Source organism: Falco punctatus (assembly GCF_963210335.1).
Source record: "Falco punctatus genome assembly, chromosome: 13".
Classification (NCBI taxonomy): domain Eukaryota; kingdom Metazoa; phylum Chordata; class Aves; order Falconiformes; family Falconidae; genus Falco; species Falco punctatus.
Window position 1 is genome coordinate 15,779,684 of NC_137593.1, and position 70,124 is coordinate 15,849,807.

A 70,124-nucleotide genomic window follows, 5' to 3' on the forward strand; every position below is an offset into this window, starting at 1 on the left:
TTGGAAAAATCACAGTTTTTCATATATCCTCCTATCTCATTATTTTTGCAGCCTTTCTAAACATTGGTGCTTTTTATAAACGAGGGACACTGGGAGGAGGGGGGGGTGCAGAGAAAGAAAAAAAAAAAAAGACTTTATGTTTACCAGGGGACAAATATGCTACTGGAACAAGTGTTTGGTGTCGAGTGTACTGTCAGGAGTAAAGAGAAACATAGGTAATACCATTTGCGCCCCAGTGCTCAAAATAAAATATTAATGGCAGCATTTCCTGAGAAATTAAATTACTAGAGAAAAAAATTCTTAACAATATGTATTCCACTGCCTTGTTGAAAGCCCTCACACAAATTATGGTCAAATTAATATCCTTTTGTCTTTAGCACACATACTGTATGACCTTGAGAGATGTTCTCGTGTAAATGTCTGAGGTTTTCTTATTTAGAAATAGTCACATTTCACATGCACGCACTGGCCAAGGGAAAAAGCACAACCAGCAGCTAGGTTTGAACAGGTGAAAGTCAACTGTCTGTTTGCAGGAGTCATTAGATGATCTGGGCTCTCTTTAGCCTCCACTTAAACCTCCAAAATGATTCAACTTTAGACATTCTTGACGTAAGCACATTGATGCCGAAGGGTTAAGTCTGTCCAGACCAGTTTGTCCCCAGCTGCACTGATGGACAGTCAAACTCAGCACATTGAGAGAGTGCTTTTTATTGCAACGCTTCACAATTTCTTTATGGTTCATACTCAACCATTAGTAGTGACGTGCTGGTTGTTAGGTAACTGCAGTTCTCACTAACCTGAAAATAAAAAAATCAAGATTCATTCTAACACCAGTCCTCCATATGTGATAAATTCTGGCTACTATGCCTCTAAGAAAAATATAATTATCTAAAACATAATTCATTATTTCAGGTTTCCAATGCACATTATATTACCAACACAAGTTTAAAAAAACTAGTTTCTATATTATGACTGTTTTAAAAAGACAATCGTGATGTAAAGTAGGGAAACATTATGACTCCTGTCTATTAATTTTCTGTTGCCTATATTCAGTTCTATCTGAAAAGAAAAATCATTTTAAAATGCAATGACCTGCCAATAAATTGAAATTGTTAGCATGTTTTCTACACATTAAAATCATGTTTCAAGTAGGTTAATAATACCCCACCAGCCTCATAAGCAGTGAAGGACACAGCCTTCATTTGCCCTGGCTGTGTGACACAGGAACAGGCTTGCCCCTGCTGAGACTATGAGGGGGCTAAAACTTTCCTTTCTCTAATAAGGTCACCGAGAAACACAGATATTTGGGGCATAAACCTGCAATCAGTTGAATACTGTCAAATGAGGAAAATCTGTGTACCTCACACGGTGTTTAACATCTTGTCAAACACTGGTGCACTGACTTCAGGTCAGACCAAGCGTCTGTCTCCTACTCTGGTCTTTGCAGAAAGACTATGCCTTAGTACTGTTACTATTTAAATTATATAATTAAGTGTCTTCCACAGTCATAAATATTTTTTTCCAGCAAGATTTTTCACTGTTGTCCCCCATTTTCAGTTATAATCCACTCTGCCAAATTTTAAGGACAGTTTTGCAGAATTGATGTAAACATGGTTAAACCTAAGATCCCACAGCAGTATAATAAATATTCATCAGCACTGCATTTGCCTTTATGCACTACCCAAACTTCAAAATAGCTAAATGACACAAATTTGTTACAGTGGTAACAGTAACACAATTATGGTTAGTGGCCTGTCGCTGCTACCATCCAAACTTCAGCTTACAATAATATAAAACTCTTGACAGGTCATTCATGGATCAAACTTAAAATATAAGGAAAAAAGAGAAATGGTTTTAACAACTGAAAGTTTATGGAACTGCCAGATGACAAGCCAGCATATGGAAGAGAAAAGTAAACATAGAGTGAGGGAAAAAAAAAAAAAAAAGAACATTAGCATTGCACAAAGGTTTTCTACGTACACACAATATTTTCCTTGACACTTTAAAAAAAACAGTACATTTCTTAAAGGGACGGCAAGAAATGAAGACCCTGAGGGGTTGTTCTCCTCCATGTCAGAGGTCTTGACTGAGCTCAGGAGAGACAGAAGTTCATCCCACAGACATGAAACGAATGATTTCTGCCCAGCTGGGCAGCAGGCAGCAACCAGCGCTGGGGGTGGACGTCTGGGAGGGGAAGCCAGGCACACACCAGGCAGCCAGCACTGCCCTCCTTGCAGGCAGCAGCCACCAGGCAGAGCAGTTTTCACTCCCCGATTCATTACCAGGCATTACACCAGAAACAAGATGGGTGAAAGATACGGTTTGGTATTACGCACGCTCTAGGCTTGGGCTGGGAAAGGGGGAGGAAGGAGAGGAGTGAAGAAGCAGGAGAGGGAGATTCCCTCCAGCAAGTGGCCAAGAGCACCCAAGTCGGGCTCCTGCTCTAACCCTCTCGGGATGAGTTCCCTCTCCATTGCCTTTGGAAGCCAGCACAGGCGAGCAGCCAGCCCGGCTACAGTGACCTTCCAAAGGTGACAGCCTCTCCTCCCCAGAAATTTAACCAGGATGGGTCAGGCTGGCCCTGAGGACTCTAGGACCTTCATAGGGATTGCCTCTGAAATGAGGTCCACCACTCAAGAAAGAAGCTCTCACCCATCTTCTCACAAAGGATTGAATACCAGAGTGCTGCAACAGGGGCTTCAGTGACTAAAATATAATTTTAAAAAAAAAACACATTCCATAGCTCCATGTGCTAGCACCCAATGAATTATTAACACAAATAATTAAAATTAATATATGGTTGTGAAAATAAATGAACTAAGTATATTTCATTATGCAGTATCCTTGATTTTTATGGTGTTTGTTTGATTACTCTCTAATTTGCAAAATGTGGTAATCTGCAGCATGCATCCCAGTCATTAATGAAATCATATTGTACTTTAGTCAACAGGCTGATGAACTGACATGTTGCACCAGCAGCAACCAATACCCCATACAGGAGGGCTAAATGAATTAAAGGGCCTGATTCTTGTTTATAAAAGCCAGGTTACAACACTCAGGCAGCGCGGAGTAACCACTGAGTTCCTGGTTTCTGCAGAGAGGCTTATGATGATATAAATTAAATTAAAGTAAATAATTATCTGACCAAAAACACTTACATCTTTTGCAGGGGCTTTTTCGCATATTTTATCTTTTAGTATTTCTGATTAAATCTGATGAGAATATCTAGGTGACCTAGAAGGCAAATATAACTCAGTATGGATCAACCACAGAAGTTCCAACACCCAGTTTTGAGAAACATATGTTCTCTTGAACAGATATATGGGTGTTATCATTGGCACAGCTATAAATAAATATTAAATCCTCATCAGTCAAAATAAGGAGTACTCTAAGGTTTCACTTTCATCAGATAACAATAACACCTCTGGGAAAATATTAAGTCTAAATGATAGCATATTTATTATTTGACAAAAACTGTCTTACAAAATATTTTGTTTTAATTCCCAGATGGTTTACATAACAGATTATAACAGCTGCTATAACAGTTCCAAAGTTATTTGGGTTTTTTCTGAGAACTCTTTGAATCCTCTAACACTATGAGTGTTTTAAACATTTTTTAAATTAGCATGCCCTGAGAAAATACCTGCATGTATTTACCTAGAATCACACTAGCTATCGATCTCAGTTGGAAAAAAAAGGGGAAGAATTCATAGGTCATTTCAAAGTCACCTGTTGAACAACGTTCAGAGAAATATTTCTCCGTTGCCAGCCTAGAACCTCTGCAGACCAGAGGGCAGCACAAAGGCTTTGCAGGGCACACACAGTTGCGTGCACAGCCAGAGCAGAGCCTCCTGGCAGGTATCCCTGTATTTCAGCATTTTAATCTGAGCCCTGAAGTAAGTGCTTCTATCCTGAGTCCCTTCTCAGGCAAAATTCCTCCTGAAGCAGTGGTGGCCTTTTGTTTAATTCTAGCCACGTGCGAATTTATTTTGGGATAAGCAAATAATTAATCTATTAAAAGGTTTCATGGGACATTCTGAAAGTTGCCGTGAAAATTATTGTCAGTGCACAGCTAAGATGCTGCTTTATAGAATTAGCTCATAAAATAGTATCATGTGTAATTGCATTCATGTTGTCACTGTCTCTTTGTAAATCTCCAGAGATTTACAGCACCACACACTGGAGCAAAACTATCTAATATTTATAATGTTTCATTATTTTCAGCCACTTGGAACAAAACCTATAGACTTATAGAAAATCCAACACGATGTGTCAGAAATAGCAGTGTCCACTTGCAGGATTTATAGCAGTACACAAAATGCAGGCAGACACAATACCGCAGTAATTGCAAGCTACCAAACAGCTGCATGGCATTTACTCAAAATACTTTATGCATTTAACACACTTATTGAGCGGAACTTGAAATAGGCTCATTGTTTATTTGGGCATGTCAGAAGGGAAATTTTGTTTCTTTGCTAGACCTACAGAGTATAAGCAGATCTGGATTGTAAAGCCCTTTCATCATACTTCTACAGGTAAAAATAATATTTTAACTAATGACAGCTTTGCCTAGGGAAAGTTAAAAGGCTTCAGAACTTTTCCTATAGTTTATCTCAAAGTCCTGATTGGAAGAGGACAGCCAGATTGTTCTTGCATACCTTTTGTATCAGAAGTGAGTTTTTACAGCTTTTTGAAACATTTAGGATTTCATCTTAGCATTTCCTAATTTATGACCAGAAAAACTAGGAGCATGCAGCTTTCTGACCGCTGCTGTCAGCCAGCAGACAAACACTGCAGCAAGAGTAAAATAATTTCCTTGTAATTGGTGGGGTCTGAAAATACATGTCCGAGCTTTGTAAAGAGCATAGCACTGATGTCAATGGGAATTTTGCCAGATTAAGAAAAGAAGAATTTGGCCCTTTCTCTGCAACTACTGACAACACTGAACAATTTTATGTTGTTATGATTTTTTAATTAAATGTGCTATTCTTCAGTACACAATAGAACTTAAAAGGAGATTGTACCTAAATATGAAGCTAAGTTTGTAAAGGACTCTCTAAGTCCTTTGTAAATGAGGGGAGAAAATTAAAAACTCCAGTGATACTGAGATTTTCTAGATAAGCAAGTCCATATTTTTTTAAGGGGTGGGTTTTTTTGTAAATAGCTGTGCTTTTTGCTACAGTCACTAAGTATCATGAGAAGGAGAAATATGATATTAAGCAGGATCTGATCCTAAACTTATGGCTCCAGTGGGAACAGACTGAAACCCATTTATAGCATATCCCAACAAAACACTCCATTTGCTGTAGCAGTGTTTACTGCATCTGAATTCTCCTAGTAGAAAACAGCATTTTCACAGTCAAATTCCAATATTAGCAGGGAATTACTTATTAAGTGATATTTGTAGAACAGTGCCGGGGGAGGGGGGGGGGGGGGGAGGGGAGGGGGCTGGCGCTGGGCAGTGGTTCCTCATTGCTGTTAGTCCTTGGCAAAGAAGAATATAGATTTAGTAATCGGGCCAGTTTTCAACTTTTAGTCATGTGGCTGAAAAAATGGCTTATTGGAAAGGACCTCACCAAATCTTTTTGATGGTTGCTGCCTTCATGCAAAAATACACCTTTATCTAAAAGAACAATAGTCTAAGAAATATCCTAAAAGCAATCGTTGCTCGGGTGAGGTGAACCTGGCATATCATTTCCATTAGCTCTGCAATACCAGTCCAGCTTTCTATCGGCGCTGACATCCAAACACGGACCTTTTTATGCCAGACATAAATCAATAAATTTTAATCTAGCTCAAGAACGTTACCTGTAAATAATGTGCTGTAAACCAAAGCAACACTGGAAAGAGATGAAAAGGGCTGTACCTGTGCAGTCATCTAGACTGTGCCTGAAGCCTGTTCCAACTCAACAGGAGCCTGCCATTGATTTCAGTGTGGTTTGCTTCAGTCCCTTATTTCAGCCCTCATGTGTTTCATCAGTTTTATGTAGTTACACTTCCCGGTAGCTTTTGTCCATTGCTCCTTATAGGAACATTTGACAACTTGCTATATGATTAAAAATGTTTGTGGAAGAATGAACCACATTGTATATTGATCAAACATACACACTAAGAAGCTCCTACAAATATCACAGCAGAAAACTCACCCAGCATTTAAAAGCTATTTTATATTTTAAAAAATATCCCAAGCATTTTAAACAAACTAGCCAGACAGATCTAAATGCTCGTAGCAAGACAATTCTAAATGCTCTTATTAGGGATATTCACCTCAGTGACATTCCTGCTGCAAGAAGGAATGGTAAATAAAAATAAATAACTAAATCTAAATGGATCAAAAAAATATGACTGACACTAACAATGCATTAAGCAAATAACTTGCTTCACTCACCTGCGTGAAAGATAATGATTTTGATTTAAACATAGACACTCGCATTAGGTACATAACTGCCTGTGTTATAACCTCACTTCCCAAACCAAACATGCCAGTAATCAAAAGTTCAACAGCTTTCAAGAAACCATAAAGTTAAGACAAGGAAAACTCAAACCTGAATAATTAAACATGTATTTTTATAAATAGGAAAAAATATCTTGAGTGCTGTGACACTGGCATTGCATTTACAAATTATTGATTTGTCAGTCATATGATATTTACAATGTTTCTTGATTTGTATTGCAGAGCTGGTGGAAATATTTCTATTCCATACTCGCATTATCTAGCAGATTAATATTTTTGGGGTATTTCATAGAGGATAGCAGTTTCAGATGTCAAGCAAAAACTATGGTTGCTTTGTTAGGAATTTTTTTTTTAAATGTACAGTTCTTTAAAAACTAAAATTCCACTGTAACCACCCTCCACTATAACACTTTGTGATGACTTGGGTGTAAATTTTCACCACTCAAGAAAGCCAAAGAAAGGTGAAATTTTAAATGCAAAATAATACCCATTTGCAGGAGGGGGGTAGTTCTTCTTTCAGAAATATTCCACCTAGTCCAAGTTTATTTCTAACACGCGAGCTTGCTTGGCCTGCAGCCTGCAAAGGTATCCTGTCAAGGTGGCTGTCCGTTTTTTTGCTATGTATTGTTAGTTAAATCTATTTGAGATAAAATGGAGGAAGAGATATACAGTAACATATGCATAGGGTTTTTATCAACTTCTGAGGTGACCATTTTACATTCTGGCTGTAAAATGTGCACAGAAAATGGGCCTGAAAAAGAACTCCGAACCTTCCAGCATTTGGTTTATGTTTTTTGACTAGAAGTGAAGTGTCTGGCACATCATTCATTCCCTCCTGGAAGGTGCAGATTTGAGGACGTGTTCAACCCTGCTCCAAGTTTAGAAAGTTTCAGAATAAAAGGGAACTATTCCCAAAGTCCCTGCCCTCTAGAACTGCCTTTTAGGTAATGAAGTTTCTGAAAGCGTTGCTCAACACAGGCAGACTTAAGGAGGAAAGGGGGGGGGGGGGGAAGGGGGGGGGCGGTTAATGACAGAAAAGCATATGCTTTTGCATTTCTTCTGAGTTTACTCAGAATTATATCCATCTGGGTGAAACAGCTAGCTCCCCAGCAAATTAATGGTCTGATGATTCAGGGAAATGTAGAGCTAAGCTCTCAGTTGTAAAATGCGTGTAAATGGAGAAAGAAGTGCATGGAGGTAAATCTAGTTCGGTAGGATAGACTTTTCCCTAGATTAGGTATTAATTTGGAAACAATACCCTCCTAATAAAATGCCAACATTACAACAGTTTTATTAAAACATCTTCTAATAAAGGATCAGTTTCTCTCGGACTCGGCTGCAGAGCGCTGAGGAACCTGAGCAGAGACATCATTTATTAGCAGGGGCGACTGATTAGAGAGGGGGAAATTGCTGTCGGCTGGGAGCGCGGTCCTGCTTCAGCTGGAAGTTTTGCCCAAGGAGCTCGGGATCGGCCCCTCGACGTGCTCCTTCCCCCGCCGCAGGGAGGGGGTGGCTCTCGCCCCCCCCCCCCCCCCCCGCCCCGCCCGCCCCGGGGGGGAAAGGGGACGTTAGCCTGGGCTCGGGGGACACTGCCCTGCCCCTGCACCAGCAGCCCCCTGGCAAGCCTGCGTGCGCAGAGCAGCAGGACCCCGCAGATGCTCAACAAATGATCGGTTAAAACACGAAACGCGGTTTCCTTCTCTTTTTTTTCCCTTCCTTTCTTTTTCTTTTTTGTTTTGTTTTTTTGTTTGTTTGTTTGCGTGTTTGTTTGTTTGACAGCAACTTCTGGGGATTAAGCCCTCTCCAGAGTTTGCCCGTGCCTTGTCATCTGAGTAACGTCCTGCACAACTTAACGAGATAAACTCTGACAAGCTAATAAGGCAGGGCGGGGGCCGTGATGCCCGCGCCCTGGCACCGCGTCCCGGCCGCTGGCCCCGCGCCCCGGCCGCCGCCCGCTGAGCCCGGCCCCGCCGCGGAGCGGAGCGGGCCCCGCTGCCCGGTGGGGAGGCCGCGTAGCGCCCCGGCCCCGTCTCCCGGCCGGCCCCGGGGGCAGCGGCAGCGTCCGCGGCGGCCCCGCGGAGCTGGAGCCGCCGGGCCCGGGCCCGCCACCGGTGCGCGGCCGCGGAGCGAAGAGCCGCGAGAGGGGAATCATTAGCCTGCGGTTGCGGGGCTCGCTGCTCAGCGGCGCGCAGGGGCTGCTTTCGGCAAGGGGGACGTGCCCTGAACTTGGCAGCGCTCCGCGCCCCTCCGCCGGGACCATCCGCCGCCGCCACCCTGGGGGCTCCCGGGCCGCGGGGCAGCCCCTGCCCCGGCTCCCTTCGGTGGGAGCCGGGCGCTGAGTGTCGCTTTACCCGGAGAGCTAGAGAGTCTAATTTTTCCAGTCCTCATTTGCGAACGGTCTCTTGCTAAATTATGTCAGCCAAAGGTCAGCCGGACTCAGCGGTTCTCTTCATTTTCTTAATTTTTAAAACAAACAAAAAAAAAAAAAAAAAAAAAAAGGAGGGGGAGGGTGATGGGGGAGGGCGGGGGAGAGAAACCAGCAAGTTATTCAAATTCAACCTCATCTGAATAATCGTGAATTTGATCCAGTCAGAGCTGCAGACTGTACATCAAAAATAAATGTCCAGGAGGCATTTAATGTAGTTGAATATTTTTTTTTAAATATAGAGGGTTTAAAAATGCAACGTCTCTCCAACCCCTCCCACCAAATATGGAGTGAGTTTTCAGGTAGTGCGCGAACCTTGCAGAGTGCTACCAGTGTGTCTGCAACACTTCGGTTGAATGCATGAACCCCCCAGTCATAATTGTATGGTCACAAAGCACATATGGCAGCTGCATTCTTTGTATAGTTTGTTATGGTCTGGTGTGTAATGTAAATATCAAGATCAGACCCAAAACACAGGCTCGTTCTCCCCATAACGAAAAAAAAAAAAAAAAAAGTTGTTTTGCAAACTTAAAAAGAATGACATTAGTGCCATGCTACTGTCTGAGCCACCAATGATTATTTGGTCTGTTTGCTCCCATTCAGAGTTAATACACTACAATAGTTTTACTCTGTGCTGCTTGACGTGAAACCACTGGGGTTGGGCAGTTCTGTTCCAAACAAATACAACTTCTACACCCATCCCTGGGACAGCTAGCCGAGAGCTGAGCGAGTTTTGCAATGGAGAAAAGCATCACTTACCACGGCGGGGATCTAGATCTCGGCAAATGCTGCCAGTAGGTCTGAGAAGTGAAAAAAACTGGAAGGGAAGCGCAAAAGGCAGAAAGTTGGAAAGGGGGATTTGTGTGTGTGTGTGCGTGTGCGTGTGTGTGTGTGTAAAAGCCAGAGGGAAATGCGAGCACAGCGCTCCCTGCTCTCCCTGGTCGCCACCAAAACAAAGATCCAGGAGTTAAGGGAGCAAAGCTGTGCCAGATCTGCACACAGAGCTCCTCAGGGCCAAACCTCAGCTCCTCACTCACTCCAGCTAGCGACAAGGGTTAATGCTCCGGAGGGACAGGCTAACCGGCCCCTGACACCATTGGCTAGGAAAGAAATCAGGTTTAAGGTAAATTTACAGGCGCTTTGCAAGTTACAAAGGAGTAATTTTAAATTGAATATAACAATAATAATAACAATAACAAGAATAGGAAGAATAGTGGAGCCCACCCTGGTCCCGCTGGCTAAAACGCGAGGGCGTGCCCCCCAGCCCTGCCCCCGCAGCAGCCGCTCCTCCGTGCGGCCCCCGCAGGACCCCGCGCCCCGTGGCCCCAGCCCCGCGCGGGGACCCGGGCAACTCTGCAAGCGGCACAGGGGCGAGCCCGGGGGAACGAAAGGGCTGGGGGGGGAGGAAGCGACGCGGCCATGAACGCTAAAAGCGAAGGTTCAGCCTCCCTCTTGGAGGGGATCAACAGTTTTCTTGGGAGTTGAACGATGCCAGCGGGTCGCCGTGCGAAGGCGCGGGCACGGGGCGCAGGTGTGTGCCCGCTGCCGCTGCCCCCTGCACGCCCGCCGCGCCCCGCAAACACTGGGGAGCTTCCCCTCGGCTAAGGGGGGTAACGGGAGAAAGAAAAAAAGCCTGGTTGAAAGAGGAGTGGGGGGAGGGGAATATGCGTTCGTACACATTCGTGTAAAGGTTGGAGTAAATTATGCCCACAATGCGAGCCCGAAACAAGCTTCCACTTGGGGAACTGGGGTCAGGATCTGCCCTTTCTGAAATGAACAGGCGACATGATGGACATCGGCTTTATTGTCGCCTCTTGTAGTTGGCTGGGGCGCGCAGGGAGCCTCAGCCAGGCGGGGAGGGGGGCACGGGCGCTCAAGGTGTCGGTCGGGGAGGCTTTCACAGCCCGGCCCCCGCGCACACACCGATGGGCGCGCTTATCCGTAGCGCCGGGCACGGAGAGAGGCGGCGATGGAGAGGGGTGGGCTGTGGCGGATTGGGGAGAAGGAGAGAGGCTGCGGAGAGGAAATTGTGGCCGGGCGATTTCCAGGCAGCCTCGCTCCACCCGGGAGGGCCCTTCTGCGAACTTCTGCTGGGCCGGGCCGGGCTGCGCCGAGCAAGGCACCCAGGTGTGCCCAGGAGCCCCAGGCGGGCCCCGAGGGCTCCTGCCTCCGTCCTGCCCGCTGCCCGCCGGGCTCTGGAGGGAAAGAAAAACCCACCTCATTAGCAAGATTGAGAAGCACATTTCTGATAACACGGGATGTAATTTTGCCACCGTACAAAAGGCTTTAAAATCACTTTGTGCCGCCGAACAATGAGTGCTGGGAATTATTAGTTTGTTTAAAAAAAACCCTGCAGCCTACAAACGGAATAAATGCCAAGATCCTGCGTTTGTTCCTCGGATCTATCATGCGATGCCGATAAATCAGCAATAAAATATGATGGGCCACACAGTATAATGAGATTTTACTAAGAGGAGCGAGGCAGAAAGGAATCCATTACGAGAACCTTTCTCCCTTCCCCCGAGACCATACTTTTCTGGCGACTGCGCCCGTTGCGTTTTGCCACATAAGCCCTCGAAAAGCTGCTCGGCCGGCGGGCACCGGAGCCGGGAACTGCTGCGCGGAGGGGGCTGGTGATGTGCTAAAGCACCCGTTAAATTGAGGAGGTGGCGGTGCCCAACATGCCGGGCAGGGCAGGGCAGGGCAGGGGGAAAGTGCCCTGCCGGGCGCAGCGAGGAGCGCAGGGGGCGGCGCGGCGGCAGCAGCCCCGGGCGGGCCGGGCCGGGGTGCGGCGGGCGCGGGGCGGGCGGGCAGCACGTGCGGCGGCGGCGTTCCCCTGCGCGGGCGCGGAGGCGGGCGCGGGTACCTTCAGCGGGCGGTGGGGAGGCGGTGAGAGTCATAAATATTCAACAGCACGTGGAGCCGGGCCGCGGGCGCGCATGCGCCTCCGGGGCTGCCGCCGGGGCGTGCGGCGGGCGCGCACGCTCACGCACACACTCACACACACTCACACATACACACATATATACACACACCCCCACCGCCTCCGCGCACCGCCGCGACTTCTAGGAACCGTCCCCAGCCGGGCCGCCCTGCACCTACCCGCCGCCCCCGGCCTCCCCCCGAAAGAGGCGATATCAAACACAAAACACATGTCCCGGGGGGGGGGGGGGGCTTGCTGGTGCGGGGCTTTTTTCCCCCTTTTATTTTTCCTTCAGCCCTTGGCCGTGCCCTTCACAGGATTTGGGGAGCGGGAGAGATCCGAAAGGATGGCAGAGCCCTGACCCGCGCAGACAGGCAACTTCCAGAGTCACGCTAAGCCCAGCCTTGCCCACGCCTGGCGGGCGGGCACGGGTGGCCGTGGGCTGGGGCGCTGCCCATGTGCCCTGCCCCACTGCAGGCACCCCCAGGCAGCCCACCCCGTCCGCGGGTCCGTGGTGTAAACACATGCACTATCACCGATGCACACACGGAGCATTTTTTTAATAGCAGTTTCATACAGAGGTAGTATGATCATATATATCTAAAAGGTAATTAATTTGATTTATTATACTTGAAAAATCCTGTCTGCAGTAGGGGCGTCATCTGGAAACTTCATGCTATTTTATACTATCGTTCTAAAGCCGAAATAAATGTTACGAATTGATGACAGCTTCCAGCTGCATGATAAAAATAGCCCCTCCGCTTCACAGGATCGTGTTTCTCGTTATCGAAGATGAACCGAATCTGACCCATAGAGTTCAGCAGCGAAAAAAAATTAATTTGATACCAAATAAAAACCTTGGCCATTTTGAATAAACAATGCACCCTAAAACGCAGCCTCTTCGCGAGGAAACGGAACCACCTTGGTACCTTCAGCAAGTTGAAGAAATCTGTCCCGCGCCTGGTCCGAAACAGGAGCCCCGGTTACCGGCCTGGCCGGGTGAATTTGGAAAATACACCCGGGTTGTTATAGGCGCCATCCATTGTGCACAGGCGCTTGCACGAAATAATAGAGGTTACGTGAGCCTTCAAAAATACACCTCCATGCAAACACACGAATATGTGCCTTTCTAGAAACACTGCTCTTTCTATACGTGCAGACATAGATAAAGAGGTGTGTACGTATATTTATACACACGTATGTGTTTGTAATAAAACCAGTAACGCAAACGGTGACTCCGGTGAGTGTGTGTACATCTGCGGCGGTGACGGTGCGTCCTGCGGATTATACCCACAAAACAGAGGGTGCCTTTCCCCGCCACCGGGTCCCCCACGCCCCCGCGGTGGCGGCCCGCGGCCAGGCGCGGAGGGCGGGTGGGACGGAGCTGCTCCTCGGGCCGGGCTGCGCCGGGCCCCGGCCGGGCCTCCCAGCTCTCCCCGGTCTCTCCCAGGCAGCATACCCCGCCTCGGGAGGGAACCGCCACATTTAGGGGAAAACCCGCTGATTTCCCGCAGGAACGCCGCGGGGACCGACCCTTGCTTTCAAGGTGCAGAGCGCGCACGTGTGCGCGGGGCGGCGGGCGCTTCCACCGCGGGCACACGGGTGCGCCGCGAGCGCGGACGGGGTGCACATACGTGCACCCACACACAGTTACATTTAATAACGGGGACACACGGGGTGTCTAGCCACCGGTGCAGCCTCCGTCGCGGGGACACCGCTGACAAATCCCTTCCCCGCCGTGCTCCAGCGGGAGAGCGCGCACCGGCCCTTTCAGCAGTGGGTCACTCGCAATACCCTGCCCTGCGCCGGCAGCCTTTCCCAGGGGGGCTCCTTCCCCGGCCCGCCCGCTGCAGGTGGGCTGTGCGGCGGGGCTCCGGCTCCGTGCCGGGGCTCCCGCCGACCCGGGCGCGCTGCGGGGCTCCCTGCGCGCCCGCCGGCACTGGCCCGCCGCCGGGCTCGCCTCTCGCTCCGTTCAGAAGTTGCTCCGAAAGGAACAAGCGCTCTGGACGTGGGAAAACTCACAAAGTCGGAGCCGTTTACCAGCGGGGCCAGAAAAGCAGTGAATAAAAGCCCCTATGTTGCGTGCATCGGTGCAGGGACTGCTGCTTCCTTACGGATAAAACAAGGGCGGTGAGCAGTCGAGGCCAGCGCGGAGCGTGTGTCCCCATTTCAAACCGTGTCTGCTTTAAAGAAGCTAACTTTGTCTTCATAGGACGCGCCTTTTAAAAAATTCAAGCGATCATTCACAAGCCATTAAAGTGACCTGAAAGGCGAGTCTTTCGAGGGGGGAATGGAAGCGCCCGATTATTGTTTTGCATTTAACTTTCTGCGCGCAAACAGCGCAAGCACGGCCAGGGGCCGCTGCGTGCGCCCCGCGGGCACCTCACCCGAGAAGGGACAGCACGGGCAGCCCCACGCACCCTCCCGCCAGCCTCCTGCACCCTCCCGCGGGGCTGCCGTGTTGCTGCGGGGCTCGCCAAAGCTCCCCCTGGGCGGCGGGAGGCTCCGCGGGCGCTGGAGCCTGCGGCTGGCAGACGGCGGGCCCCAGCGCTGGGGATGCCATGAAAGAGGCACCGCGGAGCCTGCCGTGGGCTCGACGCGACCCCGCGCAGGAAGCCCCCGCCTTCTTCGAAACCTAATAACCCACGCAGGAAAAATACCCCGACAGCATCTCAAGAGCCAGGCGTGAAAAAGAAAATCATGGCCCCCGTCGAGGCTGGAGAGCCGGGGTTCGCGTTTCTGCCCGCAAGCCTTCGCGAGTGAAGCCGCAAAGGGCGCCTTGCGAGGGGGAAAGTTGGATTTAGGGACTGAAACAGCGCGGAAACAGCCGAGAGACGCCTCACAACTCTCTGCCTCCAAAAATACCCCTCCTTCTGCCTGCAAAAAACACCCCTCGCTCTGCCGGGGGTTTCAAAGCACTGCTCCCCTATCCAGAGCCAAGCGAACAGCACAAGCATGGTGTGGACTTGAATTCAGCATTAGCAACTCCAGCCCCAGTGATCGTCGCTAATTCAGAACATATACGGGATGGCGATCAACCAGGATTGCACCGTTCGCCCCCGCCCAGCTTAAAAACCAACAGCAGCAGCACCACCACCACCACCACCACTAAAATCCTTCTTTCTGCTGTAGGACGCTCAAACAAACCTCAGACCAAAAGTTTAAAAGAATACTCATTAAGCAAGTGCTCCAATACACACAAGTAACAGATCTGTGTTAAGCGACCACTAGGGACTTTACACAAGTTCAAAGAAACTTGCAATACGCGTCTTCAAAATCTATCATCCCCACCACGTTTCTCTGGATTTATTTTACAGTGGGATGGCTCAGACTATCTCTACAGGGTTTTTGTTTTGGGGTGTTTTTTTCAGCCACGCTGACGCTGTTTGTTTTACAACCGCTGCCCGGTCAAGTCGGCAGCGTAGTTAACCTGAAAGATCCGCAGAGAGTAACATTTTCGGCGCACGAAACATTTTTTCCCCCGGCTCTATCGCCCGGTGGGTTATATTTCCTCAAGCACCAACACTTTCTGCCTGGGTCCCACCGGGCTCCAACTTTTTCTATCTCGCCAAACCCTGCAAGGTGGCGCTCTTTTCTTTGGAAACTGATATTAGCCTTATAATAATAACATTTTGTAGCAAGTAAAGTTAAAGCGAAGCCTTCCCACGGGTGCTGCAGGGAGCAGGCGGCGGTGCCGAGCTGGCAGGAGAGGGGTTTCATCTGAGCAAGGCAAACTTTTCTTTTTTTTTTTTTTTTTTTTTTTTTGGGGGGGGGGGGAATGGGGGGTGGTTTGGGGTCGTGAAAAACCTCCGAGGGAGATCCCCAAACGTTACGGACAAAGAAAAAATAGTTGCGGGTTTTTGCTGTGAGACAGGCGGGCTGTGCTCTGGTGGGTTACAGCCGGAGCTGCGGAGCGCCCGCATGGATATGAGCAGAGAGCGGCTTCTCCGGCACCCCCTCCCCCCCGAGCGGTTAATATGGCTATTGACTCGCTGTACACATAATATTTCTTTAAAGAAGCTGTTAAAGTGTCATCTTGGTCTACTGGAAGGTCAGTTTGTGCAATTCACTCTATGACATATCACAAGCCCTCGCAGCTTTAGCCAACCTCATGATTTGTGTTGTCTGTTGATATGTTGTCTGCTTAATGGGCGATCATGCAAGCTACAACCAGGAACAAAGCCCAACAGTTCCAACAACCGTAGCTAAGTTAGTGGAAGCAGTACAGCTTGCAAATCTATCAAACTAAACTGCAAGGAAGACATCTGATTTAGAGAAAAGGCGTTCTGCTACAGTCATTAAGCACAAGTAATTTAGATTTTTTATATTGTCTTCTCATTTACAAATTTACTGTATCAACGCCAGCCAATGGAACGAATTTCTTAAGTAAATGAGAAATAAATAAAAGAGATAGAAAGATAATCAAATTACATAAAATAATTCTTATCCCCTAGATTTATTTTTTAGAAAGCTATTAACACTGGCAAAATTATAGTAATAATAATAACATAACATAAGAAGTAATTGATTTAAATTAACATCACGTTTTAAGGAATATCAACAAAAAAAAAGGAAGAAAAAAAAAGAAAAAGAAAAAACCCAAAAAAAAACACACCCAACAACAACAACGGCCTTCGTGAAACAGTGCTGTACTTCTTGGAGTAAAAGGCCCAAGGAAAGTCATGAATCCACGGTCTGAGAATTAGTTATGGTCATAAATGCCTTAAATTAAAATAGCAACCAAAATCTCCTCTGTTTTAAATCTCCTAATATATGTTATCCGAATTAATTTAATTTAGGGACCCAGTCTATGCAGATTCATGGGCAGTGTTGGAGTGCAGCACTTCTCGTGAAACAATTCCCCACATTAATATTTATGTAGCATATGCAATCTATTTCTGTTATTTTTATGGTTGTTATTCTATGTCTGCAAAGGTCATTTAAATTATACTGCGGCCGAAAATTTGTTTCATAAATTTTGATATAAATACTAATTACACACTATAGTAATGCCAGCAGGGATCCTTTCATTTATCACATTTATATCACCTTCGCTGCTTTAGTGATGACATAATGGAAAGCAGTGAAAAACTGGGACAGTTTTATTCTAATATCCTAAAGCTAGTTGGAGTTGCAGCAGGTTGACTTAGAGAATAAGAATTCCTACCACAATTCGTGGGATTTAAGAATCTTTAATAAGGTACGAAATGATACCAAACAGTTCTGTAAACTAAATTTTACATACCAATTCTTCTAGCCATAAATATTGAATATCTTGTAACATGTATAACCGGACCTTTACATGCGGATAAATATGGAAATTAGGATTTATATACATTATGTTCTTGTATTTGCCAAAAGCAACGGACAGATATAGTTTATATCTTTTTTTTTTTTTAATATCACTTTACATAAACAAATGTAACAGTTTGACACGCAGATCCAGGCTTTCACTATACGAATTTCTTGACAGGACGTGTAACAACATTTTACTGCACTACTTAGACTGGACTTTGGGACAAAATGTTGCACTTTATACAAAAAAGCACATTAATACCAATAATATTCTGTTAGATCGACGTTTAGACTGTAATAATACAAAGTAATTCACATTTTGGTACACATTTACTAGAACATTCTTGCCATTCAGTACAAATAGTTGAATTTCTACCTCTTCCCTCTGCCCCCCCCACCTCCGCCCCCCCCCGCCGTCGCTCCCGCCCGCCCGCCCCTCCCCCCACATATATGCAAAGACCACAAATCCACATATCCCCTTATTCAACTTGCGATATAACTATTTACAAAATCAAACAGTACATTTTTTTGTTGTTTTGTTTTTGAAGCTAATAATTCTGTATTTACAAGAGGGGATGGGGGGGAAGGCCGCTGCCCGAGCAGACATGCAGTTGGAGATCTCTAATCAGTGGTTTCCAGTAAAGCCCTATACAGTTGGCATTTGCCCTGGTAACCTTGTCTTCTTATGCATTCTACTAACCCCTTCGCCTACCAAGCCTTGGAACAGAGCAGAGCAGAACAGTCAAAAAAAAAAAAAAAAAGGAAAAAGAAAAAAAAAAAGAAAGAAAAAGAAAAAAGATAAATAAAAGAGAGGAAAAAAAGAAAGAAAGGAAAAAAATTAAAATGAAGTCTTCATTTTACTCAGTCCTGGGTCTACTGGCAGCATATTTTTTTTGTTTGCTCATTTAAATTCTGACTTCAACGTGTTCATTATTTTTGGAGTCTTTAAATAGGGTATTTGTTTGCTCGCTTGGGGTATTTTTGTTTTGTTTCGTTTTGTGTGTTTTTTGTTGTTTTGTTTTAGCGTTTTAGACGTACCATTCGTTAAAATTTGATGTAAGCGTGCTGTGGCTGGACGTGTGGTGGACTGCGGAGGAGGAAGGGGATAAGGAGCTGGCGGTCTGGTTTTCTGTGGATGGAGACACGATGGTTGGAGGGGTGGAGGACTCGTAGCCTGAGCTGGCGGCGGGAGAAGGCTGGGACCCCTGCGAGGATGATTCATGGACCTGCAAGAGAAAACCCGGGCAGAAATAGAGCGCGGCGGAGGACGGAGGCCCTGGCGGCGGGCGCCTGCGGCTGGGGACGCGCCAGACAACGGGACCCAGCGCCGAGCCGCGGGCTCGGGCATCCCCGCGGGGCTCCCCGCCGGCCCCGGCCGCTCCCCCTGCCCCGGCCCGGCCCGGCGGGGAAGGCCGGGCAGCGCCCACCGGCTGCCTCTTCGCACTGTCCCCCCTCCCCTCCCCGGGTAAAACGCACCGACAAAAGGCCCTGCCCGAGGGGCCGTGGCCGAGCGCGGCCGGGCGGGGGGCGGCGCGGCCCGCCGGGCCCGGGGCGGACTCCGGGGCCGGGGCCGGGCCGCAGCAGCGCGGAGCCGCGCAGCCGGCCGGCCCCGGGCCGCGCTCCGCCCGCAGGCACCACCGCGCCGCCGCCCCCCGGCCCGGGCGCTGCCGCCCACCGTCCCCGCAGCCCTTTCCCCCGGCCAGGCCCGAGGCGACGTCCGAGCCCCGCACAGCGGGCGCTCTCCATTTACCTTCATGTGCTTTCTGAGGGAGCTGGGGTGCGTGTAGGACTTGTCACACATTTTGCAGAGATAGGGCTTGTCGGAAGTGTGCACATGCATGTGCTTTTTGCGGTCGCTGCTGTTTGCAAAGCGCCTGTCACAGCCCTCGAACTCACACTTAAATGGTTTTTCACCTATTGCAGAGGGAAGGGGGGGGGAAACGGATCTGATTAAGCAGGGGCGGCCGGATCGCTCATTGTCCCCATCGCACCGCCGGACGGGAGCCCAGGGCTCCATTTCAAACACTTGCAACTTTCTAACTTCAACGAGGCTCAAATCCCAAAGCCTTGCTCCTCTTCTCTGTTCTTTCCACACCTCCGACCCCAACTCAGTGCCCATTTCGGACGAGGGGGGAGCTAAATAACTTTTTTTTTTTCTTTTCCCCCTTTGGAAGGGCTAGTTTCACTTGCAACCCCAGCCCTGGGCACCTCTCCCTCCTCGCAACGCTCCGAGCGAGAGAGCAGGCGTGGTGGTATTTACACACGATCCTCAGTGTCTAGTTTCCGTTTTTATAGCTCATTCTCGTGCTATTTTACGCTCCCACCCACCCTGCCCCCTCCCCTGTATTTTCTTGCAATATTGAAAATTATCCGGCCGGGGAATACAATGCCAGGGCAGCCCCACAAACCCTCTTGCAAAAGCGCTCGGGAAAGCGGCGCTGCCTTTCGGCGCCCGGGGGTAGGAGCGGGGGGGAGAGCTCTCCCAGCCAGGGGCGGCTGCCTTCCCACCTCCCGCGATGGGGAAAAGTTCTCAGGGATCCCGGCGCCTGCCCTCCGCACAACAATAACACACTAACGCGCCGGGCTCGGTTTATTTAAAATCGCTCCTCAGAATTAAATATTTACCAAGCCCTGAATTGCACAGGGGAGACGGATGAGCTGCCAGCAATATTTAGCACAATTTCTCATCGTGCCACAGTCAAAACTGCCGTACAACAATTAATTAAAACCTATAAATTTAAACAGGACAGGTTGCTGCGATTCTCTCCCCCCACCACCACCCCCGGCCCCCCGCCCTAACAAGCCCGGCAGCAAACCCTGCCTTTCTCCCCCTCTGCCTCGGCAGGGATAATTTTCTTTTTGTTGCTGCTGCTGGCGTGGCTGTGACCGAGCTCGTTTTGCCGCGGAGCTCCGAGACGGCCTCTCCCGGAAAAATCAGTGGCCCTGGACCATACACACACACACCCCCGCGCCGCCCGCCCCCCCCCCCCCCTCCCTCCGACCAGCCCGACCCTCAGCCAAGCAGCGCCCCGGCCCCCCCGGCCCATCCCTGCGCCCCGCTCCGGCCCCGGCGCTCGGCGCTTCCACTCGCAGAGAGAAAAGCTACAGAGAAGGTTACCGTACCTGTATGAGTTCTTTTGTGTATTTTGAGATTCTCTGATCTGGCAAACACTTTGCCACAGCCTGGGAAAGGGCAGGGGAAAGGTTTTTCACCTGTGTGGACTCTGATGTGATTTACAAGTTTATATTTGGCCTTGAAAGGTTTCCCTTCTCTTGGACACTCTTCCCAGAAACATATGTGATTGGACTGCTCGGGTCCTCCAACGTGCTCCACCGTGACATGAGTCACCAGCTCGTGCATCGTGCTGAAAGTTTTGTTGCAGGACTTTTTGGGGTTTGACAATTGCTCGGGCTCAATCCACTTACAGATGAGTTCCTGTTTAATGGGCTGCCGCATGTAACGAAAGAAGGCCCCTGCCCCGTGGTGTGCTGCCATGTTCATGTTCATGTGGCCGTAGCCGTGTAGCTGGGTCGAGGCGTAGTGCTCGGAGCGGGGGCTGGTGACCTGGCCGTACTGGTCGGGTCTGCCGTACATGTCTCCGGAGAAGCCCAGGCGCATCTGCCCGTTCACCACGTTTGGCGAAGCGTGGCTGGTGGCTTGTTCGTGTAGCCCCGGGAAAAGTATATGTCCCGCGGCATCGGTGTGTCCGTGGGGTCCGGCGAAGCTGCCGGCGGCGGAGGCGAAGAGGCTGTGCTGGGCGCTGGCGGCCGCCGCCTCCCCGAAGCCGCGGTTGCGGAACAGAAAGTCCCGGGTGGAGTTGAAGGCGGCGCTGGAGTAGGAGCTGACATGGGTCGGGTGATGGTGGTGCCCCAGGGCCGCCGCCGCGTAGCCGGGCGCCTGCGAGGTGAAGGCGGTCTGGCCGGCCGAGGCTAGCTCGTGGGTGCTGGGGTTGATTTTGAAGGCGCCCATGCCGTCGGCGAAGGGGTTGATCCCCAGCCCCACTTCTCTGTCCGTGACATCGGCCGTGGAGTGGTGGCGAGAGGATCCGAAGGTAGTGACTCCTATGGCGGGATACTGCGGTCCAGCATCCAGAAGCATCTTCCCAGCGTCGATGCAGCAACCAAAAAAAAAGCACGCGCGCGCACACACAACGCGGAGAGAAGCAGCAGCAGCAGCAGCGGCGGCGGCGAAAACACCCCCTTTGGAAAGTCAGCGACGATCACCACGAAAGCAACCACATCAAAAACACCCCCTTCGGCATCAGCGCAGGGGGAAGAAAAAAAAAAGGGGGAAGACGAAAAAAAAAAAAGAGGCTGGTGCTGAAGGGGGGAAGAGATCTTCGCAGTTGCAAATAATAATAAAAATGTGCCCCAAAAATATTCACTGTCTCTCTGCTTTGACTTTTCAGGGAGGTTTAAGTGGGGAAGGGGGGGGGGTTGGGTGGGCTCAAAAATAAACTGCCTGCAAATAACAATAACGGAGAGAGATCAACACGGGCAGCAAAAAAAAAAAAAAAAACAAAACAAAACAAAAAAGAAACTTCCTTCAGTGATTTTTTTGGCTATAGGAATGTTGCAAAGTGGCCGAGAGATTGTTTCTCTGTCCTCTTCGAGCTTCCCCACACTCTCCCCGATTTTTTTTTGGGGGGGGGGCTTTTTTTTTTTCGCTTTGCAAAAAAAGGCGCAAATCATGCACAATATTGTCTTTTGCGGTTTATCTTCCTGGGGAGAAACTTTCACCTCCTCAGCCGGGCGGTGAACGCGAGACTGATAGCGGCAATCATTCCTGCAGATAAATGAATTGAAAAGACGACACCGTCCCCCCCCTTGATGAATGGGAGCCGGGGGCGGAGCGACGTGCGGGCGGACGTGGGCGCTCATTGGCCGGCGGCGGCTCCCCCTTCTCCGCGTAACTCCCCCCGGCCCCGCCAACGAAGGGCGCGCACGGCCGCCTCCCGCCGCTGATTGGCCCCTCCGCCTCATCAATCGCAGGTATTGTGAGCGCCCTGACATCCCTTCTGACAAACAGGGCTGCAGGAGTAGCAGCTTTTTTTTTTTTTTTTTTTTTTTTAATATATAAAGCCTTTTTTTTTTTTTTTCACGAAAATATTTCCAGCGCATCTTTTTGTGTGTATATGTGCTAAGGAAAAGAAAAAAATCTTTGCCTATTATTAGGGTTATTTTCTCCCCTGCTTTCCCTCTCTCTGTCCCTCTCTCTCCAGCACTCTGGTAATGATGGCAATGATGATTTCTTGGTGATCCAGAATTTTTAAGATCGCTGAACAACTTTTTAGACTTTGAAAAGAGGAGCCCTGTAGGGACTCGCTTCTTTTGAAGTTGTTTTCCGCTTGTTTAAAACTGAAGCTCTCCAAGAGTAGGTGCTCGGTGCATTTGATTTTATTTTTAAACACCAGACGTGGTTTCTCTGGGTAGCTGACTCTATCCCTCCATCAGGTTTCTGAAATAAATCTTGTTTTCTGCACCCATCAAAACGCAGGTGGGTGAGAACTCTTAACTTTCTACTTTTGTTGTTGTTGTTTCGCCTCTTTTTTTGTTATTTTCTTTCTCCTTTCTCTCTCCCTCTTCCTTTTTCTCGCTCTCTCTTTATAGGAGTCTCTTTCATTCAGGTAAAACTGTAAATTTCCCAAACCTACATTGTTTCTCCTCCTGCTGCATGAAACTCCCGGACACTTCTTCTCACTCACTCTCTTGCTCGCCTTTTTTTTTTTTTTTTTTTTGGTAAAAATTCATTTAAAATCCTCGATAGGAGCAATGTAAATTTTCTGACATTCAAACCTTTTCTAGTTCACAAATCAGTCACCCTTGTCACAGTTATTGAAATTCCTCAACTTGCCACACCAGGACGGTGGAAAAAGCAGGCGGTGTCTTTGTTGCTGACCAGGCTTTTGATCGCCAGAGAAAATTTACTTACCTTCAGATGAGTGAGCAGAAAAAGAAATAACACTCCCTTTGATTTAGTTAGAAAAATGCAGACATTTGGATTCAGTGCAAACATACAACACTTGGTTGTTTTCTAGATGCAACCCTCGATTAACCTGTCTTTCCCCAGCTCAAAGTCTATTGAAAAACTGCGGATAGTTGTTTTTTGTTCTCACTACAAAGAGCCATTGACTATATATTAAAATGATTGTTGAAAGGTATAAGTATGGTATTTAAAAGCAGAAAACCTTTGTGACTTAATCAATTAAGCTAAGCAACATTTGTACAACATTTTAAACGATGCTTCGGCACCTAAAAAAAATCTAGTGAAACTTTAAAATACAGACCTCTTTGTGTGCATATGTATATATACACTTACGTATGTGCGTGTGTGTGTGTGTACATATATAAAACTGGAAATTATTTATTTACTCAGTCGCCTGCATATTCATTAGCTCTAATTATTTTCTAGTAACGAAAACACCAAAAGCTCCCTAAGAGTCGGACTTCTTCCACTTCGCCTTTGTTCAGCCCTTCACTTGCCTCCTTCGCAGCTCAGTCCGAGCCCCTCCAATTCCTAGTGCCAAACAAAGAAACTTTAAACTCATCCTCTCTAATTAAAAGCGCTAGTAAGCAATCCGCAGCGCAGGTACTGGGGAGTCAGGCGAGCAGCGCTGCTGCGCGAACCCTCCTCGGAGGAGAACTACCTCATTTCGAGAGGTGTAAAAATGGCCATTGCGCCTAGAAAACAAACAAACAAACAAACAACAACAAATAAACTTTGATACGCCTTAAAGGAATGTTTCGCTGCAGTTTATCTGCAGATGCAGTTTGCCTGTGCTCGGTGCGTGGAGATCGCTTTCAAAGCAGATATATTATGTAATTTCCCTTGGATCTTGGGAGGCTTTACAGTTTGGGTGGTGGGTTTTTTTTCAGAATAATGCTGGGCTGAATCTACACGTTTGCATTTGTTCTGCCAAATCCATTCCAAGGCATTGCAATAGCTTTACAGCAACAGGTACACCCGCCCTAGGAGCGCGCCTGTGTGTGGACGTGGTCTTTAGGCGGGTGTTACGTTACTTTCTCTATTTGGTGCTAAAATTAAGCGAAGGACATAGTTGTCAGCATTATTGTGAAGTCTTCAGGGCGATGGCATGAGGACATCCAGAAAGTTAGGTAATCCAGTGCTAGCCTGCCTCCCAGTGCAGGGAGAACCCAGTGATCATTCCAGGTCGGTGCAAAATATACGAGAAGGCGGACGAGCGGGTATTTTTAGGAAGCGTATCTAAATATACAGTGTAAGAGTGAATGTAAAAAAAAAAAAATGTTGTGGGTTGTAGAAGTTATCAAGTGGGATTTGCGGTGCGCTCTCTGCAGGAAACGAAAGCTGCTCCAGTTCAAAGCCACATGCACCAACGTGACATATAAGCCATTAAAATATCATCCTGACGGCTCATTTCTGCTTCATCATACATTCCCTAACTGCTTCCAGAAAGCAAGAAAAGAAGAAATGAAGGATGACCGCCTCGATGGAAGCGCCAAAGAGGTGGTGGGTTCTTAGGGGGGGTATTGTTTTCTTCTTTCATTCTTTCTTTCTTTTCCCTGGCCCCCCGCCCCCCCCCCCCCCTTTTTTTTTTTTTTTTTTTTTTTTTTTTTTTGCCAGTTCAGAAATGAGGGGAAACCTTCAACAGGTCGCAGGGGTAAGTGCCTGAGAGCAGGGGGTACTGGGCAGCCCGGGCAGCTGGCTAACCCCCACCATCTGCCCCAAGGGCTGGACAAGAGCTCCCTGCCCTCGGGGGCCCCAGTGGGAAGAGGCTTGGCCACCCCGGGGGAGCAGGGCTGGAGCCCCGCGGTGAGGGGGGGCAGTGCCTCAGCTGCATCTCACCCACGTGGGGCCGGCGGGCGGGGGCGGGTGGAGGGAGAAGCGCCCGGGCGCCGTCGAGGGGGGCTCCGGCACCCTCCGCCGGACGAGGCGCCCCCCCCCCTTGAGTCCGGACAGAAGGACGGGAGAGGGTGGCCTAGAGGTCCGCGCAATGCGGGGCGGCGGGGGTCCGCGAAGCGGAGCGGAGGCGCTCCCAGCCCCGACAGCGGCCGGGCTCGGTGGGGACGGGCAGGCGGCGGGTCCGGCAGGGTCCTGCTGCCGCCCGGGCAGGGCCGGGGGCCCGGGGCGGTGGGCAGAGGGCGAGGAGCGCTGACAATGGCGAGCCCCGTAGGGAGGCGTCCCGGGGAACGCGCTCCCCGCCCACCACCGCGCCCGGTGCCACGGGGGCGCGCCGGGGGAGCCGGCGCTCCGGCATCGCATGCCCTTCTTTATAGGCGGGTGCAGGAGGGACGGAGCCCGAGAGCCCGGCCGGCCCCCTCCATCCCCACCCACCCCCGCAGGCAGGGCCGGGGGGGCTGCCAAAGGAGCCGGGTGTCGTCGCCAACTTCGCGCAGAGCCCGCGGAGGGGCTGGGGAAGGGGAGATGCTCCCAAATCCCTGCCGAGGGGGATGCCCTCGAGGGTGACCTCTGACCCGAGCCCCTCTCAGTGTGCCAGCGCCGGACCGGACGGGGACCGGCGTGGGCTCCTCTCCGAGCCCCCCCGCCCCTCACCCTGCCGCTCCTTTGTCACGCACGGCCCCTCAGCCCCGGGGAGCCCGTTTGCCGGGCTGGACTCGTGGATCGCTCCGCTCGGAGCCGAGGAACTTTATTTCTGCCCCGAGACCTCCCCGGCGAGCGCTCCCGCCACCCTGCGCGGCCGCGGACGGCACAGGGTGCGTGACAAGCCGGTGCCGCAGGCTCAGCCCGGCTCCCGCACCCCGGGGCCGCGCCGACAAATGCGTCCGGGGCCGCCGGGTCCCGCGGGGGCGCAGATTGCTCCCCGTCCTGCCAGCGCACCTTTGGCCGGGTGGGTAAGGCTGGGGAGGGGATCGGGTCCCGCCTGCGCGGGCTGCAGCCCCTCGCACTCCCAGCCCCAGCGTGGGACCCGGGGGGGGGATCCCGGAGCTCGGGGTCCCACCAGCCTGGGCGGTGGGGCATCCTCACCCTGCGGCTCCGCCAGTGGCACTGCGTAGCTGAGAAAGGCGTGCGTGGTCCAGTCACGGTTTTAGCCAATATTTACTCTGAAATCCACAACTGTTTTGCCTTTTTTTTTTTTTTTTTCTTTGTCATCTGGTAACCATTTGAAATATTAAATGCAGCGATTTTTTTTTGTTGTTGTTGTCCAGTTTCAACAAGTTTTGGCGAACGCTTGGGAACTGAGCACTCCTCCAGCCTCCCATCCTACCCAATAAAGCACAAGTCCTGCAAACCTCTCGCTAGCGGGGCAGCGTTTGCTGCTCTGACTTGATAAAAGTATGAGGATGAATGGAAGTTGACTAGACAATGTAATTCCTAAGGGGTTCCTCTAGTTCTTTTTATTTCAGCAGTGATTTTCAGCACAGCGATGAAAATATTGAGGACACCAAATTATTTATGACTGAGCGTGACTGTGATACGCTGATGAAGTTTCATAATTAATATAATCAAGTATTTGTGTTAGTATAGATTCTTATTTACCAGCCCTGGAGTCCCTATAATAATAGTAACAAGGGCAATAATAATAACAACAATCTCCTTTGAAGTAACTGATTCCAGATTCCAGTGTGCTTTTCTGTACTGAAAAACAAAACAAACAAACAAACAAAAAATCTGAAACCCTGAGAATTTTAAGGATAACTGCAAAATTAATTCTCGGACACTGCATCAAACCCCAGCTCTGCTCTCAGGGTTATTGCTGCCGCTCAAAGAAAGCTGTGCAAAGTTCTGCCTGCAGTAGTGGCAGTGCTCTGCCTTGCAGAGTGCAAAGAGCAAGCTGAAAATTATAGGCAGGGAGAAGTCCCAGGGTGGTACTATACTAATCCTTGCTGAGACAACAACTTGCGTTGGAGGCTCGCAGAGAGTCCGAAATTTAATTTCGGGAGGGAAGGATCTGTAAACAATATAGTCGAGTTGGTAAAAACCTGCCTTACAATAGCCTGCCAGAAGGTGAATGTCAGATCAAAGGAGAACTGAAAAGATGTCCTTTCATATTTTTTTCCCCCCTAAATCAGCCATGGAAACTTCATGACTCCATAAAACATGTGCTGCTTTGCTGGGGAGACAGCCTCCAGTTTCCCCTAGGAGAAAGCCTCTCTTCCCCCCACCCTCGCTGCTTAACTCTGGTGTTTTGTTTTGTTTTTTTCTTGTCTTTTTGAATCCACGATGACCGAGCCATACAGCGCCTTACTCATTACATATCACACACAAATGGTTTTGCTCTCAACTTTCCACCTCTCTCCCCAAACAGGAGCAAAGTCAGGAAATGAGGCACAAGACTCCCCTTGTAATGAGGAAAAGAAAACGACTTTACAGAAACATCCTGGAAAAGTCAAGTAAGTTAAAATATGTCTTTTTTTTTTTTTTCAGTTCAAAGGAGACAATATTTTTTTTTCAGCTTAGTATTTAACGTACTTGCATAAACACAAATCAGTGACACAACTCCCCACCAGCAGCTGCCTAATCCTGCTCAATGCCTATTCATTTGGAGGTTCTAGAATTAATATTTGACGACTCTCTCATTGAAACAACAACCCCTGACCCCATGTGATTGCACTGTCACATTATTCTATGACATATTCATCTTGAATTCATTTACGGACGATTTGATTGGAATGAGGTTTGACATGTATTGGATCCTATTAAAGAAGAAGACTTTGATCTTGTTGATGGGGTTTACATGATATGTATCATCTTTACCAGGGATACCAGGCTTCCACAATGCGGTGTCTAAGCAGTTAGTGACTGACAGCTTATCTGACAGGAATACCTTAATCTTGACGTACTGAATGAAATATTCTATTTCAAATAAGCATATGATTTGCTTGTCCTAGGGTAGCTCTAGGTCACAAAAAGTAAGAGGCAAACCTACGCACAAGCCATGGCTCGCCTGGTAGCTGAGTTCCCGTTATTCGGGAGCCCTGAAATAAAGAAGTCCCCGTGAGTGGGAATGGGGCGAAGGAGTCGAAACAAAGGCAGAGTGCTCCCGAGCCACTCGGTGCCTTCTCCTCTGCTCTCCGAGGAGATACTGGGATTTCTGAAAGGCTTTCCTGATCCACCTCTTCCTAAACAGCAGTGCCTTCTGCCGGGGCCGGCGGGGACGCGGGCTTAGGTCCTGCGCCTGCCCCTGTGCCACTCGCTGCCTTCCTCATCCCTCCCCGCCCGGTGCGACTTTGGGGAATACGGGATCGCCCAGGGTGGCTTCTCGGTCCTCTCTGTTTCTACTCCTCGCTTTTTTCCCGTTCTCACAGTAAATATTAGGATTTCCAGATTAATCCGTCCCCCTCCTCTCGTCCAGGAGTTGAAGCCAAAAGGTTACCCATCTCGTTCAGGGCGTCCCGTCCCGTCCCGTCCCAGCCCCCGGGCACCGGCCGGGAAGTTTCTAGCTGGCCCGCCTGGAAGGGAAGGGAAGTTTCTGCAGGGACAGGTGTAGGACAGCAGAGGGTGGGAAAAGGTCAGATTTTGCTCTTTCTTCTCGATGCTTCCCGGAGCAGGAGATGTTCCTTGCTCTTGAGCACGACTCTAAGGGTGAGCAGGATTTGGCCCCGAGTCAAGGCGGGGGGGCTGCAAAACAACATGTCGTTTTGGGAGGTTTTGCGTCTCACCACAGCAAGCCCTGTCTCCGACAAAAGGTGGAAATATGGGTGAGAACCTTGCTGTGTAGGTAGATTCCCATAAAAAAAAGAACAAAACCAAGGCAAAGTGGGGCTGGATCTGTAAAGCCATCCAGCAGCTGGGGCTGCCCCCACTCCACAAAGGGCTGCGCGGTGCAGTGTTCATCCCGCAGGCCCCGCAGGCCGGCGGGGTACGGGGGTGCGGGCAGGGACCCGAGGGTTGGGGCTGGTCGGCCCCGCACCCCGAGGCGTGGGCAGGCAGGGCTCTGCGTGCCGCACGGCGGGGGAGGGGGAAGCAGGGAGTGGGCTAGGCCCCCCTTAGGGCACAGCCCCGACGTGCGGGGCTCATGTCTGCCGGCCAGTGCTGCCTCGGCCAGCTCGCCCCTTCTCTGAGAGCCGGGTAGGGGCACGGGGCGGACCGGGGGAAGGAGGAGGAAACGTGCTTGTGGCTCGTCCTTACAGCATGTCACCTCTGCAGAGCAGGCACGGGTGGGCTTTGTGGCCGGGGCTGCAGCCAGGCTCGCAGTGACACAGCAGTCCCTGGGGAATTTGTACTCAGGACCGAGCTGCCTGCCTGTTCGCGTTGATCTGGCACTCAAAAGAGCACCATGATCCCTCTAAAGTTCACTTCCCTTAAGATAAGATCTGTCCTATAGATCTTATAATGATGTTGTCCTCTGGACCTGCCCTGATGTCCGAGTTCCAGCTTTAGCTCAGGGTGTTTCGGTCCTGCTGCTCGAGCAGTCCTGCTTTCTCCCTGGAAAGGCTCCGGGTTCATCCAGCTCCTGAGTTCAGAAGGTAGCCTAGAAGGGGATGCCTTTACCGTAGCCAGGTGGGTTGGAAAGGAAATAATAATAATTAAAAAAAAAAATGGCCCTGCAAAAGCTGATGTTGACACGTTTGAGAGCTTGCCGAGAGGCCAGCTTATCTGGTCGAACACGGCTCAGGCCGCTGCCAAGAAGCAGGAGACCTCGGTCAGCCCTCGAGGGGCATCCATAGGAGCTCAAGCTGCCAAAGGGCTGCACAAACAGGCATTCAAGTTTTCAAAACATTGTGGGAGATGCGCGGAGCTCGGCCGGGTCTGGCCCTGCTCCCCTCCTCTTCCCCGTTTCCCCACCTCCCCGCAGTCATGTGGCGGCCCCCACCCGCCCCCCGCCCCGCTCCCCCCACGCACTTGACCGGGGCTCACACCAACTTCACCTAACAGTGAGGGACACCGAGGGCCAGGTTCTCCTGCACTGCCTGCAAAAGGGAGTGCAAGAGAGCCCTGAGTGAGGGGCGAGCTGAGAGCCATGAGTGTTTGATGAGAAACCATCACAATATTTTAAATGAGCTTAGGGCAAACCAGTTATGACAATTTTTTTAATTGTTTTCTCCCTTGACTGAGAAGTGTCAGAATTGATGGATAACAAGTATGTAGAGATGCAGTGTTTTAAGGAGGTATGAGGAAAGCAGCTTTATTTGGAATTCACACTCTCAGTACATTTGTAAGTAACAGATTCATACTTCCTAACGTTTGTCTCTTCTGTGCACTCCTATTGAGATGGTCATGAATAGGACTGTCAAATCCATTTCGTAGAGCAAGTAGACTTGAAAGTTGAGATATTGTGAGGATGGTGTGTGGTTTAAAATGCCTGCGTAAACATGTTCTGTAAGGATGGAGAGCTAATTGCATCGTCTGTCACTTTTCATCATCTCCACTCAGAAAGATGTACACAAGGATGTATCTATAGCTAGCTACCTAAATATCAGCCTTGTGTTACAGGGGAAATATGGTGAGAGCCAAGCAGAGCCAAAATATGTAGCTGCAGCCAGCCCAGAGTACGTGAAGCTGTGAGAAAAATGTCCCCTATGCAGTTATGTGTGTCTTACACTTTAATCTTACGGCTTCCGATCATTGGCTGGTAGCTTCTGTTAGTAGGGTAGATTGGTTGACATTGCCAAATGGTTTCTTCTTTTGCTACTTAACATGAAACCTATTGATCATCAATACTGTTAAATTTTTTTATGGAGATGCAAAATCCCGCTCTGGGAGCTTTACCTGGCACATATGTGGTAAAGTATCCACTGGCAAGTTACAGCAAGTTGATGTATTAAAATGCTGAGAGTTTGACACGATGGGTAGAGGATTAATTGTTGCTTTATTTAGTAAGACTGCATGTTTATTTGTATGTCAGGGTCCAAGCTCTATGGTCATATGGTGGGCAGATATTTACAGCTGTGTTTTTCCTTCTTGAGGCAGAAGAATCTTTTCCTATGTTTCATTTACTCTTCTGGGGTTCACAATCCCCTTCTTAAAAACTTAAGTAGATGCTTCCTTCTGTGCTGAAGCCCTAAGCTTTTCTAAACCTGTAAGGCCTCAGCGTGCAACGCTGCAGCCCTGGCCCACGCATCCACCCCTCACGACACGAGCCTGCAGGCCTGGTGTTTCCTTCAGGTGAGACGCATCAGGACAGAGTCGGTTGGGAATGTTTTGCGATGCTTTTCCGTCAGGCCAAGGATGGGGGTTTTACGTAGAACTCGCCTGCAAGTGTGCGTGAGAGAGAGGGAGAGGGGAAGGGAGAGAGACTCCCTCTTCTGGGTTAGACACTCAGGCTCAGCCTGAGCATCACCATGTCTCACATTGCTCTGGCAGCCAGTAACCGGATAACCGCTGGAACTTGCCAAAGGAGGGAAGGGGACGGGGAGCCTTCCAGGAATCCTTTGTCAGGGCTCAGGCAACGGTACAATGTCCCGAGCGCCAGGCCAAGGCGCACGCCTACCAGCGAGCCGGCGGTGCGGCCCTCGGCGGCGGCTGCAGCCGGGGAGGCCCCGCGCGGCCAACAAGTGTCAGGGACCCGCGGGCCACTCGGGCCCGCCGCCGCGGGGGGCGTGGGGCCGCCTGGCCTCCCGCCGCTCCGGCCTGCCGGGGCCCCGGGGGGCTCAAACGGGGGAGAACCCCGCGGGCCGCCCCCCGCCTCGGGGCAGGGCAGCGGGCACAGACAAAGGCCGGGGCGGGCGGGCGGCCGGGGCTCTCCCACCCCCCCCCCGCCTTGGCTTTGTTTCCCCACGGCCGAACCGGCGGCGGAAGCTGGGCAGCGGCCGGGCGGCGCGGCCCGGGGGAAGACCCCGGTCAGGGCCTCCCGCTGCCGTGTCCCCGGCCCGGGCCGAGGGGCGCCGCAGGGCTGGGCGGGGGGACCGGGAGGGGCGGGGGGAAGGGGGCCGCCCGGCGGCAGCGCATGCGCAGTCCCTCCCCCGCGCGCACCCTCCCCGCCGCACCGAGCGATAACCCTTTCAGTCAGCCGCGGGACCTGTCATTCGTGACGTCACCCGGCGGCAGCCAATGGGAGCGCGCGGCGATTGTTTGGCCGGCGGGGCCGGTGCCGCGGCCCGGAGGCGGCGCGCGGCCGCCCGCGCCCCGTCCCGTCCCGCGGCCGCGCCGCGCCGCGTGGGGCTGCCCGCCGGCCCCGCGGGAGGACGGGCCCCGCGGGGTGACCCCCCGGCCCGCCACCGCCCAGAGCGAGCCCCCGCCGAGCCCGCCCGCTGGCTGCGCCTCCCGCGCGCCCCGCCGCCGGGGCGGTGGGGCAGGGAAACTTTTTGCGGGGAGGAAAAAAAAAAAAAAAAAAGTTGTCGCCCCCCCCACCCACCCCATCTCTGTGTCTCTCTCCTCCCGCTGTCAGGTGACTTTTTAGCGTTAGAAGCTAATAACCGTGGATGCTCCGGGCATCCAGTGATGGACCCTGCTGCTCTCTCCAGGCGGAACGCGGCGCTGAGATCAGTAGACTTGGCGGGGGCTCCTCGCCGCCACCACCGCCACCCCCCCCAGAGCATGACAGGCTTCCCGGGCTTCGCCGGGCACCCCCACGCCACGGCGCCCACGCCACCGGGGGAGCACGCCGCCGAGTCCCGCCTCGGGCCGCACCCGCTCCGGCCAGAATACATGGGGCACCGCCACCATCCTCCTCCTCATCCTCCTCCTCAGCATCACCCCGCGGCCCTTAAGCTCAGCCCTGCCCCTCATCCCCACCACCACCTCCACCACCACCACCACCACTATCATCATCATCATCATCATCATCATATGGCAGGCCAAGCCGAGGTGGTCTCTAGTCAAACGGGAGCGTTTGGCCCGGCGAAGTCACCAGCAGTCCCTTACCCCGTCTCTCACCCAGCCCAGGCTCTGGCAGCAGGTAGGGACTTCTTCATACGCAGAGACCTGCCGGCCCCACTCATGCCAGGGCTGACCGAGCAGCACCCCGCTGCAAGTTCTCACCACGGACTGTTTGTCTCAACAACAGGTAGCTACCCCGGACACCATGGTCACCACCACCACTCAGAAGCTGGGAATCCCTCTCTATTCACTGGACTCCATGAGCAGCCTCCCCATGCAGCTCCAGGTGGCCATCTAAACGGACAGATAAGACTGGGGTTACCTGGAGAAATGTACGCCAGGTCTGAACATTTCACTCAAGTACCAGCCTCCAGGACAGATCCTTTTGCTGCTTCTTCGCTTCATAGCTACGGTGGCATGAATCTGAACGTGAACCTGGCTCCACACCACGGCCCGGGTGCCTTCTTTCGTTACATGAGGCAGCCCATCAAACAGGAACTCATCTGTAAGTGGATTGAGTTGGACCAGACTCCCAAAAAATTATGCTCGAAAACTTTCAGCACGATGCACGAGCTGGTGACTCATGTCACGGTGGAGCACGTTGGAGGACCCGAGCAGTCCAATCACATATGTTTCTGGGAAGAGTGTCCAAGAGAAGGGAAACCTTTCAAGGCCAAATATAAACTTGTAAATCACATCAGAGTCCACACAGGTGAAAAACCTTTCCCCTGCCCTTTCCCAGGCTGTGGCAAAGTGTTTGCCAGATCAGAGAATCTCAAAATACACAAAAGAACTCATACAGGTCAGTATGTAAAGCTCTCTTTACTCTCTCTGTGTGTTATTCAGCATACTGTTTTGCTTTATTTTGTTTTTAATGTATCCTTTGCGTTGTTATTGAATGCACGCCAAGTACTTCTGGAAAATAAATTCTCAGATTTGTTTGCTTCTTTTACCGCTTGGAGGAGGGGGGAGGATAGGAGGGGGAAAAAAGGAAGAGCGAGAACAAATCTCAGAATTCTCGTCCATATTTTTCTCTGGTTGTGCGGAGAGGCTGCTGTAATGTTTATGCGGGTAGATCTGTGTAAATATCGAGTGATATAGCTACTATTTCTGCTTATTCACACAGGCGAGGGTGGGTTGTTGGGGGTTTTTTTTGGCAATTTAAAGTAGTTGGGGAAAAAATGAAATCATTGTGCAAGCTCACAAATTAAAAGTGAACAATAGAAGTTACTACTTGTCTAGTCAGTTTTGACTGATGTCGCTGAGATGCTGCTGCTGGAACATTGTGAGAATAACACAGCTGCGACCTTTTCGTTCAACAGTTTTGTTTTGGGCAGAGGGAGTTTCAAATGTTTGATCTGAATAACATTGACATTTTTAATGAGCATTCCCTTCCAACGACTCTCTGCATTCGCAAATATGGGGAGCTGCAAGTTCTGATTCTCCTCGGGAGGGAAAAAAAAATAAAGGAGAAGAAAACTCGGTATTGTTTCGGCCTGTACGTTTTGAAATGTCATTTGCAGATCTGTTAAGCGAAACTGGGACATGTGTCAGAAACATCTGTTAGTTCTAGTTAACAGAAAATGAAGTAACTCGGTGGACGATCTTGCAAAACTACGTTTGAAATCTTCCGGCCAGGAAAGCATTTATAATTAATGAAATTGCAAGTAGAAAGTTTTCACACTTCCAGAAACAGCTTGTGAAGTTGTATTAATTAGTTTTGCAGACGGTGTTTGTAGTCTGTAGCGCTGGCCCTTTTTTTTTCTTTTTTTTTTTTTTTTTTTTTTTTTCTCTCTGAAGAAGAAGATAAGAAATAAGCCCTTTTTGGAAAATTTAATCTGTTCCAGTGTAGGGTTTTCCACCTCCCACCCCTTTCTGTACAGCCTTATGCACTGCGAGGGAAACTACATAATCCTATTGTAAGATCTGCTTACAGCCAAACGATTTTTTTCGCCTTCCAGTTCATAAAACTCCCCTTCCCCCATGCTCGGTGCAGGGCTTGACCTTCCAGGAGTTGCATTTTTACGATATAACTCGACGTGATATAATTTGCAGAACGTACACTAATTTCGTGTCGCTATCGTCTAAACATAGCACGGAGGTTTTACAGCGACCGTCACTCGTCACCTAATTATTTTTCCAGCGCTCTATGAATAGCTCGTCTGTGTGCGGGGGGGTGGGGGGGTGGGGGGGGGGCGATGGCAAAGTTGTGCTCCTCTGCTGCCTCCTCGGCCCCCTTTTTCCAGGAGAAAGGAGTATCCCCGGGTCACATAACTTGTATCCGAGCCAGCCTCTTCTCGGATCAGCACAGGTACAGCCATTAACCGGGAGAGCTCATCCCTTAATGACAGTGTTTTTCTTAAGTAAACAAACTTTTACTGCTCTTTAACGGCCTCACTGTTTGAAGTCTCTGAAGCAGAAAATGGCTAAATTCTTGGGAAAACTGACCTACATCGGAGAGGCAGGTTCAGGGCAAACGCGAGATCGGAGGTTTGCGTTTATTAAACATCATTCCGCACGTCTGTACTTTTCGCTTTAACTTTCCCGGTGATTAATTGCTGTATTGTGAAAACTCCTGCAGGGCCTTTATGGTTCCACCGTTTCTATTAAACACCCAGAAGTTGTCAAAAACGCAATGTTTCTGAAACCCTAATAGAACTCGCTACGAATTATTCATGAAGACAGTTCTAGATTCAACAGGAAAATTATTGCCTCCTCAAATATTAATGACTTCTGATTTCTCCGAGGCTGGGGAGCAAGGCAGAGGGATTTCTGGCGATCTGCGAATTTTCCGGCTTGGAGGATAAGGCCGTACGGGCGGCGGCGGCGGGACGAGCAGGACGGGCAGGGACCACTTCGCCGCCGTCTCTGTGGGCCAGGGACAATGGTGCGAGACGTGGGACGGAGCCCCTCTCCCTCCCGGGCGGCCCCCGCCGCCCCCGCGCCCCGCCAGCAGCCCCGGTGGCCGCCACCTCCGCCACCCCCCCCGCCACCCCCCCACCCCTCCCCGGAAAAGTTGGTAAATACCTTAATCCACTCCCGGAGACGGGGGATTATGCCACAATTTCCAAGCTGAGTTTCACTGAACACTTTTGCCCAGCTACAAGTGTGGGGGTAAAATGGCGGTTGAGATCCTGCGCTTCTCCATCGCCCGGGGAACTTTCTGCGTGGCTGCACCTCCGTGCTCGGGCTGCGGCAGCCAGGACCTGTAAAATGTCCTCTCCCTGCCGGGTAGGGATTTCCACGTAAGAAAACCTGCTCTCGCGAAAGGAATACTTGCAAATGGCTCGGGTGGCTCCTCTTTATTGAGGCGTTCAGAGAATGCAAACCGGGCAGCTGAGAAAATGCTGCCCTCTTCCCAGTTGAAACCTGACTGTGCGGAGGGACCTTTCAGTGGCTCTTTCGGGGGCTTAAGCGAAGTTGAACAGTTTTCAACTCTCGGGAAAGCGGGATGCGCCGCAGCCCGCTTTTACCTGAATGTAACTCACTTTGCACAAGCGGAGTGCTTATGAGGATGGCTTTCCCTGGGGTCTCCTAACTTACTGCTTGCTTGTACTACACTAATATCCTTGATTTGTTGTCTCAACTTAGATGCTGAAGGTCAAATTGTTGCCTTACGTGAAGCTGTAATTAGATTATATGCGTGCGTGTGTCTATGCATATGCACCGCTGTATGTCGACAGGATTTGGTTACAGGATCCGCATCGTTTTCTCAAAGACCTTATTTTTAACCTCTTCCCCCCTTCCCTCTAAAGCCAGGTATTTACCCATCCTCTGTGCAAACGTTAGTGGTGCAGGATGTGAGAGCTCCTCATTGATTATTACAGTGCGGAAAGGACATACTTAAAACGCGGAGTCATGAGCTTTTTCCCACCCACCTTGCATAAAGTGCATTCATGTGAAATATTTGGAATGCCTTCCTTTATGTGCCTCTGCTCGCAGCCGAGCACGAGGTGGGCTGCGTCCCTCCGAAATTTAATGGTGACGAACTGAGAGGGGGAAAACAAAAATCCCAGGAAATGCAGAAGAAAAAAAAAACACAAACAAAACCACAACCAAAACCTGGAAGCTTTTACAGATACTGGAAGTCCTTTCGACCACATATGCCATGATGGTGAACACAGTGGCTTTGTTTGCTCTCTACGTTTAAGGTTCGGCCGTGTATTTTTGTGGTATCTTCTGCGCCCTGCTACTTTTTGGGGTTTGACGGATAAGGAGGTTACTTTCATATTCGGTTGGTGCAAGACCTGGGCACTCCTTGGCGAGCAGGGTTTTGCAGTTTGCTATTATCAGCGACGATGATGTAGTCATAATTTCATCCCGAAGCTGTCTGTGGCGTGTTTCACTGAAAAGCTCTATGCTGTGTGCCATGCCTGGTCCACACGATCAGAGGTTAAACTTTCACACGACTCCAGCAACATGATTGTATTTCTATTATGCTTAACGTCACTTATCATATTACCAGACAAATTAATCCCGATTGCAATTCCTTCCATGACTGAGTAGGTTCAAATTAAAAGGGAATACTACCCTCACGACAGTGCCATGCACCGGCCTAGTCATCCTCTCGCTGAATCTCTAGCGTTTTGCCCCCCACAATCAATGTCTTTTTGAAAGATTTTGTGCCTTAACGCACGGTATCAGCAAGCCGGGGAGCGGGGAAAGGAGGGGGGGCTGCGGATCTCGCACGGGATTGTAATCAGCGCAAGAATGGAGTGGATGAGATGTGATCTAGCCAGGTTATGAATAACATTTCCACGTGCACCTGGGGGAGTGTGAGAGACTTATTTAACGTAAAAAACCTTCCTAGGGATACATCACTGACCGCTCTTTCTGCAGGACGTCGGGAGTCTGCGGGGACAGCGCACGCGAGCACTTGGCCTCTTAAGTTTTCCTTATCGCGGGGCTTTGTCTTTTGCACAGGCCCCCACGTAGATACGCAGGGCAGGGGAAGTGGGAGGAGGAGCTGCCCGGGCAGGGCGCTCCCGGTGCCGAGCCGGGCGGGCACGGAGCGGCGGCGCCGGGGGAGCTCGGTGAGGCGGGCGGGGAAGGGCAGGCCCGACGGTGCAGGGGCAGGCGGAGGCCGGAGGGGAGCTGCCCCGGGGTGAGGAGCCGTTCCGGGGCCGGAGAGAGGGACCCCGGGGGGCTGCGGGCTTGGGGGGTGCCGGGGTGAGCCGCTCCCTGCCCCGCGGCCGCTGTCGCTAATGGCTGTGCTCGCCCATTGCCTCCTGCAGGGGAGAAGCCGTTCAAATGTGAATTCGAGGGCTGTGACAGACGCTTCGCCAACAGCAGCGACAGGAAGAAGCACTCGCACGTCCACACCAGCGACAAGCCCTACAACTGCAAAGTGAGAGGCTGCGACAAGTCTTACACCCACCCCAGCTCCCTGAGAAAACACATGAAAGTGCACTGCAAATCCCCTCCTCCCAGCTCTGGCTACGAGTCCTCCACGCCCTCCTTGGTGTCCCCCTCCTCGGACTCCGGCCGAGAGCCCCCCGCCTCCTGTTCCCACGCCGAGCCCTCCGCGCCCGCGCAGCCCGCCGCCAACCTGAGCGAATGGTACGTGTGTCAGGCCGCGGGGCTCCGAGGCCCCCCCGCGCCCCCCGCCGCCCCCCCGCCGCCGCGCCCCCCCAGCGAGCCCCGGCCCCGCTGCTAGTGTGGGCGGCGGCGGGGGCCCTCGCTCGGCCGGGGCTGGGGGCGCTGCGCCGGGCGCGGGGAGGCCGGGCGGGCGGGTAGGGCAGGCGTGGGGCCGGGGAGGGACGCGCCGCGCAGCGCACGGGTGGCCGGCGGCGGGCCCCAGCCCGCGCCCCCGGCACGGCGCACACCGGAGGCTGCTCCCCTCGGCCGGGGTGCTGCCGCCCCCTCCCGCCGCGCCGCACACCCCTCTCTGCCCGTCTTGCTCCAGTCTGTTTACAAGCCCGCTGATTTGCATCCCCGTCCCTTCCCTCCCTTTCCCCTCCCAGAAGGACCAGAGTGGTTTCGTACGGAGTTTGGCTGTACAGATTCTCTCCTGTCAACAGTACTGTGTGCTGCAGTGTTCTGTTCGCCCACGTTTTCCTGTCAGTGTGTTTTTTTAAGGGAAAAAAAAATATTAAAAACCTACTATTTGTTACCAGATTGTACAAAATTAATCCATTAAATTCTTTGATTAATTAACCCGTTCGATGGACGTTTCTGTAAAGAATCTACTTCCTTCTCCCTCTTGCTGTATATAAATACGTGTATGTATATATATATATATATATATATATATATATATTTCCCCCCTCCCAGTAGTCGCTAATAAAGAAAGGCCCGGGGGGGGATGTGATGATTGACTGTCCATTTTAGCTCCCACTGGTAATGACTTCTAATACCCAAACATGCCCGTCCCCACCCCGAGCGTGGCTCCTGTTGAATCGTGGGCGCTGGGGCTCCCGGGGGGGCGGCGGGGGGGCAGAGCCCGCTCGGTGACGTCACGGCCGGGGCCGGGGCCGGGCAGCCTCCCGGCAGCGCGGGCACCTGGGGCCGCTGCTCCACGGCGTCTGCCCTGCCGGTGGTGCCGGTGATAAATGCTTGTACCTGTCCGGCAGCGCAGGTTTAGCCCCTTCACCCTGCCCCGAGCTCCCGGCCAGACCCGACACAAACCTTCACTGCTCTGGTTCAGAGAAAAAAAGAAGGAGGGGGGAAAAACCCCCAAATAAATAAACAAAACCCCTCCACTGGGGTAGCTTGAAACTGCCGAATGGTGCCGGTTTAATTACTTTAATGATGTTTAAGAATACCAGATAGTATAGGCAAATAAACAGCATGGGCTGCTGGAAGAGATTTCCATGGTTTGCTGAGTGCAGACAGAAGGCTGCTGTAGCCGCATCTTCTCGTGTCTGGTACATCACCTCTGCACCCAGGTGACTGGGGATGGTGTGTGTACAACGGTACACACACATGCGAACGCGCGAGTAAATGTATATATCTATAAATACAAAAGCGACAGGAAAATAAATAGCTGGTCAGCGGCTAAAAACACCCCCACGCCCAGCGCCTCCCCGGCTGATGCAGCTTCATTTTCCTCCCAAGGCACCAAGTAGAGGTTCCCTTCCTCACTCGCCCAAACTCGACAACTTCTGTATTCAAATACCTCGAAGAGTGACAACAGCGTGTCGCTACCGGGAATAGACGTAGGGAATTACCTAGGCGAGAGAAATGTGCGAGACAGGAGCCTAAACTAGGGAGGAATCGTGACCCTCTGCAGCCCCTGAAACTTGTGTCGTGGAAATAGAGAAGTAGAGAAGCCAGCTGCGGGCAGGGAGGATGTTTCCATCGTGTCCCGAGATCTGTTTATTCCTTTATTTCTCTATTTACGGAAGCATTTGGATGTGCAGGTTAATCACGTTTAATTTTTCATTTGCTTGTTACAGATGTCTACCCCGTTGCTCTCAAGGTAATCTAGACAGACGCAGCTGAAAGCCTGAATCTTATGCCTTAGACATCAAAGCAAGCTCGCACAAAGAAGTATTTCTTCACAACGGTGAATCTTCATGGTAAGTTAGGATTTCTATGGCAATAGGCAAGTCATACTTAAATAGTGAAAGGCGAAGTCTGGAGCCCGTCCAGTCTTTTCATTAAGGACATAATATTTACGTCTAACAGGCCCTTTTTCTTGTGTATACAAGTATATATTTTTGTTTGACGCGAACTAAATCATTTTCATTTAATTTCCGGTAAACAAAACCCACGCGAACAGGGCACTTGTTCCAGACCATAATAAAAATGGATAAGACTGTCAGGAAGAAAAGGCCCGCTTGAACCGTCGCCTCGGCTCACTTTTGTTTCTGCTTTCTGCCGGGATCAGAGAATGCGTTTGGGATTTGAGGCCGAGTTTCTAAAGGCAAGGAAATGGTTTTTAAGGGGGAAAAGAAAAGGAGAAAGGTCTAATCAAGCTCGGGTTGTTCAAAGGGCCTGATTTTGGGGTTGAAAGTGTGAGTTTTATGGTGCATCAGCATGCCACGTTAGGATCGCTATGGTAATGAGGAAAGCAATAGCAAGCGGCCTTCAAAGGAGGCACACTCCATTTGAGACAGTCTATTAAGATACATTTTCACTGACCTTTGGTTTCATGCTAGCTTAATACACTCAATCTGCTCCCCGCTAGAGATATACTTCCTCCACCTCATGCGCTTCGGAGGAGCTGGGGCTCGCTGGGCTTCACCCTCCCCCCGAGGCCGGCTCCACTCCGCCGTTGTGGCCCCGCTCTCCTTGCCCCCAACGTCAGGGGCTGCCAGCCAGGCTCGGGGTGAGCTCCCGGCCCCTCTCCCCAGCATTTCTGACCAGCTCCCAGCAGCAAAGCCCGGCCACGCCGCCCGAGACGTGCTCCGCTCACCTCCCCCCTGCCCAGCCCTCGCAGGGGGTGATAGGATGGGGACGGAGGAGACCCCCCCCTCCTCGGGCCGCCTCGGCCCCAGGGAGTAGGTGTGCGGGTGGAGGTTCCCCTAGGAAAGCGGGGCGCGGGCCGGGGAAGTTGCCCGTGCCCCCCGTCGCACCCACCCGGCCCGCCCGGAGCTGCGCGGCAGCGAGCAGAGGCTCCGCGGTGCGGGGGAACTTGACACCCGCACGGCCGGGGCCATGGGCGCTGGGCCATGGGCCCAGGAAAGTTAGAAGTCCATGTTCCAGTAATTGTCTTGTTGTTTATTTTATCCAAGTACCCTGGTGAATAGGGGAAAAATAAACATGATGAAAAAAAATTCAAACAGTTGAGTCGTCTTTAGTGCCAGCCCTTGTGGTTGAATAAAAAGGATGGTCCAATTTCTATTGAGCTGAGAAATCTTTGAAGTGGGAGTTATTATCTGAGAAATTCCTGCTCGTCGTCCTAACAACGCTGATGAAACGTAAAAGGTTCTTTGTCAGCGATTTGTTCTCCTCTCTGTCAAACTCACCCAGCCCGTTAGCTTTAAACCGTTTCTAAAGAGATAAAATCAAACTTTTAAAGATAACTTTAGGGGCCCAGAGGGTGCAGAAAATACCAAACTATCGAATCCTGTGTATAGACATACATCTGGATATATGTGGCTGTGTCTGTGTGAAACTCTGTGTACAGATCTCCATAGATGTCTGTATGACCTTACTGTTCGAAAGTTGAAATGATGTCCATTTTTTTGCATTTTATCCTCTGAACTTTTCCGTCTAATAAATTATTCCTACACATATGCTGCACAGAATACGATTCTTGGGAGAAGGCAGAAACGTTGGGTTTCATTAACACCAGTATGTGACCAACAAACGTTTTCTTTCCAGTAGAGTGAAAGCAAGAGCATAGACATAAGAGTGAAGGCTTTGATCATTTTAACAGTCCGAATACCTATTAAGCATGTATATACTGCAATGTATCGAAGTTGTTAACGCATTCAAAGCGATGGCTTCCATATGCTCTCATGTTTTATTGTCCGTAAGTGTAAAGATAGTAAAATTGCATCCCTTTCGTATCTTCATTTTATAAACATCACGGTGTATACTGAAATGATTCCCCGATCGAGCTTTATTTAGTAGTTTCTCATTGGAGATCATGCAATGCTCTGTTCCTGACGCCAATTCCTTGAAGTTGTAACTCATCAGTGTACTTCTGTTTTAGTTGCTACAGAATGATCTGAGCCCAATCCTGCCATGCTAAGCAACCCCATTAATTTAATGGGACTTTTCCTGAGTAAAGACCGAGTCAAACTGCAGTGGAGTGGGTATTTTATTATTCTTAATAACAATAATTTTGGAGCTTGTCATATTTATGGGAAAATCTACCACATCCCTTGTGAACTGTACAGAGAAGAAGCCTCTGAAAACGTAGCTCGCAAAAAAAACATTTGCAATGTTGATATGCTGTATCTCTTTCCAGACTTCTTATATTCCGTATTTTCCTTCATCACACGTTTGATAACGAAGGAACGTTCTGTTGTGTGTTTGAACATACTATTTATTTTTAATATTTGGATTTTTTTACAATAAATATTTATAAACGTTTCAATTCTATGGTTATTTTTACAAATGTGCACTTTTAAAATATGTGTTTGTACTGATGATACCGAGCCATTCCTAAAACACTGTGTAATCAACCTTGTCTTTCTGTTGGTTTTTATATTAGTTGAAAAAAAATTTCCCCAAACCGGTGTACTATTAATGTGGTGTACAATCAAGTACTAACGCGTGTTTTTTCTTGGTCTTTAACCTCTTTTAATGTTAATCGTTTTAGGTTGGCGTTTGCATTAAAAGAACAAAACAAAACACTTCTTTGGCTTCATTTCTGAGATAACGTTTTTCAGATCGGAGGTTTTAAATGAATTGTGCTTCAAATATTGGCGGAGGTGCAGACTGTGAAAACAGAGCCCGGTGTCACCCCAGTGGAGCCTTATCCCTTTGTCGTCCCCCCCGGTTACCCCTGCAGTGGCACCCTGCCCCCCCCCCCAGGCAGTGTGCCGTCCTGGGGTCACTCACACCCCGGGTACCGGAGAGGGTTTCCAGCCGAAAGGCTGCTTCTCCCCCCTGCCCCCAAGGAGTTATTGTTTGAGCAGGGCGGGTGAGGGATGAAACTGTTTGTTTGAAGAATTCCCCCCCCCCCCAAATGAGTCCTTGTCACAGTGACACTTTTCCTAAGGTTCCTGGGAGGATTTAGAGCGGTTTACTTCTTTTTAAGAGGGAAATGCATTCGTCAGCTAAAGTAATCTGAAGGTAAGCCTTCTTCGCCTTGCTTGCTCCCCTAACCGATTGTAATACGTTGCAGGGTTTCGCAGCTCCCGAACATACCCGGAGTTTTTTTCTTCGCGTGACTTTTTAAACCTCAGCTTTGCGATTTAGAGGGATGCAGCGGCCCTGGGCGCAGAGATGGTCCTAACCCCGGCGGGCGCAGCGCGCATGCGCGCTGCCGTGACTCCTTTTAAAAAAGGAAAACTTGAAAGAAGTTGCCTAACACAGAGAGATGACAAAAAGTTGGCTTTGGCTGGTAGGAATATTGTCAAAAAAGAATACATTTTATTACGGAAAGAGAGAGAGAGAGAGAAAGAAAATAATTAAAGAAAGAAAAGAATTCGAGAAAAAGAACCGAAGGAAAACATTTTCGCTGGTCTGTAAAAGACAAAAAAATGGCCCATAAAGGAAAGGAGGGCTAACAGTACATGCTAATTAAAGAATACAATTCTATGGTCTATAATGATTGAGCGAAGACATGTACTTATTACACTTGACTGTCAACAAGGGAAGGAATGTCCCCTCAGACAACATGGTGAGAGACGTGTGGGCATTATTAGTGGTCCTTTTATAGACATTGCCTTTTCTTTCTCAATGCTGACAAACCATTTTGGAGGGAACCATCCCCTGTTGCTTCCTATCATCGATCCCCATGCAAGCCCCTGCATTGTGCAAGTGCATTAATTAAAGACCATTCATTTAACAAAAGAACATTGTAAGTTCAGGAAAGGAAGATTAGAAATATGAATCAGTAACTGAGACCCGTTTCCACCGCCTTATCGGAGGAAGCGGAGGGGAAGGACGTGCAGCGTGCGGTTAAACCCACCTCACCTCCCCAGCCTGAGCTCCCCCCCCCCCCCCCCCCCCCCCCAGCTCGGCCACCATTTAGGCTCTTTGGGACAGAAAACCTGAAATGGATTACAACTGGGGGTAAAAAAAACAAAAACAAACAAACAAAAAAGATTGTTGTCAAGTGTCTGATATGTCGGATTGCTCAGCCCTCCCCTGCCCCCCGCCAGCCTGCCCGCTCCCAGGGCCCGCAGCGCCCCGCACAGCCGCCGCTTCCCGGGGCCGGACCCCCCTCTCCCCGGGAGCCACTGCGTCCAGGGCTGGTGTGCGTCTGTACACACAGCCCCACGCACATTTGTTATGTCAACGGGTTTTTCCAGCTGCGCGTAGAGGCACAGACACACAGACGTGCGCTCATCCCTCCCCATCCCTTCGCTGCCTAGATTTTTCCAGTCCGAAGGAAAAAACAGCTGGTCCCCCAAAGCCGGTCGCGACACGGGCGTGACTTGTCGTGAGAAGGTAGAAGGAGAGAGTAGGGATGCGGAGGTTATGCGGGAGTGGGGGAAGGAGAGAAGTCGGATTCCCAGTATCACCCACATGACTTGCTAAGCGGCTCCAGCTTCTCTAAAACCTCTGGGCCATATGTTAGTTTATTTACACCCTTTGTCTTTTCGTGTGTCGCCTGGTGAAAGAATATTCCTGGGATATAAATGAAAGTAAGCTAGGGTAAACAAACAAGGGGAGCGCCTGCTTAAGGGATATGTAACATTTCTGAGATCTCAACAGAGCACGTCGTTCCCATGGTTATAATGGGGCCAGGATAGCAATTAAAGCTTTTAGTTAAAAACCCCAGATTTTTAATGCTGAATGACACATTGACTCCATTTTCTGACGGATGATTTAGAGTTTTTGCAGGATTACACTAGGGGAGGAGAAGGAGGGAGGACGACAAAAGTCACCGCAAAACCAACTCTTTAACAGTATTAAAAAAAAAAAGAAAAAAGCGCCATAACAGATTAAGGTGTTCCTAATGATGGCAAGAGCTCAGAAAAACCTCTGCAGCTTTCCCATGAGGCTGAATATGTTCCAGCTTCTGCATTTGGAGCTACCCAGCTCCCAGGCGAGGACCGCGCTGGCTTGCCTGGATTAGGCGACGAGACCCCGCGGCTTCGGGCACCAGCTCCCGCGCTTGGAAATCCGCGCATCAGTTTCATCTCCCTGTTCTCCAACCGCGGCGTCAACCCCATGGCCGGGCTAGAGCACGCCGGGCTACGAGGAAACCTTTTTCTTAAAATACACAGGACGCCCTAACAAATGGGCTGATTATTTTTTTTTTTTCTTTTCCCCCAAGTCAATGTTACGCAGAGGATCGGCTCATCACTGCTGCAAAGCCTGCCTGCAGGTCACTGCGCTGCTGTGCGCCCCCAGGGGCAGCCCCCCCAGGGTGCCGGGGAGCGCCCGGGGAACGGGAGCCGGGCTGAGCCGTGCGGGGCTGCGCTGCCCCCCCCGGGACGGGGACCCCCCCCCAGGCCTGCTCTGGGTCCCTCCTGCCCTCGCCCTGACTAGCTGCCGCTCCTGGGGGTACCTGCTCCAGCCCACCCTGAAAGCCAGACAAAAGCGCGGATCCCCCCCTTTCCCTTCCCCTCCACCCAGCTGTTTTGGGAAGACACACACACACACACACAAATTTATTCTCCAACTTTTGACTAGTCACTGCTGGATTAAATTATCCTCTGCCCTGGGGGGGGGCAATAGTGAAGCAATAGTAGCTCCTTGCTCCACCGCCTGCTCCTGCGAGCGGCTGGGAAACAGGGTGCATCTGAACTTGGGCAGAACTGGGCTGCCCTCCCACAGCCCTCCTTCCCTCGTCCCCCCGGGGCCGGGGGTGGCCGGGCTGGGAGTCCCGGAGGGGGGGAGTCCGAGGGAGGTTTCAAGGAGGGAGGTTTTGTTCTCCCTACCTGAGGACAGATTAATCCTCGCATATACTTGATAAAGATGAAGATCTTGCTGGGAGGACGGGGCGGAGGGAATGGGTGGGAAAAGAAAGAAGGAGTCACTGGATTGTTATTGTCTAGAAAACAGGCCACCTTTAAAAACCTGTTGTAGAAATACAGAGACTCCTTTAAGTGTGAAATATCATTTCATTGTAAATAGTCAAAAAAGAGTCGGTAATCCAACTTCCGGAAACTGTTCTGAATTATTTCAGCAGACTCTTTTAAAAGAGGATTAGCAGGGCTTTAGGGGAAAAATCCTTCTGTTTTATTCAATCTCTGATTTTATGTTATAATTACTAGATGTAAAGACTCGCGAATTAGTATGCAGGCGTCGTTCAGACATTATGCAGGTGCTATTCTAATCATTCAGCTTTTTAATTAAGGAACGAGGTAAGAAAACAGAATCATAAAAACACTTTTGTGAGAGCTGAGAAAATCGTGAGCGACTGCATGAATAAAGCCTTTATACCTTATCCTGACAGGTCAGACACCAATTGCCTGACTTACGACCTTTTCTTGCTGAAACAATGGTTAACAGCTTTCTCACCTTGTTCCCATTATAGCTTTTATTCTCGCGGAGAATTTATGGAAATGGCCCTAAAATGCTTACACTAAAGAGGGATGCAAAAAGGTATTGCAATTTTAATTGGTGCGTGTCCCGTACAAAGATACTTTCATTCGGGTCGTTCGGGAACGGAGAGTCTCAGCCCGGCACGAGGGTTTGGGTAGACCGAAACGGTTTAAAGCATAAAATTCTCCTCCAGGAGAGGAGGGGACACAAACAAACAAAAAACCCACCCAAAGTTGTCGGAATGCCCGGGCAGCCGCCGCGGCTGGGACGGCGCCGGCTCCCCTTTGTTCAACGCATCAGAAGGCATCGTGCTCCTTGATCCCGCGATGCAAACTTAAAGCCTTTGTGGGGCTTTGTTATTATTATTTAATTTCTTTCCCTCGCCTTCCTCCTCTCCCCTCCTCTCCACCCTCCCCACGCCTGCCACTACTGCATCACGTGTATTAACATATGAATGAAACAACCAGAGCCAATGCACTTAAGGTAATACCTATGCTCCGTTCTCGCCTGATTATCTTTTTATAGAAAGTTACATTAACTAATGACATTTACATAAATATGAATAATTAGCAAGGTGAGTAATTCTGCTCCGGCGGGGGAAGGCGGAGTAGAGAAGTGCCTGAGACTTGCGCCCAATTTTCGGCGCAGCAGACCTGGGCGCTGCTCGCCCTGGCACCGGGCAGGAGGCGCGGAGTCGTCTGCGGGGAGGAGGGGAACTGTCACATTTATATTGTTGTCTCTCTCTCTCCCTCCCCCCTCCCTTAATGTGAAACTTTTCTCTTGTGCCCCTCTTTTATCTCCCCTCCAGACCTCCAGTTCTGAGCAGAGTTCAGTGGCTGTAAATGATAGGTTCCCAAAAGCATCAATCCGCGCTCCTCTAGTACTTGGCCGAGAACAATGCAAGTATTAGGATATCAGCAGCACTCGAAATGATCACGCGTTAAATTATTTTGCTTTCACGGATGAGGGGGCTTTTTTCCAATGTAAATCAAGCGCTTTAGTTATTAAGTCTGAACACTAATCTCCAACAACCTTTACATAATGTGGCAGAATGTGCCACACCACTTCGCACCTGCACTCTGAATAGAGCCGCCTTTTCAATGTAAGACACGCTTGTTGCCCCTGGGCTCCAAAGGAGTTGTGTGAATAAGTCAAGCTTTTTGAATACCCCTACTCGCTTTCTCTTCCTCCTTTGATCACAGAAAATGTCTTCTAATTTGTCCTTTTTCATTGTAACAACGTTTTCAAGTCTCTTTTTATTTTCCAAACCACATATTTATAAAGAACATAAATCGCCCCAGAAAACAAAAGTTCTTTCCTCGCCAACTGGCCGAGTAGCCTATGATCACTTTGTTATTCACAAGGAGAAGGGGAAAACAAGGTTCTCGCAAAGACTGTTGCTTCTCGAGTTTGTCCTAAACAAACGTTTAACTTTGGGACGGGATGCGGGGGGGGGGAGAAACGTGTTTGTTCCCTTCCAAAATAAGGGCAGACCCATTTGACTTGGGGATCTGCTGGCGGTTCTCTCCAGGCTGGTGGCCAGCTGCGCGTCCACCTTCTGGGTACCGGCGCTAAATGGCGTGGCAGAGGGCAGGAGGGACCGCTATCTCTCCTTGCCCACTGGAGTGGCTGCAGCCTCCGCCTGCTTCCTGAGCCCACCAGACAGCTCGGGGCGAAGCCAGCTGTAGCGAGCGGGTCCACACGCATTAATTCTTAGCTGAGCCGCCTACTTTAACGACCTTCGAGGATAATGAACTCTAATTTATAAATCCGCGCAAGATGTCAAAGTTAATAGGGAGCGGAACCGCTGCAAAAAACCGCCGGGCTCCCTCCCCCCACCCGCCACCCCCGAGCCCCCGAGCCCGGTTTTCCGCCTCGGAGCCGGACAGCGGCCGCCCCGCCGCCCAGTGCGCGGTGCCCGGCCCGGCTGCTCCGGGCTGCCCTGCCACCTCCGCAGCCCGCACCAGCTTCAGGGACAGAGGCTGGAGCCCAGCAGGGATCCCACCTCCTGCCTCCGCCTCGGCCACGTCTCAGACATTTCCGAGGTGTTTTGCCCGAGTGTCTACTAAGGAGCAGTAGGTTAATGGCATTTTAGTTGTTGGTCTCTCTGCAGGCTGAGCCCAGCCTAGGAGTTTCTCACTCCTCCTTCTCACAGACGGGTTTCCGGACGACTCTAACATCCCTATTCATTAGCACGTTAATCAAGGCTGTAATCCCAGCGAAGAGGTGCCCGTGCATTCCTGCTGCAGCTAAAACCGCCTCTCGAGCGCGCACCTATGCGCAGCGCCCGCTCCCCCCTCCGACTGGCTGCCTCCACCGAGAGGCTATTTTCTTACATTACCGTAGGCTCCGGGTAGGAAAACTAACAAACCCTCCTAATACAGTTTAAAACACTTTGATGTCTTGCCAAGAAACACGCTTCCTTCAAGAGACAAGTCAACATTTGTTTTTCACATTAAATGGCGTTTAGTTGCCACTGAAAAAATGATGCTGAAGGACTACTTTTTAATTCGATGTATAACAACCGCGGGGGTCTAAGAAAAAATAACGGTGAAAGCTATAGACACAAATAACTAAATTACCAAAACGTTAGTATATCTCCTAGGTTCATTAATATGTAACAGACTCCCCAGTTAATCTCCAAAAGCCAGTGTTCCCCCTCTAAAATAGCACTCTGGGACGAATTGTACAGGAGATCAATCACTGCTAATGCAGTAAGGTTTACTGCAAGGGGGGAAAAAGCTATTTACACCTTCAAATAGAAGCTTTTGAGATTTAAGAGTAAGGGTCATACATCACCAAGAATAAATGATTATGAATTGGTAAACGCGCCCTCCAGCCATTAGCTATGCGACGCGATTTATCATTTCTGGGTGTTTTTCTTTTTAAAATCATCTGGCCGTTTGAAAAGAAAAGCATGACGGAGAAAAAAAACACCGCGGGAAAGTTTGTTTTTGCATATACTATAAGTCATCAAAACATGGCTATTCAGAAATAAACGGGGTCACTTATGAACTGCTTAACGAGAGACAATAAAACCCTTCCATAGTACACTTTTATGACGAAGGGATCGGTGGGCGCCTCCGGCCGCTTCTGCCTTTTTTCCTCTTTTCGTGGCAAGTTACAAATCCGCAAGCCTTGTAAGAAATCATTTACGCCCTAAAAATGAGTTGCCAATGTCTTTCCGTCGCCTGACATACTCTGAACTTAAATGACAAAGGACGTTTTGCCAGTTTTCAACGATTGCCAGCCGTTAGCCAAGATGCTCAGGAACAGCCGTGCGAGAACTGGACGGGGAGGACTTGCCCCGGCAGCAGGCGTGGGGTAGCAGGACAGGGAACCTCTCGTTCCTTGTCGCCATTAGAAAAAAACAGAGACGAGGGCTAGTTTGAGTTGAAAACCTTGCAACCCAGGTCGGTGGAAGCCGGCTCAGCCCCTCTGGCGATATTTGGAGAGCTTTTTTGCTTGTGTGGCGCAAGTCGTTGGCTTCTTTTTTTTTTTTTTGATTATTATTATTGAAATCGCTTTGCAATGCCAAGTAAACCTTTTTCCACTTAGACTGTGCTCAGGGCGGTGGGTATGTTGCTCGTCAAATTAAATAATCTATAATAAAACACATACTTCAGAGCTGGGAAAGAATGACAGCGTGCTGTCGAAGGGCGGGGGGAGGATGGCTGGCGGCACCCGGTCCCGGCTGCTGGGGGGGCCGGGGTGGCTGTTCCCAGCGCCGGGCAGCGCTACCTCCCGGCCCCGGCTTGGGGCTGGCACCCGGACCTGCCGTCGGGGGTGCCAGCCAGGACAGCCGTGGGGGCGGGGGGAGGCATGAAAAATGGGGTTCTGGGGGGCGAGTCACCTGCCACCGCCTCGAAATCTCTTTCGCCCCACAAAGAACGGAGCGTGACAGGCCGGAGGCTGGCGGTGGGCAGGGGAGAGCGGCGAGGGGCGCCCCGCTGGAGCACCTCTCTGGACGTGGCCCTCAGAAACGCTGAAGCCAGGGCAGCCCCTTCAGGCCTCTCGGGGGAGGCATGTTCGGGACCTCCGCTCGGAAGGGCCTCCGGGGAAAATATAAAGTTCCCTAAACTGTTACGTCCCGCTGCCCCGATACGTCGGGTTTCAATTGTGACAAGTGCCTGTTTTCTTAGGGTAAGAGATTTAATATGTCTGGTGAAAGGGTCTGTGGCAGTGAGGCTCACAGCAGGTAACCAACTCTGCTAGGGGGCTTTTTAGTCCCACTTCTAACGCTCCTAATATATTTGCAAGATTTGGGAATAAAGCGACTTGCTTCTAGACTCGAGGAAGAGCTGAGATTTCTGGTTTGTTTTACAAGCTCGTTACAGGCACATTTGGCCAAAGGGCACTGTTTTATGTAAAGACAAAGACACAGAGCCCGTTCTGGGGAATGCGGGGCTTTTACAAAACTCTGCTCCGTGGCTTATTGTCTACTGGGTGGCTTGGGGGGGGTGGTGGGTGGGCGCCGGGGAAGCCAGGCAGTTGCACGCGATGGGTTTGCTGACCCTGTGGGTACCTTGTTGGAGGCACCTGGAGACATTTGTCAGGCGATGCTGTCCCCTCTCGGTTTCTGGGCGTCTCCCCGCTCTCCACGGTAAGCAGCGAGGCGCTCCTGCGCCAGCCACGGAGAGCCGCGGAGCAGCGAGCGGAGGGGGCGGGCGGAGGGGTCGCAGGACCCCCCTCCGGGGAGCCGCCCCGTGCCCCTCGCCCACCAGACCGCTGGCGACCTCGCCGTGGACTGCCCCGGGGCGTGCGCAGGCGTGAGGAGCGGGCAGGCTGCGGGAACCTCCGCCGGGTCCCGCGGGCAGGGGGCGCGGGGGGGGGGGGTGGGCAGCGGGCGGGCTGGCAGCTGCCCGGGCCTTCCCGCACCCCGGCCCCGCGCAGCCCCTTCCGCACGTGTACGCGCAAAGAGGTGCCTCCTGCCCCTTCTACCCCCCGAGCTGAAGAGTGGTAATAAACTCGTAATTCCCCTTTGTCACGGGAGAGCGACGGAAGGGGGGGGGGGGAGGGGAGGCGGCTGGCGCTGCTCCTCGCCTCCCCGGGGTCCCCACAGGAAGGTCCACTTCTTGGTCCACCAGAGAGGACTGGAGTGCAAGGCGTTTTCTTCAGAAACCGTCTTTGCCTTGAGAAGCCTATTTCACAAAGCAGAGGAAGGAAAAAAATAGTATTCTGAGATGATCTAGTTCTTTGGAACAGATGAGATTGTTTCCTTGAATATCTAATGTTGCAATTCCAGTTCGAAGTATACCCATTTCCTCTTTATTACATCATTCTGCATTTTATTTCTATGATTTTATGTTTTACTGCTCTTCCTGCGAAAGTCTATCTTTTCAGCGTTATAGAAAGTCTCTGAAGATCCATAAGATTATTATTTATCTGACTTTCTGTGTCTCCGAGTGCTGTATACATTATATAATTGCTTTAAAATGTTTTCATAAATTACATTCAGAAATGTGTCATAGTAAATTACCTTTGTAATAAAATGTAAAAAATGCAAATGGCTGTTGTCTTTATTACGTTTTAAACCATTGGTTTATCTGCACTATTTCACTTGTCAGTTGCACAATATGTTGTATAAAGGGAAAGCACAGTTTGATAACAGATAGATGGAACCTCGTGTGTAATCTAGCAGGCACGTACAGTTTGGGTCATTTCCTTATCTCCCGCAGAAAAGACATTATCCCCCTCATATTTACATACTTTTCAATATTTGTCAAACAATCATGAATTATAAATTAATGAAATGTTTGACAGTCTTCAGAGATCAGACTAATGAAGACATTTACCTTTTTGGTGATTTGGATTCTCATCTTTGTAAGTTTAATGACATTTAGACTCTCACGGTTTATTAGGCTTTATTAGATTTGTCCTTCACTCCTGCTGTCATTCAGATGTCTCTGCATAAACATCACCTGCTTCAGGTACGAGAACAAATCGACTTCTTCCAGCAAGGCTCCGAAGCAGCAGCGCCACCACGCCTGGGCGCGGAGGGGCGCGGGGTTGCCCTGGCCCGGTGCCCGCAGGCCGTTGGCCGCCCCGTCGGGGCTGGCAGCCCGCGCCCCGGCCGCCCCCCGCGGCTGGGAGCCGTTACGGGCCCTCCCCAGGCAGGAGGCCGGTGTGGTCGGTCCCGCCGCAGCCCGGGCAGCGGGCGCACGGGGCCACGCGGCGCACACGCACCCGCGGGGCCCCGTTGGCCAGGCCGCGCCGAGCGCCCGGGGTGGGCGGCCGCCCCCTGCCCGGCCTTCCCTCTGCTGGTGCCGGCCGGGCCCCGCTCGACGCCGCGCCCCGCAGTCGCGCTGACGGATGGTGCCGGCCGCCCCAACCCCATTAGGCGGCAGAAATCAAGCTGCCCCCCGAGAGGTCGGCTCTCGCCCCCCTCCACCTTTGCCTGGAGAGGCGCGTGCGAAACCCCGCCGGCCAGACCTGGCGCCATCTTCCTGGGAACAAAGACCCGGGGCTCCCCCAGCCTCGCCGCCCTGTAATCGAGTTTCCTAATTGCATTACCCCGCTCGCAAATGTCGGGAGCATGTGTTGGGGCACGGTGCGACCCCCTCCCCCCCGCCCGCCTTGCCTCCCCGGGGGCCGCACGGAGACCCGCCGTACCTCGACGCCCGGCGCACCCGGCCCGCCCGGCTCCGCTCGCCAGGGCGGCCCCGGGAGCGGGGAGCGGGCAGGCGGGGACGGGCGCTGCCTCGCAGCCTTTGCACTTCATCAAATATAGATCAGGTCTAAGCCTCGCGCTACGAACCTCGAACATTGTTTGCAGAGACTTCCAAATATTTCCAAACAACGCTTTTTTAAAACACAATGGAGAGTTATTAAAGCGCTTGTTGGTAAAGTGAGCATGTGTTCTGCAATCATCAAAAATTGATATGTACCGCCGGTAAAGTAATTATGCATCATCCTGAGGATACGAGAACAGTACATTGTTAATCCACTTGCACACCCGTTGACTTGCAGCATCAGGCTGCAAATAGCTTAATTAAGTCATACACGTGGAATATAACCATATTGTTACATTGCATTATGCACACTATATCTCAATTTATTGGGACAATTAATGCTAGTGATAGACCTCGGGCAAAAAATATTAACCGCAAAGCACTAAAGTTGCGTTCTGGTGACATTTGCAGTACGGGGAGTAAACACTGAAACAAGGCGCAACCTTCCGAGAGCTGCGAGGGCTTCGGAGGCTGCCCCTGCCCCCTGGCCCGCCCCCAGCAGGGGCTTCGGCCAGCCCGAGGGACAGATCTCCGCAACTCCCCGCTCCTCAGCTGAGTCCTGACTTGCGAAAACACCCCGAGAGCCAAACCCGCTCACTGCTCTTGGCTGCAGGGCTGGACGGGAGCTCCGGGATCGGTCCTCAGAGGGTGTGAAGTCCAGAGCACAGGGGCTGGGAGCCAGAGCCAGTGTCCCCGCAGGGCTGAGGAAGGGTGACATACCGGGGCGGGACGTGAACACCAGCGTTTCACGAACAGCCTGGAGATGGGAGGACACATCAGCCCGTCTAGTAGCGGGCACACTCGTGAACGGGACCACATGTCGGTATTTCGCACAGGGGAGCGGCGAGGCTGCGGCTCGGGACGCGACCCCGGCGCGGCTGCGGGCCCGCCGTGCCCGAGCGGGGCAGAGCCGTCCCGGTGCGCCCGGATTCCGGCTGACACGGGGCACAACGAATGAAGCGTCGGTAGCGCCCAGCCAGCGGCCAGGCTGGGGACACCCACCCCGGCCGGCAGCCCTCAGCACCCCCGCCTGGGGCCAGTCTGCCCCCTCGCCGCCCCAGACCGCGGTGCCCCCCCAGGTTCCCCCCGAGGGAGCGAGGCTAGCGGTGCCCGCAGCACCACGCCCCCCCGAGGGATCTCCAAGCGCTCTGCACAGAGCCGGGGATAAGCCGGCTCTGGGAGAGACGGGGGGACCTGCCCCACGCAGGGCACAGTGCCGGGGGGACAGTGCCAGGGGCAGCTGGGGGGGGAGAGCAGCGGGGCTCTGCCCTGCCAGCCTGCTTCCCGGGTCATTCGTGTCAGCAAGGCGCAGGTACGCTTCTGGAGCATGCGGCTGGGACGCACTCCTTTGCCGCCTGACTTACCCCCTTTTCTGCAAAACCATTCAGAATCGGTATTATTTTCTGGGGAACAAAATATTACCAAACCAAAACCAAAACCTCTTTGTTCGACCGATCTAACTGCCTTCTCCAAATTTTCTAAACGCCCTTCGATGGTGCGCTATCATTCCCATCCGGACGAAGTCTCGTGAAGTTTCCCCAGTGTGCCCTTTGGGGATGCAAAGGGCGATTTCCCACCTCGCGAGGTCTTCGCTTTAACGGATTTCTCAAGCGTTTGGGGAAAAAGGCATCCGGAAGGTACCCGGGATTCCCCCAGACGTCTCTCCTGCCCACGTCGAGGTGACCCGTTAAGGGCAGCCCCGGGCGCAGGCAGGAACGCGGGTTAGACCCGTGCGCTGGGCAGCAGCAGGGGCTGCAGCAGGGCAGGGGGTGCCAGGTGGAACACGCGTGTTCGCTTCCACCCCGCTGGCCGACACTCCTCAGCCCCCTACACACACGAGTAGGGGGTGGTCCCGAGCTGTTCTTTTTTTTTGTAGTTTCCCCCGCCAGGTCCTTTTTACTCTTACTTCAGCGCTTCTCGCAAGTTGCTGCCCCAGCGGGGGAAACGACTCCAGACTGGTTTCTGGACTCCAGACTGGTTTCTGCTCCCGACCACTGGGCAGGGCTGGTACCGCGGGCATCCCGGCAGCGCCTGTCGGGGAACCAGCCCCGGGCACGGGGGTCATTAGGCGTTAAGAAACTGCGCAGTAAATTTGCTCTTTGAAAGGTGACTGTGCCCGGTGCGCGACTCCGCGCTCGTATAGACGCGCAAACACACGCTGCTTCCTCCGCTCTGTGCCTGGCTTTCCGCAGGGTTGCGCGTTATTCTCCTTCCATTTCGTTTAATCGTTTACAACTTGAACCCAATGTTAGACCGTAAATCCCCACCACCCTCGGGAAACAGCCAGCTTGTGGGGATCCCCTTCTCTCCTCGGCTCCCTGGGGCTGTCTGCAGCATCCCCCGCCCGCAGGCTGGACCCCGGGCAGGACCCTCCCCCCCCACCCCGATGCGCGGGTAGCACATGCCGCCCCCACGGTAGGACGCGCAGGCTCCCTGCGCAGATGCGCGCACCGGCCGCCGCGCTACCTGAGGCTGCGCCCCCCGCCCGCGGGTCTGCCCGCACCAGGAGGGCTCCCGGCGCCGGGGCACAGGTGGCCTCGGGCATCGGGGCGACTCTGGCGACCCAGGGCCGCGGGGGAGGGAACGGCCGTGCGCCCGGTCCGGCCTCTCCGTGCGCGACCTGCGCGGCCGGGCCCGGGGGCAGAGCCGGGGGGGGACTGGATCCGGCCCGTCGGGTCTCGGCCCCGCTGCGCTGGGAGCAGAGGTGCGGGGGGGAGGTTTATTCCGGGGTTAGGCACTTGCGGAGTGGCTGCAGCCCCCCTCCCGCAGGGCGCCGCGGACACTTGTTTTGCTGGACGGGAATGACTGTGGCAGAAGGGGCAAGAGGCTAGGGGAGCCCGGGCGGGGCGGGCAGGGCGCTCTGATCCCGCACTTTGCAAACCACCCTCCCTTCTGCGCAGCCGGCGCTGCCATCTCTCCCCCACCAGCGGCATTAAAGCTCCGTCCTGTTACCAAAGCAGGTGGACGCATTCCCGAATCCAGGTTTAGGCGCCAGATTTCTGCCCTCGCTTACAGCCAGGACAACTTTCTGGAAGCTTATGGCAGTGTCCGAGTGCCACTGAAATCACAAGAATTGCAAAGGTTTTTACCCCAGAAGAAAATGGAATTTACTAGCCGGTTTGGGGCTGTTTATGGATATTTCCTAACAACAAACAAAACCCACGGCGAATTCGACGCCCTGCCCCACAGAGCCCCTAGTCTCGGGTGTTTATTATTGTTGTTATTATTATTAATCGCTGTCATTATTTAGATCTATTTATTACCCAGGAGAAGGACGGGAGCTGATTCACAGCACAGCCTTCGGTTGCAATCCCTGCAGTCCTTTCGACTTGTCCTTTCTGGTTACGGCCGGGAAGCCCTCCCTGGGGACGAGGGATGAGGTGCTGGTAAATTAAAAAGTAACACCTTGCCTAGGGGCTTTGAGATGCCGTGTCTTTTTTAAAACCAAGACCAACAAAATCTGCCTTGTCCCTGTTCCAGAGGCGGAAAGAAAAAAGGGTCGTGACACATGAATTGTGAAAGTTTTGTTTATTTGTTTGTTGAGGGTTTGGTTGGTTTTTTTTTTTTTTTTTTTTTTTTTTTTTTTTGGGGGGGGGGGGGCATGACACATGACAAAGCAGGATAAACATGAACAAAGCTAAAAGCCTGAAGGACTGTAACTTCAGTGGATAGGTTCGAAGCAGGCAGACTCTGGCTACCTTTGGCCATCTGGCTGGTTTAAGCTTTTGCCCCCATGCTGTATGATTTTAGCTTAAAATCTCTTCCGTTGCAGTGCCGCTTTTATTGAATTCATCAAAAGCAAACTTTCCCCGAGTTTTTTTTTTTTTTTTTTTTTAAGAAGGGCTAAAATAATAAGTCGACCACTGTGACATTCTCTGGGCTTAGGCCATTTTTCATAACGCAGCTGATACGCTTTTGTGCAGCTAAGGCGACCAAACAGATGAATAACGAGAAAAGTCTCTCGAAAACTAAAGCTTCCAGCTTTTCCCATCTTTAAAAGTTAAGTAAAATGAGAGGTGCATGTTAAAAAAACCCCTCCCAAATCCAAAACCCAAACCCCATCACGCCAAAGATCAGGGCAATACTTTTATACCTCTGAATGGTAACGATGCCTTTTAAACAACTTACTGCACACACGCACACACACACACGCACACACACACACGCACACACACACTCTCACACAAAACTTTAAAGCTTGTGAAACTGCCCAGGTGGTGTTTATAGGACCGTAGCCAGTGGGTTGTAAAGAAATCCGAGAGATTTGAAGGAGATTAGACTATTTAGATATATATGACAAATATATTTTTTTAAAATTTTATTCCTGTTTCACTGTATCAACCGTGTTTAATGCAGGGCTTGAAGGGCCAAGTTGTCTGCAGCACTAAAGAAGAGTCCCACAAATTGTGATGGTTTGGCAGGCGCGGGTAAGTTTATTTATTTTTTTTTAAACGTGTTTTCTCATGAATGTATGCTTATGTTTAAAGTTTGCTCTGCAAAGAAAATATGCCCTCGTGATTTTAATGACATTTTAGCCATAAACCAGTTTTGTGCTTAGAATCACGTCTCCAACGTTGTTGATGTTCTTCCTGGAATTTTGTCAAAAAAAAAAAAAAAAAATCATCCTGCTTCTCCCAGCAGCAGAGGCAGGCAGCAGCCAGACCCCACGGTGCGGGACTGGGAGGCGAGTGCCTCTATAGCACAAGGCAACAAGTAAGAATTTCACGAGCTTTCGGCTGGGTTCAGAATAATCGGGTTTATTTGGCGGTTTGTTGGTGGGGTTTTTTTAGTTGATTTTTTTTAACCCCAGTGCCATTTATTTATTTATTTATCTATTTATCTATCTATCTATTTATTTATTTATTTCGCACGTGCAACCCCCAAACCTGAGTGCTTTAAGACCACAACTGTGAAAACCCGGTTTATTATGAAAACTACTGTACGTACAGCCTGGATGGAAGCACAGCCATTGGTTCAAACAAAATGACTATTGATTCAAAGTGCGAGCCCTCCAGGCTGAACAGAGAAGGAAGGAATGGGTCGCCGTTTTTTTTTTTTTCCCCTCTCTTTTTTTTCTTAAAAGAGACAGAGAGTTCCAAGCTGCGAGTGTGACAACCACCACCCACTCCTTTGATTCCTCTCTATTTTTTTGGATAGCAGGAAGAATTTCCCTATGAGAAATAATAAGGTTTGCTTGGAAAATTCTGCAGGCAGATCACCCTCAGAGATAAATTCCAGCCTTTCCTATTCAAAACATGGCTTTAGTTTATTGCGACGACGTGGGGAGGAATGAGGATAATAAAGTAACTCTGTTCCTCCTCCCCCCTCCTCCCCACGCACTTTCAATGAGGAGTTAAACTGCACTTTCCTCCCACTGCTCCCCGCTCGCCCAATTTCTGCGGCGCTGCTCAGCGCACCGAGCCGGCCGGCCATGGGCAGCCCAGCGTCGTTTGTTCAGGGGATGGGGAGGGAGAAAATGCAGGAAAAGAAATGAATAAGAAGGAAAAGGGGGGGAAAACGGGAGGGGGGGGGGGGGCGCCCGGGGAGCAGAAAAGTACAAAAAGCACCAGCTTATCGGAAGGTGCTTGTTAGCAAAGGGAGGTGATGGTGCAGGAGCTGCACCCCGGGCACCCTCGGAGCCTCCAGCCCTTCCACCCGGGAGCTGTCTGGAAGCGATCACAGCCGGCTCGCAGCTAATAATGCCCTTCGCAGAGGTTTGATCTGCGGTGCTCGCAGAAAATGCAACTTTTGCCCCATTGGTTAGCTAGGTGAATTAGCACACACTGCAACTGAACAGTACTTGACCTTTGCCTTTATGTTTGCTCAAATGTTTGCCTAAAACACAATCACCCTTGACAAGAGAGCATGCTACCGTGTGACACTGCCTATTCAATAGATAGATGTTCCCTGCCACACACAACCCAGTTCAGCATTTTAAATAGCTTAGGTATTTGTAAAAGCCGTATAAATTAATGTCTGATGATTGCTAGTTGCTGGTTAAAGAGCCGACCATTTAACACGTAGAGTAAGAGTCGGCTTAAAAAGCCCATATCAGACCAAACCCAACAACGGGCCGGACTGGGATATAAGGTCAGAAAAGCGAACCTGGGGCCAGGGCGATCAACAGATCCTTATTCTGTCCCGTTCTCAGCGTGGCTTGCCAAGCTCCGCTAGCAGATGAGGTTTGGGACCGGCTATGGGAAAGACTGAGCTCAGGCACTGTCCGGAGACTGCTGATGGCAGAGGCGTGCGGGATGAGGTGCAACCGTGCACCTGAGAAATTCATAGGTGAAACAGACGGAAGGATGGAGGCAGGCAGGTTACCCTGGGAGAAACCTGAGCTGTCCTTCGTCCCAGGAACCCCCCTCGCCGAAACTGGGCAAAGACTGCAACACTCTGGGGGGAGTGGGGGGAAGTTGCCATTTGGCGGGAGCGTTTTTTACGTGAATTTGCTTGCTGAAGTCTGAAGCCCAAGGCATCCCCCTGGAGCCTGCACGGAAGAGACCTGAGGGTGGGCTGGAGCCAGCCGCAGGCAGGGCAACACTCGGCGGGGGCTGCCGGGCGAGCAGGGCGGCGGCCGGGGCTCCGCGCTCCCCGTCGGAGCCGGCGGCGGGACGGGACGGGACGGGACGGGCGGCAGCAGGAACGCAGCAGCCAGCAGTCACCCTTCTTATTTATCAGGCAGAACACCATTCATTAATAAAATGACACCTGATGTGTGGCTTTTGTTTGAAAAGCTACTTTATTATTTGAAAGCGTGTGATAAAGCTGTTCCCTGGAACAGAATATTTATACCAACTGCAGTTTATAATGTAAGCGGATACCTGCACATCTTGCTTGTACTTCCACTCCGTAAAATACTGCGCAGCCCAACAGGAAAAGTACAAGTGATATTGCAAACAGTTGCTCTGCTTTGATTTACCTTTACTGTCTTCATCTGGAGACTTTTTTTGATGACCAATTTTTTACTGTCTTTCAATTTTGGGAAACACAACTTCCCCTCCTTCTCTGCCTCTGTGTTTTATTTTCACGGCATGATTTATTCAGGAGCATTTTGGAGAAGTTGATTCATATTTATCCGAACATCCTGCTTTAGATCTAACGTTAACTTGGCATTAAAACCAAATAGGTAGGCAGAAGCCAGCAACGTCGCTCAGAGAAAACAGCTGTTAACAGGAGCGGGATTGCAACGCACCGAGTGACATAATCAGTTGTTACTCGTTGCCAGTTATACAGAGAATTTATTTCTATCAATCATTTCAATTTTTTAACCCACGATTACATTATCTCGTTTACGATGAAGTAAATGATCTTTAGAAAAATAGCCATCGGACTTCACGAATAAGATATTTGTAAATGAAAGGAATCCAAATCTAATTTGTTTAGAGCCTGGCTGCTCACCGACGAGTTTGTTTCCCACGGCACGGACACACGTGAAGTGCGTGCCCGGTGCCGCGCATCGCGCGCTCCTGCTGGAGCTGCCGGGGCGCAGCGGGGCTGGTGCCGCGGCCAGATCCCCTGCGAGGGTCGGAGCCCCGCGGAGCGCCTCGCCCCTGGCACTGCCCCCCGTCCCTGCCGAGGGCGAGGAGCCCTGCCCTTTGGCACTCCCCGGCTTCGCTCGGCTCCGCTTTCTGACAGTCAGGCTTGACCTGGCGGAAACGATCTTCCCCTTCAGACTGAAATGGTACCTGGGGTGGTTTGCTTCTGTGTGGCCGCCTTTTGATGTGGGCACACGTTCACGTAGGCTTACAGGTCACTCGTAACCTGGAATAACATAGCATATACCCCTAGAGGCAAGACAACCGAAGTGAAGTGTAAGGCCAGGCGGCATCCAAAGCGAAGTGGCGCGGGGGCTGCTGGCAGGCGGCGGGGCGGGGAGCGGACCCGCAGGACGGGCAGTGCCCACCGCCCCCGGCACCGCCGCCCCCGGGCACAGCTGCACCCGGCCGGCAGGGAACCCGTTGGGAAACTTCACCTGAAAGAAACGAGAACTGAAGAAGCCCTCGAGTGAAACGGGCGTCGACACCAGGAGAGTTTTTAGGAGTGTTTTCCGCGATATTACTGGGAGTTAGAGCCTGTTGGAAGGAGGAATCACCCGGTAAAGGAGAGCTGCTTCTGCGCAGGGAGTGCCCATGATGGTTTCAAAACAAAACCATTTGTTAAAAAAGGAACAACCTCTACCTCAGAAATAAATACTTATATTCCTTTAGGTATAGAAAAGCAAGTTTGTCTTTTTTCCTCCTAAAGGCAAGAAAAAATAATTTAAAATATTTTAAACACAGTGTGCAATAAGGGCTTGACATATTCCCGAAGTGATTGCTGTTTTCGGTTAATTTTGGACGGGCGCGTTTTTATATTTATTAGCTTTGTGGAAAGGGTAATTCTCTGGGCACCTTGAGAAAAGTTGTTGGGTTTTTTTTGTGGTGTGGTTTCCCCCCCCCCCCTCCAGCAGTCCCATTCCGGTCAGAAATTCTGCTCGTCCTACCCAGTCAAGCTCTCTTCCAGAGGCTGAGGGCACAGCTCAGCATCATCGCCTGTTTCAGGAATACCCACATGGCTTGCTTTGCCTTTATGTCTTTAATTTTTAAAGGATGAGTTTTACTGGCAGGAAGATCAAGGATGTGTCTCTCTTCTATATTTGCTATGCTGTGCAGGTATCTCTAATTAGAATGAGACACCCAGCACAATGAGCAGCTATTGTATGAGAGTTTGAAGCACGACAGTTCCTCTTCTGGTTCAGAATCGCTGCCTACAGTTATTCTCCGATTTCCGATGCCTATTATGTATACAATCGAGCCTATAATTACCTGCTGATTTCTTTGTAGTAGTTAAAGAGAGTTTGTACTGTTAGGGCAATATTGTCCAGTCGTTACGTCTCCAGAAGCTGTCATGAAAGCTTAAATATACTCTGTGCAATCTGCAAGTAATCAATGAAATTTACGATCCTGACCCCCCTTCCACGCACATTTCCTGACCAAGAAAAACTGAAATATGAAGGTGTCTGGGTCTCCTTCACAGCACCTCTTACGCGGTGGCTTCGCAAGGGGGATGGGTGTCAGGCTCTGTAGTTTCACACGGGAGCGAGAACCCCGTGGGAGGTTTTCGCGGGGCAGAGCCCCGGAGGCGGCGTGGCCGGTGGGAGAGCCGCCGAGGTCGGGGGACGACCGGACCGCCCGAGGGGGCCGCTGCTGCCCGGGGGGGCGGCGGGCGCTGCCCCGCACCTTTGCCGGTAGCGGGGCGCAGGGGCCGTGCGCTGCGGGGCGGCGGCGGGAGGCTGGGCGATCCCCGGCACCTCCGTGCCCGCTGCCCACCCGGGCTGCGCGGCTCGGCCGGCCGCGGGGAAGGCAAGCCGGGAGCCAGGCGATGCCTTCGGCCCGGCCGGGCTCCGCGGTGCTGCGCCCTGAGCCGGGGAAAGCGCGAAGACCCCGCCCCGCCCCGCTGCGCCCCTGGCCCCGCTCGGCGCTGCGCGGCTCCGCGCCGGCCCCTGCCCCCGCCCGTTCCTCCCGCCTGCGCCCGGCGGGGACCCGGGGCTCCCCGTGGAGGGGCGGGGGTGGCCCCGGCGAGGGGCTAGGTGTGTTTCACCGTTCCCCCCGCAAAGCTGCCCGGAGTGTATCTGCGTGTGTGAGGCAGGCAGCGAGCTGCGCCAGGCATCTCACTGCTTTTCTAAACACCAACCCGCTGCGGCTTTTTTTCCAACGCTGTTATTAAAACAACATTTAGGGAGTGTGCATAATTGTACAGTTAAAAGGCATGGCTGATGTCTCTCAGCCCAGAAGGTCGGATCGGGGTAGCAGCCCCCCGCCCTAAAAGGGGGGAGAGGGGGAGGAGAGAAGAGAGGGGAGCCTGAAGTTTTGACTAAGGCTCTGTTAAAAAAAGAGAAAGGGGAGAAAGGCACTTGCAGGCTGACACAATGGTGAATCCGCCCTGACCCAACAATTAATCTTGGGAAGAGAATGTGACCAGATAGGGTGGGAATCCGGTTCCCCGGGGAATAGGGGGGGTGGGCGGGGGGCACGACAAACCAGGAGGAGGAGGAGGGAAGGGGGATTGATCTTGGGCCCCAGGCCTGCTACATCTTCTGCCAGTAGTTATTTTTCAGACAGGTGAAATGCAGCCCTTTTCCATCCCTTCCCTCTCTCTCCAAGGCCCAGATACTGCCTGCAAGTGGGTGCTGCGGTCCCCACCTCCACCCAGTGACATTGCCTCAGGAACCGTTTTTATGCCAGGCTCACCTCTGCAGACCCTGAGGCATGAAGATACCCGAGGTGGTAAAGGGTCAGCTCTTGAGCATTGACCTGAGGGGTTTTGTGGGCTTGGCATGGGATCAGGGTCTCCAGAAATCCCGTGCAGTTTGTAGGCAATTGCTAGGAGACACTTGTAAGGGTAAGATGATGCCAGGCAGGTGCAGCAGTGGAGACTTGGCTGTCTCCAGGTACTGGATGGTGCACCCTGAGCATTCCAGTTTTGATCTACAGCCAGGCCAGACCTGACACTGCCACAGCACACTGCTGGGACATGCTATGCCCTTACACTCCCTCGTGCCCACCCATGAGTCTCCTGTGCTGGGAAAAGGCTGAATGACAACCCTGTTTCGTGTCTGTCTGACATAAAGGCAGGAGCGAGGGCCCTGAGCCCCTGAAGCCACCCCAGTCCCAGCCCCTGCCCACAGCCCTCCAGTGTGGCGTGCCTCTGCCCCCATTTGCAGCCCACAGCAAATGTTCCACAGCAGTGCAAACCCAGACAGGGGGTCAGATGCTCCTGTCTAAACTAATTGACTTTAACTAAACATTTTGAAACTGGTGATTTTCTTTCAAAAATAACTAAGAAAAGGTGGCCAGAGACAGAACAAGCTCTCAACAAGGATATCTGTGTTTCTTTAGTAAACCTTCCTCTAATTTCTACACTTTCCCCAACCTACTGCTTTATCTTGCCCAGCAACTGACTCCTTCAAAGTAGGAAACCAGTTTGTGATGGAGTTAATCACTGAATCATGGGGCAACATGTTTTAGCCAGGGCACCGAAACCAGAGTAACCGACACAACGCAGACCAGTCATTTCTGTTGTTTCCTTTGCTGGCATTTTAATGAAAAGGAAGGAGCTGTAATGCAATCCTTTTGGAGAGATCCACACTTCCTGCCGTTCGAAGTGAGGCAAGGAACTGAACTGAGCTCGAGTGATCACGGTTAATTCCAGGAGGGTTACGTGCATAGAGTCCCAGGTGAACCCAACCAGCCACTTCTCCTCCAGAAAGAACCAGAACTAGACCCAGTTTTCCATCTAGGATAATTTATAGCTTGTCCTGCACATGCCTGACAATGCCTGTTGCCACTTACAAACAAAGAAGTCAAACACACACTTGCATATTTGCATGGACACTCCAGTTTCTTTTCTTTGCTGTCATGTAAAGCCAAGATTTCAGCATCTCAGGGCCTCACGCGATCCAGATTTGTCTAATTTCTTAGAAAAGGGTGTTAGTCTCACGTTCATTCCCCTAACAGTTACACAAAATCATGACTTGGAAAACAGCATCATTTTGCGTCATGCATTAAAATGTACTGTGATGGACATTTGCATGTATCTCTGTTATTAACATCAGCATTAATTAGTAGGCTTGGGCGATCCTATTTTGGCCCTGGGCAGGGGTCAGTGCCACCTCAGCAGTGGCCTGGGCCTGCCAGGCAGGAAGGTCCTAGCCTGCAGGAGAGCTCTTAGGGCCAAGGCTGGGGAGTGGGGGACACCGGAGCTGGGCAGTGCCCATCCTCATTCCTGGCTGCTTTGGGGAGGAGGAAGGGAAAGGGAGGGGGGCCTTTGGCACACGCCGTGCCTGGGGTCGGCAGGGCTGGAAAGAACCCAACACACGAATAAACTACCCTCCTTCCCTGCCCCGGCAATCCTCAGGCACAAAAGTAGACCCAAATTATAAAAGCCTGTTCTGTGCATCAACAACAAAAAAAAAGCCCCCTATTCTCCCCTGACTTTGTTCTTTTGATTTTTTATAGATCAAAGGCAGGATAGAGAAAAAAAAATTGGCAGGCGAAGATAGACATTGTTCTAGTGACAAGATGAGGGTCCCGAAAGGAGAATGCTTGCTCCATCGGAAGTGGCTGCGTGGCAAAGGGAGAAACCTCACTTTTCAAGCCCCTTTGCGAGGCATTGTCTTTGGGGCTGGCGCTGCTGCCATACAGTAGGGTCCCCATGGCAACGCAACCTGCTGCTGCTGCTGCTGCCCCTCTTCCAGAGTTGAAGGCACTGAAAGGCAGCTGAAGTGACTGGGCTTAAAGAGCAACAGAATAAACAATATTTTGATTCATTGGGAGAAGAGAGAGAGGCTCCCGCCCCCCCACCCCCGCCCCCCGACCCATGAATGCTGGCATTGTCCATGCTTTTCTGAATCTGATTTACCATATCATAACCCCTAGGAAGAAGAAAACATCAATATCCCGAAGGAATGGAGATGTTTCTATGGAAAACCTAGGAATTTTAGTCCATAACAGATCTGGTGTAAAAATCAAAGAGATCAAAGGCGGCGCTCCCAGGAGTATAGATGCGTCTCTGAATTAAAGATGGACGATGCAGACTACAAAGTACTTTTTTTCCACCCATCTTTATTCAGGCCTCTGTTTCCATTTCAAGGGAGGCGCTGTCCCAACATCATATCTGAGCCCAGACAGTCACCACGAACAATGCTCGCGAAGGGGGAGAAACACTAAAGAAAGCAAATCATAACAACCATCCGGCCTCGCAGGATTGTTTCCATTACAAACCCGAGTGCAACAATTAATTACGAAATTGTAAAAAAAAAAAAAAAAAAAAAAGGGGTGGGGTGGGGGTGAGAAGACGCTCAAGCGAAGCGATTAATATAGATGGTAAAAGTCTGCGGGCAGTGGTGGTCGGGGCTTGGCGGTTCGGGGCGGGGGGGGCAGGTTGGTTGCCCTCTGCCACCCCCTGCATCCCAGCCCGGCGGATCCCCGGGCGCTCCCCGCCGGTGCGGGGGGCCGGGCTGCCCTGGACGCAGGGTGTCGGTGGGGGCGGTGGAACGGGGCAGCCCCGACCCCCGTGGCTCCACCTGCGGCGGGCGGGGGGGCTCTGCCAGCGGAGGGTGCCCGCGGGCCGTGCGCGTCCGCGCAGCCCGGCGCTCCCGGTCAGGGCGCTGCGCTCTTGATCGATGGGCAGCTCCGAGGGTGGTGCCGGGTCTTCCCGAGCTGGCACCAGTCCCTCGAGTGCCATAAAACAAAGCAAAACCACATTTAAAACACGACGGGGATAGCCAGCTCGCCTATCTACCAGCGGCTGCCCCTTCATCACGCACGGCCCGGGTGCGCTGCGCCAGCCGGAGCGACGCTGGCGACACCACTGTCCCCTCCGGGTGCGGGTCACCCCCGCGTCCTCATCTCCCTGAAATGATGAGTGGTGGCACAGCCACCTCTGAAAGGTGAAGCTCTGTTCGTGCAGACACCCCTGGGCCTTTTTCCTGAAGACTGGGAAGTGTGGGGGGAGAAACCCGTTGTTTACAGCCCAAGAAGACGAATATTAGCCAAGTCAATTAAGTTGTTTGGAAACACATGTAGGAAAAAAAAAAGCCCTGGGACTAATGTTATGAAGAAAGCCAATTAAAATGGTTTGATAAGCATATGTATTAGCAACAAGTGTAGCACAGAGGTCAGAAACAACACTAAGTAAACAGAGTTGACAGAAGAGTGAATCTTTTGTGGCGGGTGCGCAGCTGTCCGGCCTCCCTTTGTCCAGGCTGAGGCTGGGTGCACGCTCCCTGCTGCCCTCTCCCCAACTCAATGCACAAAAACAGATTGGGATGTTCTGCATGCATAGGCAACATTGCAGATCCAGTCCTCCCTTTTCTGTTCCTTCTTTACGAGACAGGGCTCTCCAGACATTTTTTCCTGACAGTAACAAAGCGGGGCTGTAAAACAGTTCAGAATAGGAGAGGAGAAAGAAGAGAAAGGAGTCCCCGAGGGGGAAAAAAGCGCCATGTCACGGGACAAAAGAATAGGAAGTTGAAAATAGAAATAAAACTGAAAGCAAGAATTATCTTGTTAAACAGAGGTGCTTTTTGTCCAGAGTCGTCTTTGTGAAAGTTTTTAAAGTATCACGACGTGGAACAAGTGTGTAACTCACCACACGTACTTCAGTCAAAGATTCATGAGCTTCCGAGAGCCTTGATGGCTTATTTATGTGTCAGCAAATTCTGCAGCTTAAATACGTTTTAAAAACCAGATCTAGGGTTAGTTGGAGTCCCGCAGACATGGGTTAAAATGTGCGGGGCGGGCAGGGGGATTCCTCCCAGGCCAGGGAAAGGAAATGAAAAGATCAAGAAGCAACGAGCCGGTTTCTTTTCATTTCAAGCCTGGAGAATAAACACAGGCCAGGCTGTTTGCTGCCGGCTCGGCCCCCCCTGCGCACACCAGCGCTGGGTGCGGGCGCTGCGGGATGGGACCGGCAACACCCCGCGTTCGCCCAGAGAAACCCAATTTTTTGCAGCAGGCGAGGTGTGGTGGCCGGGCTGAGCCGCCCCGGCCGTGCCAGCCGGGCGGGGGGCTCGGGGCTGTCACCCAAGGGATTTTTCTCTCTTGGGGAAATCAGATACAGTCGTGTGAAAACCCATCCCTTTCGCCTGCCATCTCTTCCCGAGGAAAGGATGCACATTAGGGAGCGGTGCTGCACTTCTCCCTCACGCAAAGCCCCGGCACCGCCACCTTGAACTCGCCTTCAGTTTTGCACTTGTCTTTCTCAGTTTAATGTCACTGAAGAAAGAAAAAATAGTTACAAAGGGGGTAAAAGAAAGCTAAGCCGGGAGCAGCAGCAAAGTCCCAAGTTGAGCACACACCTCCTCCCTCCCTCTGCTTATCCTCCCCGTCCAATATCGAGCCTCGCTCGTCTTCCCCGAGAAACCTTCTTGGAGCACAACTTCTGTTAAACCGGAGCTGACAGGGAAACCTCAGGAGAAACAATACAACTCGGTTCCCAGGGACAACACGTGTTGCCCAATGCTGCCCAAATTGTCCGCAATACTGTCAGAGTAACTATGCGGCAAGTGGCTTTTGCAGTCCCCTGAGAAAGTGATAGCTCTTGCGCGCTTTTGATCCTGGACTCTGGTTTAGTCAAGTTTCGGTTTGGAAAAGACAAACGCGAAAGCCTAAATTTTATGACTTCGGGATCTGAATATGAATCTTCGGTCTGGGCAGAAGAACACACCAGCCCACTGCAAACCGGAGGGGGAAAATCATTATAGCCTGTCATTGGAGTTGTTGTTCTGTCTTTGAAGTGGAGTCCAAGCGCAAACTTTTCTGATGAATCGAAGTCGTTAAATTTTAGTGCAGATGAGTTATGGCTTAGCTTCCAAAATAGTACAAATGTTTAATAAAAATCGTCTCATCTGCGGCCTTTTAGAATTGTCTTGTCTCACCAGCGAAAATTAAATTTGGGACATCTCACCCTTTTCTAAATGTCATCTTCCCAGTAAACTCCATTTATTAACATTATCAATTTTCTCTTTCAAGTCTGTCATTCTCGTGATTTAAAGAGACTCTTTGTCTTAAAGCAAAGATTTCACAATCGGAAAAAGCCGACTCGAGTCACACCGCTGCGTGATTTCGGCAGCGTGGACAAACGGCCCCGGCGGCGTGTGTACATGGCGCTAGAAGCCCGTCGGTGGGACCCGCGGGGCCCGGTCCCTCCGGCCACGACCGGGGCGGGGGGGAGGCGGGGACGGGACCCCCGCTCTGTCCAGGTGGGAGCCGCAGGCTCTGTGCCGCCGGCGGCGTGTGGGGCGGCGGGCGTGTGGCCACCGGGGGGGGGGGGGGCGCGGGTGCGTGTGCCCCGGGCTCCGCTCCCACCCGCTCTCCGCCCGCCGTGAGCCCCCGAGCGCGGCCGGGCCCGGGGCCGCACCTTCCCCGGCGCTTCGCCCGCTCCCCCCGTCCCGCCAGGGGAGCAGCCGGGAACGCCGGGGTAGTTTGCACATTCGACATGAATTTCAGTGAAACCAGATGCCAGTGTCTAAATTAATACTAGTGTTTTGCAGATTCTATAACCATTAAAGCATCGAATTAATTAAGTTCTGCGGCTTTCTTTAAGTCGAGTGCTATCGCTTTATTCCCATCGATGGGAGGCGGGTCAGCGCACTCGCGCACAGTCATCAGATACTTTCCAGAAGTTTATCTGTACATCAGAACACGTTCTGAACCGATTCCAGGAACACTCTGCTTCTTATCCATGAAGCCTGCAAGCTTTGGAGAGTAGGGTATAAATAGCGGGGGCAAGCCTCTAACTGCAGCACAGCAGACCCCAGCCCTCCCAACCTGGGCATTTGGAGTTGTATTTAGATTTTTTTTTTTTGGAAGGGGACTTGGAGCTTTATTTAACTTTTGGTTTTCTGAGGGTTTTTTCCTTTTTTTTTTTTTTTTTTTTTTTTTTTGAGAGGCACTTTCCTGTAACCCCGCCCCATCACAGCTAGGTAAAATCAACAGGCAGGGTCTAAATTACAAATGTTTTAACGGGAGAGGGATTGGCTGGGGACCTCT

The 70,124-nt window shown here is 51.3% G+C and overlaps 2 protein-coding genes across 9 annotated transcripts; one reads left to right on the plus strand and one right to left on the minus strand.

Annotated features, from left to right (window-relative positions):
* Positions 1–8,171: 8,171 nt before the first annotated feature.
* On the minus strand, positions 8,172–25,486 carry ZIC1 (Zic family member 1). 2 transcript variants are annotated; one of them, XM_080410146.1, is made up of 3 exons: positions 20,221–25,486; positions 18,848–19,011; positions 17,994–18,323 (listed from the first exon to the last, which is right to left on the minus strand). In XM_080410146.1, the coding sequence occupies exons 1-3, from the start codon at positions 21,194–21,196 to the stop codon at positions 18,126–18,128; spliced, it is 1,338 nt and encodes a 445-aa protein (XP_080266272.1). In that variant the 5' UTR covers positions 21,197–25,486; the 3' UTR covers positions 17,994–18,125. The 2 variants fall into 2 exon arrangements, with proteins under 2 accessions (XP_080266271.1, XP_080266272.1); XM_080410145.1 differs by having other exon boundaries at positions 8,172–19,011.
* Positions 25,487–30,081: 4,595 nt separating this feature from the next.
* LOC308072788 (zinc finger protein ZIC 4-like) lies at positions 30,082–57,217 on the plus strand. Of its 7 annotated transcripts, none has more exons than XR_013931790.1 (5): positions 30,082–36,028; positions 38,032–38,144; positions 38,228–38,356; positions 40,195–40,317; positions 40,521–57,217. XR_013931790.1 is itself a non-coding variant. In XM_080410147.1 (2 exons), exons 1-2 carry the CDS (start codon positions 32,030–32,032, stop codon positions 38,451–38,453), a joined length of 1,992 nt encoding a protein of 663 aa, XP_080266273.1. In that variant the 5' UTR covers positions 30,082–32,029; the 3' UTR covers positions 38,454–40,188. The 7 variants fall into 7 exon arrangements, 1 of the variants encoding a protein (XP_080266273.1); XR_013931793.1 differs by having other exon boundaries at positions 30,082–32,876; positions 32,985–36,028; positions 40,195–57,217; XR_013931788.1 differs by having other exon boundaries at positions 30,082–36,042; positions 40,195–57,217.
* Positions 57,218–70,124: the final 12,907 nt, after the last annotated feature.

What these genes read in the sequence shown, in the direction of transcription:
- LOC308072788 (XM_080410147.1), top strand. Translation starts at nt 32,030, where the DNA reads ATGGGAGCGCGCGGCGATTGTTTGGCCGGCGGGGCCGGTGCCGCGGCC. An exon ending in ACACAAAAGAACTCATACAG is followed by an intron (nt 33,600 to 38,031) that starts GTCAGTATGTAA and finishes TGCCTCCTGCAG; the next exon opens with GGGAGAAGCCGTTCAAATGT.
- ZIC1 (XM_080410145.1), bottom strand. Translation starts at nt 21,196, where the DNA reads ATGCTTCTGGATGCTGGACCGCAGTATCCCGCCATAGGAGTCACTACC. An exon ending in ACACAAAAGAACTCATACAG is followed by an intron (nt 19,012 to 20,220) that starts GTACGGTAACCT and finishes CCTCTGCAATAG; the next exon opens with GTGAAAAACCATTTAAGTGT.